This window comes from Lathyrus oleraceus, chromosome 2 (genome assembly GCF_024323335.1).
Source record: "Lathyrus oleraceus cultivar Zhongwan6 chromosome 2, CAAS_Psat_ZW6_1.0, whole genome shotgun sequence".
Classification (NCBI taxonomy): domain Eukaryota; kingdom Viridiplantae; phylum Streptophyta; class Magnoliopsida; order Fabales; family Fabaceae; genus Lathyrus; species Lathyrus oleraceus.
In genome coordinates this window covers 479,915,750-479,987,838 of record NC_066580.1, presented here as the reverse complement: position 1 = coordinate 479,987,838, position 72,089 = coordinate 479,915,750, and the positions used below count along the sequence as shown (strand labels likewise).

The 72,089-nt window shown below is 36.9% G+C and overlaps 2 long non-coding RNA genes across 3 annotated transcripts; both read left to right on the top strand.

Moving 5' to 3' along the window:
- The first annotated feature begins 40,065 nt into the window (after positions 1-40,065).
- LOC127121565 (uncharacterized) lies at positions 40,066-54,492 on the top strand. 2 transcript variants are annotated; one of them, XR_007803492.1, is made up of 7 exons: positions 40,066-40,121; positions 52,073-52,181; positions 52,281-52,420; positions 52,502-52,867; positions 53,064-53,595; positions 53,697-53,841; positions 54,084-54,492. It is a non-coding gene; the product is annotated as an uncharacterized LOC127121565 (long non-coding RNA). The 2 variants fall into 2 exon arrangements; XR_007803491.1 differs by lacking the exon at positions 40,066-40,121 and adding an exon at positions 51,578-51,907.
- Positions 40,841-42,414, top strand: LOC127121566 (uncharacterized). The gene is made up of 4 exons (XR_007803493.1): positions 40,841-41,081; positions 41,278-41,809; positions 41,911-42,055; positions 42,298-42,414. It is a non-coding gene; the product is annotated as an uncharacterized LOC127121566 (long non-coding RNA).
- Positions 54,493-72,089: the final 17,597 nt, after the last annotated feature.

The following is a 72,089-nucleotide window of genomic DNA, read 5'->3' as shown; positions in this document are numbered from 1 at the left end:
CTCGCTGTCGCTCCAACCTCCACCCTGTTGGAGAATAGCACTTCCGCTGGGTAATAGACCACCCTTGCCAGGGATGACCTCCACTGAACCCGACCCGCTTGGGGACTTCGCTGGGGAAGAAACTACCAACGCACTCTGCAGGGAAAACAACAATCTTCGACTTGTTGGGGAAATAACAACCTCCACCCTGCTAGGGAAAGGACCACCCTCACCGGGGATGACCTCCGTTGGGGAAATAGCAACCTTCAGGCTTGGCTGCTGAGGAAATACCAGTCCTGAACCCGCTGGGGAGATAACCATCCCGACCCTGCTAGGGAAGACACAGACCTTGAATCTGCTGGGGAGGTAACAATCCCAACTCTGCTTGGGGAAACCAGGAAAGTCTGGCACAGAACACCCGTCGACTCGCCGAACCCTGGTATTCACTATCTAACCACATTGTCAGCTTTCCACTTTTGAGAGCTCCCAGGCTCGTCTGGACTTTTCTGATTCATCACCTTGTATTCTCGACTTCTCCGTACTCCACAGAGATCGCACTCCCTGGATTCATACAAACTTTCTGCAGGTGTGACAACAGCCTTACAATTCAACAGCTCGAATCTCTTCAGAAGCTAAAGTTCTTCTTTCATGGCCTTCAGCCACACTTTATTCTTGAGAGCTTCTTCAATACTCGCTGGTTCAGAGTCTACTAACATGACACACTAAACGAATTCTCCCTCAGAGTCTACTTCAGTATCTTGCAATATATTAAACTCTGTAATTCTTATTTGTATTTGTCTAATTCTTTGTGGCCTCTGAACTTATTCAGAATCTCCTTCTGATTCTAGAACAATATCAGATGTTAGACCACCTTTAGAAGTTGGACCACCTTCAGAGGATCCACCTTCAGAAGCTCCACCTCTAAAAGCTCCATCTCTAGAGATTGGATTACCTTCAAATTTTAGATCATCATCAGATTGATAATATGGATCAGAATCAGATTCACCTTCAGAATCAAACTCGCCTTCAGAGTCTTCTTCATCTTCAGAGTTACCTTTAGACTCTGACTCATCTTCAGCTTCAGAGTCATATTATGACTCTAACTTATCTTCAAAATCCTCAGATTTTGACTCTTCTTCAGAACCTTCAGATTCTTACTCATCTTTTGATTCTAACTCATATTCAGAATCAGATTGGACTTCAGATTCAAAGCCATATTCTGACTCTGAATCATATTCAGAGTCTCCTTCATAATCAGAAATCGTTAATCGCACAGGTTCATCATCATCAGATTCATAAGCCATCAATAACACGAGTTTATCATCATAATCTCATATGGCTATATTTGTTTCTTATGACTTCCTTTCCTTCTTTGACCAACGATGCTTAGCAAAGTGGCCAATGTCATACCCCAATTTTGTCCAGGTATTTCAAATTTATCTGATACATGTCCATTTATCAAGTTATATATTTTTTAGACATATGCATTTTTATCATCAAATACAGTCACCATAATCATGCATATATGCATTATAGTAAAAAAAAAGTCAACATAAAGTCAACATTTTACATGTTGAAAAAATTGACTACAATTGCATTTTTCCATTATGCATTTTGAAAAAAAAAATCATGATCATTTGATTTATTATCAAAATATCCATTTGAATTTTATTAATCATTTTCATGCATCATAAAATAAAAATCAATGTTTCTAGAAGGTCTAAAATATCTCTCATTTATTACATCATTATTCCATGTATATAATACATTATTATTCCATGCATATATTACATTAGTATTCACTATTTAATTAAATAAGATTCTAGAAAGCACTACAACACTTTGCTTGATTCTTCAACTACCCTTTTTAGAGCCTATAAATAAACCACATTCCATTCACAAATGACGCCGCCAATCATTCAAAAAAACTAAGTTAAAACTCTCTTCATTTTTCTCTTCATTTTCTTTCAAGTCATTTCTTTCTTTGTATTGAATAGGTAGACTCTTAAGTTTGTTCTTTACTTAATTTAATTGCATTTTTACTCTTGCTTTATTTATTTAGTACATTAATCATCACCATTTTGCATGGAAACTCAATTGATTTTAAATCAAGAGTTGAAAAGTGTTCTTGAACCTCCATAAGCAAAAGTGATTTGTTTTTGTTTAAATAACTATAATGCTTGTTCTTTATTTAATTCTATTGCATTTTTGCTCTTGCTTTATTTATTTAGTACCTTAATAATCATCATTTTGTATGGAAACTCAATTAATTTTAAAATCAAGAATTTAAAGTGCTCTTGAACCTCCATGAACAAAAATGGTCAAATGAAAATTGATGCTTGTTTTACATAAATAATATATTCAATAACTTCTAAACATCATCATGAGCATGAATCCATTATTCATTTGTCATGAGGGTGAATAAAATGGTCAAATCAAACAAATATATGTTGTTGCACTTTTGTTGATTTTTTGAATTTTTTTATTATTTATTTTCTGATTTTGAATATATCATTGTGTTCGTCAGAACAAGTAAATAAATTTTCATTATTTATTTGCTTAATTCCGTGAAAAATTGAAAAATTTATAGTATTTTTACGTTTTCGTTGGAACCTATTTTCTTCCATTTTTGTTGCTAGGGAAATGGTAACCAAATATAAGGTTGAAGAAGATGAAGTCTCCCTCACACCTCTTAATTGCTCAATGCACCATTGTGAGACTCCATTCTTTAGGCCTATGGTATTTTCCTAGCTACACCCCCAATTTTTAGCTTATTTTTGTCTTTTGTATGTTTTTTATTTTTTATTTTCTTATTATTGCTTTATTTTTTTATTTTTGTTCTTTCTTTTATTTCCTTTAGTTTTTTTAATTATTTTATCGCTTGCATTGATATTGTGCCCCCCCCCCCCTTTTATTATTTCTTTTATCCATTTTATTGCTTTATTTTTTAGTTTATTGTATTGTATTTTTAGTTGACGCATAATTGTTAATCGAAAAAGACAAAATGACCATTAAAATTAACCTTTCAAAAATACTAAGATAAAATTTATTTGATCAACATCAAGTATATTTTTCAAAATCCCATTAAGTTTTTTTCTTTAATAAGCACCTCATATCATTTCAAACCATTTCACAAACAATTCTCACTAATGCGATAAATCCTCGATCAACATCAAGTTTCTTCTTCGCTTACTTGAAGTGATTAAATCTTTTTGTTAATTAAACTTCGGATGAAAAAGGGAATGGGAGGTGTTCCCCTCATTATCCCTCGAATGATTGAACGATTGGCGCTCTCCATATTGCTCGATTTTTCGTCTTCCAATTAAAACACTAATAAAAAACCTCCCTTTCTTCCCCTTTTGAGGTTCTCTTTTCATTTCTCTTCTCAATCTTATATTCACCTGAAGAAAACAAATAACATTAACTAATATTCAAATCGCAAATTAGACCAAAAGGTTCCCGTTTAGTACAACGGGTATGAGGGGTGTTTATACCTTCCTCTTGCTTAATCGACTCCCGAACCTGAATATGGTTGTGACGACCATTATTATATTTTCAAAGGTTTTATAGATATTTTCCTACTCCTTCATTGGAATAAATAAAGTTTGGTGGCGACTCTGTTCGAATCATTTCCTTTTCGCGAGCATCGCGAGGGATCATATTTTTTGATATGCGACAGCTGACGACTCTATTGGGGAGATTGCTCCAAGCAAGAGAGAGTTAAGCCTAGTTTAGTGCTAATTGCGATGAATGTTACAAATGTTGGTTGCTTTCTTACATTTTTTTCTCGCCTTATCTTATTGTATTATTTATGTGATCTATTGTTTGCTTCCCTGATATTGTGATGTGTGGTTTATGGTTTTTGATGCATGTTGTGAGATAAGCTCTATACTCGAGCTTCGAGGAAAAACTTAAAATCAGAAGTTGTGTTATATTGAACCGATGGGTCTACACCTCGTTGAAACAATATGAAGACTCCACCTAGAGTAGATCTGTTTGGAATTTCTATCACGATGTGGCTAGCCCATTATTGCGAGGGAATTTTGAATGTGATCCGTGACTCTAGGAACCTTGTTTTTATCTGAAGCCTGTTACTAAGGTCTGTGATTGTGTAGTATTGAACCGAGGGCTCTACACCTTATTCGAACAGATACAAAAATCTCACCTATCGTAGATTTGTTTGGAGTCTCCGTCAGGATGAAGCTAGCCTTTTACTTAAGGAAATTTAGAACATGATCTGTGACTCTAGGAACCTCATCTAAAACCTAATAGCCAACCCCATGAGCGGTTTATGGGTAGAAAATTTAAAATTATCCATTATAGGGAGCCTACCTAGTAGGTTGTTCTGTAATACTCATGTTATCCTAGATCCTCATTATACCTACATTACATTTTCTTTGCATACCCAAACACAAGAATTTCATGCATTCGCATTTCATCAACATGAATCGCATATCATTTTCATAAACAAAAAAACTCATCCCATCCGTTGTCCATAACCTGCAGTTTATTCCCCGACGCTCATATCGGACCTGAAGCATCCCTTGAAAGATCATGGATCCATTGGAACAAAGTCATATTGCATTGAGAAGAGATGTGGACCCGATGAAAAACCAGACAGACCAACTTGTAGAAGCTATGATAGCCTTAGTAAAGAGAGAAGACAACATTCAGCAGACCGCAATTATTGAGAGTGTCATTCCACCTCCAGTAAATGATCTTACCCAGCCTCAACTTGTGTGAATCCCAGTTGATAAATCTGTTGTACAAGAGCATCATATTGTCCGAGATAGGGGTTCCTCATATCATGATGTTATTGAGTATCACAGTTTTGCATTCTCTGCGCCAGGTTCCGATGGGACAAGCCTGATGGTCAATATTGAGCATCCACAAGATGATGAGATTGCTGAAATATGTCGCATGCTGGAGAAAAGACTCAAGGCCATTGAAAGGCGAGATACTTTTGATCTGGATGCTTTAAACATGTGTTTATTACTTGACCTGGTTATACCCGCAAAGTTCAAAGTACCAGAATTTGATAAATACATAGGGGATAGTTGTCTGAAACACCATTTAGTGATGTTTTGCCGAAAAATGACCTATCATGCCCACAATTATAAGTTAATGATTCACTGTTTTCAAGACAGTTTGACTGAGGCATTGTTGAGTTGGTACATGAAGTTAGAAAGGAATCATTTTCAGTCATGTTTAAACCTAGTCAGCGCCTTTTTAAAGTAGTACAAATACAATTTGAACATGGCTCCTGATCGCATGCAGTTGAGAGCTTTATCTCAGGAAAGCAATGAATCTTTCAGAGGGTATGCCCAAAGATGGAGAGAGTTAGCGGATTATGTTGAACCATCATTCTTAGAGAAAGAGTTGGTTGACCTATTCAGGGATACCTTGTAAAGTCCTTACTTCGAAAGGATGATAAGTAATGTAGCGTCAGACTTCGCTCACTTGGTGTCAATTGGAGAACGCATCAAGTGTGGCCTCAAAAGTGGAAGAATCCAATGCACCTCAAATAGCCATAACATAGATAGTAAATCCATTGGCGGTTCCCAAGAGGAAGAGGATGATGAAGTTAATGTAGTATGGTAAACTCCATAAGTTCCATATCAGACACCATTCTCTCCACATGGTCAGTATCCTACAAATCAAGGATCTCCTCAGTATCAACGATGGATTCCACCTCAGCATCCATACAAATGGCAGGATGTTCCACATCAACAACTTCATCATGCTCGACAAAGTCTAAGAAAGCCAGAGAGACACATCGATCCGCTTCCAATGCCATATGGTGAGGTACTTCCATATTTGATCAAGAGAGGACTGATAGTGCCAAAGGAAATGAATCCAGTAATTCCTCCATACCCACCAGGCTTCGACACTAATGCTCGATGTGACTTCCATGATGGGGCATATGAGCATTCAACTAAAGACTGCAAAGTGCTCAAGAGTAAGGTATAAACCCTGTTTGATTCCAAGATGTTCTCATTTGTGCCTCGAGACCTTCAAATCAACAATACTCCTTCACCTAGCGATGCGGGTTCATCAGTTTAGACTTGTGAAGATATTACCGAGAATAGGTTTAAAGATGATTATCATACTTGTCTCAATGAGGCTGACAACCTCCAACTCTGAAGAAAGCTAGCCCAACAGTGGACCAAGCACGAGAGAGCTTCCTCTACATTGACAATCATTTGGCTATTTCAGCATTTTCATTTGTACATTTGTTACATGTTGAACACTTATTTGCTTTTAAGTATTGTTATTTTCCTTTAATGGTAATATTAATGAAATGATCATGCATGTTTTGAACGAATCCCTTCGTATTCACTCATCTTTTCCATTTATATAAAAGAAATATTTCTCCCATTCACTTGTCAAATTGTTGTTTTAGCAAAAATTGAAGGGAGGATGACGAAAATGAAATATTCATAATTGCTAATAATATGCTTTCAGATAAAACCTTGTTGATGATGTACACGCATTGTTTCAAATCCCCAAACACTTAAGAGATAAGGAGTTAATCTCTAGTTAACCACTTCGAGCCTAAAAGTAGGGGATTCTTTCGGATTTATAAACTCTTACGCTTAACCTGGGGCAGGGTAGTGTTTAGTTAATCTGACTACACATTACAAGATGAAGCATCCCGTCTATGGAGATCAATCATATGATATTCTCCGCACACATCCTGAAGTGTCGAAGGAACCATGCAAATTCCAAAATTTATGTAGGTTTGTCTTCAATGACCAAGGACTTGGCAATTACAACCTTTTAAAAAAAATCAAAGAAAAAGACCGCTAAGTCAAACACCACAGAAAAGACCTAGGCAAAAAGTGGGGAAACCCCGTGGACGAAAAGCTTCAAAAGCAGTCCAGAAAAAAGTTAGGGATAAAAAAAAAGAGGTCATGAAAATCCTCAACAAAAGAAAAACAAGATTTAGTGGCTACCACATAAAGAATCAAAATGTCACTGATATCCATGACAAAAGAAAAATAAGGTGACTTCCATCTTAAGCGAATCTTGAATCCTCATCTTTACACCATCAAACTCTTTTTCGAATGTGTGTGTTAAATTAATTGAACGTGGGACTGGAGAATCATCACGAAGAAGGGGTGGGTACAAAATACATTTTGAGCCTTATGCCCTTTGTTTCAAATAAACCGTGAACCAAGCCACATTACAACCCTTAAAAGACCTAATTGAATCAGGGTTTATTCTGAAAGCATACTATAGCAAGGTTGCATAAACAGACTCCTAGAGATTTGTTAATCTTCTAGTTTGGTATCATCTTATTGTAGTATTTTTTATACTAGCTAAATCAGCATTGCGTTTGGACTAATAGTCCATTTGTCACACACTACCATATCATTTCAATAATGATTCTTTTTATAACTTACATGAGTATTGCATTAAAATTACCATTGTTGAATGAACAATCTTAATTGCAAGTCAGTACTTGACATTATGGAAATTCCAACAATAAGGAACAATCAGAGGAACTTGAACATTCGTCAATGTTGATCTGAATCAAGTACACTTCCTAACCCTATGGATCAAGGGCATTGTATCCATTTACTATATTAACCAAAGAACTGGTTAGACTAAAAGATAAATTTCCAAGCATCAATTGATCAAGGAGGAAAATCATTTCCAAATATTCAGTCCATCTGGGGCAAGTCCTTCAAAAGCTCAATCAGGGACAAACGACTGCAAGATTCATACACTGGGGCAAATTTGGTTCAGGCCATGGATAATCGTTCCCAGGGTTTCCTTTCAAAGGAGAATTCCTTCAAAGACCCTACAGGTTGGGGCAGACAAGTTACAAAGAGCCTTAGGGCATAGAAAAAGCACAATCATCATGCATTGATTACGTCGTTACGCTAATTAAATCATTTACATACCATCAGGGCATATTGGGCAAAGAGGTTGAGACTCTCTCATGAACAAAAACCCAGCTTATCAATAATGGGTCAAACTTGGGGCACCAAAGGCATTCATATTTATACTTCAATCATCACATTATCAAATATAGAGTGTCGGGAAGTTAAAACCTTTCACCAACCAAAACTCTAATCCATATTGGCAACTACCAAGAAATAAAAGTCCACCTTGCTGGCATCTTCATAAACTCAAATCCAATCAACATTGGTACCTAGAAAGTCTCGCCTTTTAAAAAGGGAGACCAATCCAAAAACAACCAATAACCCTCTCTCATTACCATATGCACTGCATAAATAAACACACATACTTTCCTGCCAAATTAGGAAGTTGCATATCAAAAAGCTCTCTCGCAAAGACGAGAAGTTTTCATTGACATGCACCATATACATACATAACATAATCTTTTTCGTCAACTCTTTGATGTAGACAGTCTTTTCCATCAGCCCTCTAATGATGACATCCTACAACAAATCCTTCCCGCCAATCCTTTGACGATGATATTACCTATATAAAGTCTTCTCACCAACCCTTTGGTGATAACAATCTTTGATTCTTTACCGTAAACCCTTTGACAATGTCTCTCCATAATGAAGTTTCTGCACCGTCAACCCTTTGACGATGACAAATTCTTTTCCACCAACCCTTTGGTGATGACAGTAATTAATCATTTTTTGTCAAACCTTTGATGATGGCACTTCCTAGTGAAGTTTATTTCCATCAACCCTTTGATGATTCCACTCCCTAGTGAATTTCTTTCCATTAACCCTTTGACGATGCCACTCCCTAATGAATTTCTTTCCATCAACCCTTTGATGACGTCACTCCATAATGAAGTTTCTTTCCGTCAACCCTTTGACGATGACAGTTACCTTTCCATCAGCCCTCTGATGATGACAATCCTTTACATCAACCCTCTGATGATGACAATCTTTTCCATCAACCCTTTGATGACGATATTCATTATCTTCCATCAATCCTTTGATGATGATATTCTCCAACAATCTCTTCAGAAACAAAATAAAACCCTACTAAAGCCCAATTACCCATTTGCATTCCCACATGCATCACATGCATCATTCACAAATGTTCTTTCTGCCAAACAGGGAGATTCAAAAACACAATCATATCAATCATCAACATATCTATGCATAGCCTTATACAAAAAAACATTCGCATCCCCGCATGCACATCCAAAAATCCCAAGTAATTGCATACTTGCATACATATCATGCATCATTCCATGCATGGTACTTCCACCCATGACATACAAAATCATTAAACATAACATAATTCAGGATCCAAGGACAACCACGTATATCCTGGACAATTCCCATTCAAGTAAGGAGTTATTACCATATATTTTCTCGTGGAATTATTTCCCAGCAAGTCATTCTTCAACTTTATGGTTGATAATGATATTCCTCAATGTCTTTTGCTTCATTTCTCCCCAAGCAGAGGTTATCCTGAAAAGTCTCTTATGAGTTTTTCCCTTGCAGAGCTTTGCTAGTAAATCTCCTCCCAAGGGAGTCTTTCCTGAATTATTTTCCCCAAATAGACGAACGCTTGAGATACTGCTTCATTTATCTGAATAATCTCATTTATTTTTAGAGATATTTCTCTAGTATCCTCTAAGAGTCTTAGATACGATTGAGGTATCATTCCCTTGTTGGAATATCTCAACTATATCATATAAGATGTTGCTTCATTGATTCAGAGAACCTCATTTATCTGTTTGAGATACTGCTTCATTTATCTGAAGAATCTCATTCATGTTTGAGATATTGCTTTGTTTATCTGAAGAATCTCATTCATGTTTGGGATATTGCTTCGTTTATCTGAAGAATCTCATTTGTTTCTTGAGATACTGCTCTAAGTATCCTCGAAGAGTCTTAGACACGATTGAGGTATCATTCCCTTGTTGGAATATCTCGATTATATCATATAAGATATTGCTTCGTTGATTCGGAGAATATCATTTGTTTTTTGAGATACTGCTCTAAGTATCCTCGAAGAATCTTAGATACGATCGAGGCATCGTTCCCTTGAGGGAATATCTCGATTATATCATGTAAGGCACTGCTTCATTGATCCTTAGAGAATCTCGCGTGTTCAGTTCAACACGTTGCTATGTTAATGTTCAGAAAATCTTAGATACGATTGAGGTATCATTCCATTGTTGGAATATCTCGATTATGTCATCCAAGATACTATTCTGATGGTTCTTAAAGAGTCTTGATTATTTCATTTACCTTATGATAACATATCTCACTGTATTTCTCATTGCATTTTCTTTCTGCATTTCATCCCTGCATCTCAAAGGATAAAATTTGGGTCTTTTCGTATTTAATTATCTTCCACCACGAATGTACGAAGACCGTTGTCATTCATACCTTCTAGTTCAAGGTAATTAAATAGAGGCAGCTGTCATACCCCAATTTTATCCGGGTATTTCAAATTTATCTGATACATGTCCATTTGTCAAATTTTATATTTTTTAGTCATATGCATTTTTATCATCAAATACAATCACCATAATCATGCATATATGCATTATAATAAATAAAGTCAACATTTTACATGTTGAAGAAATTGACTAAAATTATATTTTTTTCATTATGCATTTTGAAAAAAATAAATTCATGATCATTTGATTTACTTGATTTATCATCAAAATATCCATTTGAATTTTATTAATCATTTTCATACATCATATTATAAAAATCAATGTTTCTAGAAAGTCTAAAATATCTCTCATTTATTACATCATTATTCCATGCATATATTACATTATTATTCCATGCATATATTACATCGTTATTCACTATTTAATTAAATACATTTCTAGAAGGCACTCACACTCTTTGCATAATTCATAAACTACCATTTTTAGAGCCTATAAATAAATCACATTCCATTCACAAATGACACCATCAATCATTCACAAAAACTAAGACAAAACTCTATTCATTTTCTCCTCATTTTCTTTCAAGTCATTTCTTTCTTTTTATTGAATAGGTAGATTCTTATGTTTGTTTTTTATTTAATTTTATTGCATTTTTAATCTTGCTTTATTTATTTAGTACCTTAATCATCACCATTTTGCATGGAAACTCAATTGATTTTAAATCAAGAGTTGAAAAGTGTTCTTGAACCTCCATAAGTGTCGCACCTCGAAAAAAAAGGGGATACGACTTCAAAGCGAAGCGCGATCACATGCTCGCAATGATGGACTGAACAGAGTCGCCACCGAACTTTATTTATTCCTAAAAAGGAAAGGGGAAATATCGATAAAACCCAAGACAAAAGAAAGGATAAGATATGGTCATCGCAACCAATATCAGGGTTCGGGAGTCGATTACGCAAGGGGAAGGTATTAGCACCCCTCACATCCGTTGTACTCAACGGGAACCATTAGGTCAGTTGTGCGAGTTAATGTTAGTTTGAAATGTTAGGCTTTTCAAGTTATTAAGTGGGAAAAGAAAGAATATAAGAGAGAAGAATATTTTTGGATTTTTGACGAAGGACTAAACCTAAGTTTTTTATTAGTGGGCCTGACAAGATTCATAAATCCTGCTCCTACGTATCTCAATAGAGAAATCAAGGCTTACGTAGTTCTGGGTAGAAAAATGTTTGTTTGTTGGTCGATTTTAGCGAAAGCTATATTGTATTAATCGATGAAAACATCGTTTTACCCAAAACAGATGAGGAGTGGACGCATACCACACATCGAACGGATTTATAAATCTACATTCGAAAAAGCGTCATCTATCTCTACTCAATAATCGTGGCCGAAACATTGTTTTGCATCACTTAAGACAATATATCTTTCATTTATGAAAAAGGTTCTTGACCAATCGCACGACGGCGAGAAAAGGGTTTGATTGGTTGGATGTATTTTGAGTGATGGCGAGAACTTGGATGAGCGAGATATCCATCTCGAATCCTAGTCTCAGGAGTGCACGGTATACACCATGTTCCATTTCCATCTTTATTGGCAAAAGTGTTTAGTAAAGATTAAGTATTTTTTTAGGTTTGATTGAGAAAGGGTTTGAAGAAACCGCATTGACAGTTTTAGAAGATGGCGAGAGTTAAGATTGGCGAGGCATACGTCTCGAATCTTAATCTCAGGAGTGCGTGGTATACACCACGTTCCACTTCCATCTTTATTGAAAAAAGTGTTAAATAAGATTTAAGTATCTTAGATTTGATTGAGAAAGGGTTTGACGAAACCACATTGACAATTTTAGATGATGGCGAGAACTAAGATAGGCGAGGCATACGTCTCGAATCCTAGTCTCAGGAGTGCATGGTATACACCATGTTCCATTTCCACCTTTATTGAGAAAGTGTTAAATAAGAATTAGGTATTTTGAGTTTTGTTGTGAAAATGACTTGACCACAGATCAAGTATTGACGGACGTTTAAAAGGAATTTGAATGAATGTTTGAGAGAAAACAAAGTGGATGAATTTGGATGATGGCGAGAGCTAGGATTGGCGAGATATACATCTCGAATCCTAGTCTCAGGAGTGCGTGGTATACACCACGTTCCACTTCCATCTTATTGAAAAGGTCTTAACTATAAATTAACATTTTTTGAGTTTTTATTAGAAAAAAGGGCTTGACGTTGAATCAAGCGTTTGATGAAAGTTTGAAAGAAATGGAAAAGAAATAGGAGGGAGAGATGAATTGATTTGTTTATTGAGAAAATACTCGATGTTGGATCGAGTCATATTTTTGTATTTTTTGGAAATGGTTGATTTTATTCTTGTGTTAGTATCTAACTAAATAGTCAAACAAATAAAGAACTAAACAGTACAAAATTATTACACATCGGGGGAGTGGGGTACATTTTGTCAAATGGGGATTCAAAAATCATGAAATAATTAAATCGGGCCCAAACAACCAATAATGCAATGTATGAGTGTAAGTGCAAGGGAACCGGCTCATTGTTAGAAAGCCCAAGAGTAAGCTATGTGAGGTTGATGGCGATGCTTAAAAAGCAATCGACTTACAAGGGTGTGAAAATGGACTCGATATTGAATCGAGAAAAGTGTGATTTTAATAGTTTAAAATGGTCTTGAATGGATGATGAAATTAAAAGAAAGCAAATCGGTGTTATTAAACAATAATGAAACTATGAGTATAATAAAAACATAAACATAAAAAAAATGCTAAAAGAAATAAAATGCTAAAAGAAATAAAATGCTACATATGTGGGTATTGAACCCACTCCACTAAAGACCTAGAAACTACCCTCTCTCCACTAGGGCATTCATGACTAGTTATTATTTACAACAACAACTTGGATATATAAATCAAGATAGATTAAAAATTAGGATTAAAATAAAAACTAATAAAAAAGAAATCTGTTGGACTACCATAATTAAACCCAGCCGCTTGGCTGTTGGGTTTTTCAATGGGGTATAAGTTGAAAATATAAAAACAATTATTAACTAAGACCTAGGAATTTTAAACGTGTTTTTAATGGTTTATTCTGTTTAAAATAAATTAAAAGAAAAAACAATGGGAATAGTGTAACAGATCGCCCTCAACCTCACTTCTCTCTCACACTCTCAACAAATCTCGCCTTCCTCAATCTCACGAATCTCTCTCAATCACTCTCAGCAAAACTCTCTCAATCGCTCTCAACCTCACTTAAATCACTCTCAACGAACTCGCCTTCCTCAATCTCTCTCACTTCTCACGACCTCTAACCCAAAGACGCAACAGAACGGAGATTTAGAGGAAAAACAAACTGGTGCTCACCTTTGGCGGTGATTCGGCGGCTCAGGTAACTATTCAATCCTCTCCCTTCGTCTCTTCCAACACTGATTTTTGCTTTTATTTTGGGATTAGGGTTTTTCGTTTTTGAAACTTTTTCGCCGTTAATTTCCCCTTTTTTTCTCACACTGATCCGCTCTCTCCTATTTATGTTCTGTAAATTAGGGTTTCAATTGGTGTCTTTGGTGTTCCAGAAGAGTATCTCTGCAAACTACTTTGGATGTACTCAGAATCGAATTGCCCTGTTTGATGCTAAACTTGAAAATGATATTCTGAACTCGTGCTTTCTTCTTCATTTTTGTCTCTATTCCATTTTGGGATTTTTCGAATTTTAACACTTAGTAATTATTTTTTGTTACTGCAGTGAAATTTGGAGCAAAAGCTTCTTCAAAGTAATTGAAGTTCCATCAGATTTCTTCAAGTCGGTGGATAAAACAGCTTCTTGACTAATCTTTGACAACTTTTTATCCGATGGATCAGCTTTGTATTTGGGTTTTTTTTGCTGACTATAGGATTCATTGGCATATCCTTAGACGTCTCATGGCAAGCGTTTTGCGCTAAGCATACTAAAAAGTTAGTTTTCCAAACTGCAAGATAACCCTTTTTTTTTGCTCTGCGGCAGAAACATTATGACATGGCTCAACAGCAACCACAAGTTGGAAGTTCTTAACCGAAGCCACTGTAACACGGCCTTTGAAGTTTAGGCACTAGCATTGCAACTGTTCATGCCATCTGGGAGACTTGTTTCAGTGTGTTAATGTTTGCAGGTTTATGAAAATGGATTTGATGTGTTTGAACTCTGACTTGTTGAATGTGCATGATGATTGCAGCCTTATTGTAGCAGGTCAATATGTGAAATGGTTTGTGATTCTGATGTAGTATGTATCATATGTTCTGCAGGTCTACTCCAATTGTTTCACTTGGGCACGGAATGTCGCTTGATGAATGTTGACGGTTGTTATGTCCTGCTATGCTGCAAGTGCACATTCATTGGCATGGTTGTCTTGGTGATGCAACATGTTGGATGCCTTGGAGTGTTTCATGCAATTCCTGCAGGTCTGAACTTATGTGCATTGTTCATGTGTTTTGGCTTATGCATTATAGCATCTACATCATGAATATCATATTGCTCATGTACACATGAATTCAAATGGTATTGGTCCACCTATGCATTTCTGATTTGGTGTGCTTGACAATTCATGTTTCTTTGGTTTATATTGCACCTCATTTTGACTTTGGTTTCATTGTATTGGAATAAGTGTAGGTCATGGTTTGCTCTTGTTTTGTTGAGTTCATGTCATGGTTAACATGGTTCCGAATTGTTGATTCACCGAGACAAGAAGCTCATGTATGTTTCGGACAAGTTATTGATTTGTAGTAGACTTCTATCATTTTTCATGGGTGGTAATTGTCCTTGTGTTGCAGGTTTTGCCATCTCTGCGGTCCTGATCCGGTTGTTACGCATTGCAGACCGGCACCAGCATACAACTAGTGGGCAATGTTGTTCTGCAGCATGTTGGCTTCCTGAATAGAGCAGAATTTATGATAGGCTCGTGGTTGATTAGATTGATGCATTGCAAACTGGTTTTGGCTCGTAAACGGCTTTTTGAGCATGGCCATGGTTAGGATTAGTAACTCTGAATTTGGTAGGCGGCAAAGTTGCTAGATTTAGGATTATTTGTGTTAGCTTTTTGTGTGTTGTATTGTCATGAAGGTTCTATTTTGTGAATTTGAAAATTGGATGTAACAAATTGGAATCCGCTGTAATTTCGGGGATTGCCCAAGGTTGTAGCAGCTTTGAAACGTGAATGTGTTGGTTTGAATTTTGCATTTCGTTTCAAACATTGTAATCAAAGGTCTGTGAAATGACGCAATGGCTTTGGTTTGAATGAGTCATGGTGCGTTTAGAAATGATTTGGATTGAATTTAGTAAATGGAGCTGTGTGAAATTTGTCCACTTAGGCCATGATGGTAGATGAAACTAACCGCCTGCTTATTATTCTTGTTAAATGGTGTGTGCATGTACGGTCATGGTTTGTAATTAGGATGCTTCTACTTGGTGAAATATGGTTTACTGTTGTAAAAAAAAAGACGTGCATTTGGGAGAAACATGTATGTATGAATATGGTTTAAATTGGTTCCAAATGGATAATGAAAATGGATGTGGATTTTGGATATAGTTTGAAACAAAAATGGATTTAAAAATAGAGTTGGGTTATTGGATTGGGAAAAATGGATTTAATTGTGGGTTTAAGGAATTTGGATATGGGCTGAAATTTGTAAACTCATGCAGAATTTTTTTATGATAAAAAAAAAGTGGTTAAATGGCCTACCAACAAATAATACAACCATGGATAATTAATTGAAACTTCTAAAATTAAATTGACAAAAGGTATTGAGATAATTTCCAAAATTAATCTAATCCTCAAAATCAATTTGAATCTCTAAAGTCAATTTTGGATCAAAATCAAATTGAACTTAGTTCGCTACTCCTAGAATTAATTCGAAAATGATGAAATGATTATGGATACATGATTAAGGATTTGGAGGTTAATGGTTGCCTTTGGTCACGAATGTATGCAAATGAACTTTAGGCCAAGTGCCAAATAAAATGAAAAAATGGAAAAAATTCAGGATCAAAATCGGGGTATGACAGTTGCCCCTATTTAAGTATCTTCAGCTAGAGAATATGAAGCAGGACACTCTTCATATGATCATAGTGGGAGATGGTTAAATACTAAGAAGACCCGGATTTTGATCCTGAATCCCTATGACATGATGTGATATGATATGATATGATATGATATGATATGATATGCATGGATGCATGATTCTCTTTTTTTTAATTTTCTTCCCTGCTAGGGATATGGTGGACCCTTGACAGGAGATGCTACTAGACAGACCAAGCTGTGGGGAATGCTGATGGTCCACAGGAAGACAGACAAATGGTAAGAAACAACTCGCTGGGGAAAATAAATCCTGCTGGAGAATCAGACACACATTGGGGAGTACTCAAAGTGAAAGTTGATAAACAACATTCAGAGTACAAGAGATTTCGGTAGTGAGTTCACATATGACTTACTAGACCCGAATAAGAAAGAAAGAAAATGTCACAACAGGTTCAGATATGACCTGAAAATACTGGAATAGAACACAACAATAGGTTCATATATGACCTGACAATGCTGGGGAATATCAAGAAGTTCTGACAGCAGGTTCAGATATGACCTAACAAACTCAGGAAAAAAACCAAAAAGAGTGTATCAACAGGTTCATATATGACCTGGTAATACTGGAGTACAACACAACAAACAGGTTCATATATGACTTGACACTGGAATAAGGCTCAACAACAGGTTCAGATATGACATGAATAGTATTGAACAAAAGGGAAAAAATCTTCAGAGCAGGTCCATATATGACCTGACACTGGAATAAGGCTCAACAACAGGTTCAGATATGACCTGAATAGTATTGAACAAAAGGGAAAAAATCTTCAGAGCAGGTCCATATATGACCTGACACTCGAATAAGGCTCAACAACAGGTTCAGATATGACCTGAATAGTATTGAACAAATAGAGAAAAAATCTTCAGAACAGGTTCATATATGACCTGACACTGGAATAAGGCTCAACAACAGGTTCAGATATGACCTGAATAGTATTGAACAAACAGAGGAAAAATCTTCAGAACAGGTTCATATATGACCTGACACTGGAATAAGGCTCAACAACAGGTTCAGATATGACCTGAATAGTATTGAACAAACAGAGGAAAAATCTTCAGAACAGGTTCATATATGACCTAACACTGGAATAAGGCTCAACAACAGGTTCAGATATGACCTGAATAGTATTGAACAAACAGAGGAAAAATTCTTCAGAACAGGTTCATATATGACCTGACACTGGAATAAGGCTCAACAACAGGTTCAGATATGACCTGAATAGTATTGAACAAACAGAGGAAAAATTCTTTAGAACAGGTTCATATATGACCTGACACTGGAACAAAGGTCAAAGGATATAGGATCCACAACAGGACCTAGGTCAATGCATAATGAGCACGAAGTACCTTTCGGCTATGCATGATTTGAATGCTTTATATATGAATGATCATGATTATGAGAATGATGACGCTTGAGCGGACTGGGAGTTGTAGGGACAGAGATTTTGATTCCTCAACACCAATAACTCATACCCGTACAAATAACAGGCGCATCCAGAGGAGAAACTATCATGATTGACAGTTATAAATAACCAAAGGTCCATCCTTCTAGAGGACTAATGAGTTATATTCCATGGGGACTTTTGTTGGTGATCCTGGAGTATTTATGCAACCTTGAGCCTTTCAGGGAAACAAATGATTTTCCTTTGATTTTCAAATATATCAAAGTAATTTTGTTCTAAATTTCAAATTCTTTTTCAAGTTTCAAAATTTCATTATTAACAAATAAATGACATTTTGCATAACAAAGAAAAGTGTAGATGAACACAAACTAACAATGATTGGGAAAACTTGTATTTTATTCAAGAATGGTAGCACACCAATGGCGTAGCTCCATAGAGTGTTACAATTTTTTGGAAAATGGCAATAAGGAAAGGTTTACATTGAATTCAGTGACCACTATCATCCTTAATAGATAAGATTCCCCCAAAACCTTGCTCCTAAGGGGAGTGACTGTATTAATCTCCCACCTCGAATTCTTCGGTGTTAATCAGTAACAACCGATGCAGTTTATGCCTTATGCCCCTAACTTTTGCCTGAATCACCCTTTCAGGTTTTCAATCCACCGGGACGCTCCTTTTTGCCTAAGTCGCCTTTTCAGGTTTTCAACTTAGCGAGCTACCATTTCTTTTATTCATCCCTAACTTTTGCCTGGACCGCCCTTTCGGGTTTTCAGTCCACCGGGATACCCTTTTTTTGCCTAAACCGCCCTTTCAGGTTTTCGATTTTGCGGGTTTTTATTAGGCATAGTATTTTTTAACTGCATCAGAGTTCACGGGATGTGAGAGCTCTTCACCATCCATAGTTGTGAGAATCAAGGCACCACCGGAGAAGGCTTTCTTCACAACATATGGGCCTTCATAATTGGGAGTCCACTTCCCACGTGAGTCCTTGTGTATTGGCAAGATCTTCTTAAGCACGAGGTCTCCTTCTCTGAATTCCCGAACACGTACTTTCTTGTCAAAAGCCCTTTTAAGCCATTTCTGGTATAATTGTCCATGGCACAAAGAAGTCATTCGCTTCTCATCTATGAGTTTCAACTGATCAAATCTATTTTGAATCCACTCAGCCTCTTCTAGCTTGGTTTCCATCAGGATTCTCATTGAAGGTATCTCTACTTCAATTGGGAGAACTGCTTCCATCCCATATACCAAAGAGAACGGGGTTGCCCCTGTTGAAGTACGGACGGAAGTTCGGTATCCATGCAGTGCAAAGGGTAGCATTTCGTGCCAATCCTTATAGGTTTTTACCATTTTCTGCAGGATTTCTTGATGTTTTTATTAGCGGCTTCAACAGCGCCATTCATCTTTGGACGATATGGTGAAGAGTTATGGTGCTCAATCTTGAAGCTCTCGCATAATTCTTTCATGGTCTTATTGTTCAGATTCGTCCCATTATCTGTGATGATCCGGCTTGGAATTCCATAATGGCAAATGATCTCTTTCTTGAGAAACCGTGCAACCACTTGCTTTGTCACATTAGCATAAGAGGCGACTTCTACCCATTTGGTAAAGTAATCAATGGCAACCAGGATGAAGCGGTGACCATTGGAAGCTTTAGGCTCGATGGCGCCAATCATGTCGATGCCCCACATTGAGAAAGGCCAAGGTGACGTCAAAACATTTAGTAGGGTCGGAGGCACGTGTACCTTGTCGGCATAGATTTGGCATTTATGACATTTTCTAGCATAATTGAAACAGTCGGATTCCATGGTCAACCAGTGATAACCAGCTCTCAAAATCTTCTTGGCCATGGCATGCCCATTGGCATGAGTTCCAAAGGATCCTTCATGAATCTCCTTGATCAACAGGTCCGCTTCACGTCCATCCACACATCTGAGCAGAATCATGTCGTGATTTCTCTTGTACAACACACCATTGCTTAAGAAGAATTTGGATGCTAACTTCCTCAATGTTTTCTTGTCAAGGGTTGTTGCATCTGTTGGATATTCTTGATTTTGCAAAAAGCATTTGATGTCGTGAAACCAGGGTTTACCATCGGCTTCCTCTTCAACTGACTGGCAGTAGGCAGGCTTAACTTTCCGCTCGATCTGAATGAGAGGTGCTTCATTATGGAATCTAACTTGGTACATGGAAGCCAACATAGCCAAAGCATCATCAATTTGATTCTCAGTTCTCGGGATATGACGGAAGGTGATTTCGTCAAAGTATTTTATTAATTCCATGATATAGGCACGGTATGGGATCAACTTGGTATCACGGGTTTCCCATTCGCCCTTGACTTGGTATATCACCAAGGCTGAGTCTCCACATACTTCGAGGATTTTGATTCGGAGATCAATTGCTACTTCAATGCCTAGGATGCACGCCTCGTATTCTGCTATATTATTTGTGTAATCAAAACACAACCTTGCTGTGAAAGGAGTGTATCCACCATTTGGATTCAACAGGACAGCTCCTACGCCATGCCCCATGTAATTGGAGGAACCTTCGAACATGAGCTTCCACCGAGACCCGGGTTCAGGTCCTTCATCAAGTCCTGGGGTTTCACAATCTTTTACTACCATAATGTCCTCATCTGGGAAGTCAAACTTCAACAGCTGGTAATCGTCAACGGGCTGGTTTTCCAGGTAATCAAACAACACGCTTCCCTTAATGGCTTTCTGAGATACATATTGGATGTCATACTCAGATAGTAACATCTGCCAACGGGCGAGTCTTCCAGTCAAAGCAGGCTTTTCAAAGATATACTTTATTGGATCCATTTTTGAGATCAACAAAGTAGTGTGGCAAATCATGTATTGTCTTAGACGACGAGCGGCCCATGCTAAAGCACAACAAGTTTTCTCCAAGAGTGAATATCGGGTCTCACAATCGGTAAATCTCTTACTTAGATAGTAGATAGCATGCTCTTTTCGGCCAGTTTCATCATGTTGTCCCAGCACACATCCCATTGACTTTTCAAGCACAGTTAGGTACATAAATAGTGGTTTCCCCTGAACAGGTGGAATTAGAATAGGGGGCTCTTGCAGGTATTGCCTGACCTTCTCAAAAGCCATTTGGCAGTCAGAATTCCATTCAACTGCTTGATCTTTTCTGAGCAACTTGAATATAGGTTCACACGTAGCAGTCATATGAGATATGAACCTAGAGATGTAGTTCAAACGTCCCAGGAATCCTCTAACTTCTTTCTCTGTACGTGGAGCAGGCATCTCTTGTATTGCCCTAACCTTGTCTGGATCTACCTCAATTCCTCGTTGACTGACAATGAAACCAAGCAACTTTCCGGATCGGACGCCGAAAGTGCATTTAGCAGGATTCAGTCGTAGTCGGAATTTCCGAAGACGCTCGAATAGCTTTTGCAAGTGGTCTATATGATCCTCTTCACTTTGAGATTTTGCAATCATATCATCCACATAAACCTCAATTTCCTTATGCATCATGTCATGGAAAAGAGTGACCATTGCTCTTTGGTAAGTTGCCCCAGCATTCTTGAGACCGAATGGCATTACCTTGTAGCAAAATGTTCCCCAAGGGGTGATGAATGTGGTCTTTTCCATGTCCTCTGGATCCATCTTAATTTGATTATAACCCGAGAATCCGTCCATAAAGGAGAAGACTGCGAACTTAGCAGTGTTGTCTACCAGAGTGTCAATATGTGGCAGGGGGAAATCGTCCTTTGGACTAGCTTTATTTAGATCCCTGTAATCAACACACATCCTGACCTTGCCATCCTTTTTGGGTACTGGCACAATGTTGGCTACCCATTGAGGGTACTTTGCAACTGCTAGAAAACCGGCATCAAATTGACGTTTCACCTCGTCACAAATCTTTAGAGCCATGTCGGGTCTTGCTCTTCGGAGCTTCTGTTTCATTGGCGGACAATCTGGCTGTAGTGGTAGCTTGTGGACCACAATATCAGTATCTAAACCTGGCATATCCTGATACGACCAAGCAAATACATCTACATATTCATGTAGCAACTTGATCAATCTTTCCTTGATGCTTGCCTCAAGTGTAGTCCCGACTTTGACCTCTTTCTTGTCTTCCTCGGTGCCAAGGTTGATTGTTTCCACTGGTTCTTGATGTGGCTGAAGGGCCTTTGACTCGTGCTCGAGCATCCTTTCCAGTTCTTCAGGGAAATCACAATCTTCCTCACTCTCCTCTTCCGCTTGGTAAATGGGGAGTTCAAAATTATAGGAAGTAGTGGAGTCATCGAATTCAACTGGTTTATTGATTATTCTGCATGTTTTTTAATGATGATTTTTTTAGAAAAATGGAAATAAAATGCAAAAGAAGTAAAAAATATTTTTGTAGTTTTTGAAAGGATTGCCATTTTAAGAAAAAACAACAGATAAATGAACGACAAGAATTTGAACAAAATGCTCTTTATTTGTCATAATGATTTTTTTTGAAATTCAAAAGGGGCCCTACAAATGATCCATTAGCCTTGGGCAGAGCTAAGGATTTTCAAAAACACAAAGGGAAACAACAATTACTTTGACACAGGAAAAACTTCTGGAATCTCAACTGCTTCCCAATTTGTTAGGGCTGCTTCACACCGGTATATCAGATTTGATGTTTCTCCATCTTCAGTGTCATCTTCCACTGCACCAACTTGATCTCCATGGATAAATCCTTTGCTCAGGAAAACTTCTTGTATGCTCCGCACACGGTCCTTTGCAGGGACCAGGGCTCCTCCATTAGCAGAAGGCTTGTACCCCAAACCAAAACGGTCATTTTTCTCATTGACGTTGATGACTTGCCCCCAACCTGCAGGGCCTCCACTTTCAACTACTGATTTTGCGCTCTTCAAAGAGGTGAATGACAAACTGGTTTTCTCAATAGAATCCTTAACCTCTTCAAGTGTGGCATTGGATATTTCAAGGGCTTGAAAGGAGGTTTCTAAGGCATCCTCATCAGCCTCAATATAACGGAAAGAGGAGAGTTGACTGATGAGAAAATCCTCTTCACCTGAGACAATAATGAGCTTGCCATCGACAACAAACTTCATCTTTTGATGCAAAGTAGAAGTTACTGCCCCAGCAGCATGTATCCATGGGCGTCCCAAAAGGCAGCTATAAGCTGGATTTATGTCCATGACTTGGAAATTGATGGGAAATACATACGGTCCGATCTGTATTGGTAACTCTACCTCCCCAACTACTATCCTTCGCGAACCATCAAATGCTTTCACCACAAGCGCACTCGGTTTCAACACCGAACCTTGGTAAGACAATTTAGCGAGTGCCCTCTTTGGTAGAACATTGAGGGATGATCCAGTGTCAACTAAGACTCTGGCCAGAGCATCTTCTTGGCATTTTATGGACACATGCAAAGCGCGGTTGTGATTCTTCTCCTCTTTGGGTAGCTCTTCATTGCTGAAACTTAGAGTGTTGCAGGCTGTGATATTGGCGACCACTCCATCGAATTGGCCAACCGTTATATCTTGGGTAACATGAGCCTGAGCAAGCACTTTCAGTAGAGCCTCCCTATGAGCTTCGGAATTCAGAAGCAAAGACAAGATAGATATTTTTGATGGTGTTTGATGTAACTGATCAACTATCTTGTAATCAGATTTCTTTATTATCCTTAGGAACTCACTTGCTTCATCTGTTTGCACAGCCGGCTGTGCCCCTCCATGCTCTGGGGTAGGATTTACATTTGCAGCTCCCCTTGTTGGCTCTTGAGGGTTCACATCAAAATTGGGAGTATAAATCCGACCACTGCGGGTCATTCTGCTTGTCCCTGCGATGTTAGTGATGTCGGTGTCAACATCCTCCAAACCTTTCTTATTTTCAGCAGCTTCGGGCTTTCCATTTACCACTCCATCTACCACTGTTATGCCGTACTTCTAGGGTACCGCCTTGTTACTTTCAAAAGGAAATGGGGTAGGCATGCAAACTACCACAGGTGATGGGTGAACAGCATCTCTTCTGTGATAAGTTACCTCGAATGGTTCTGGTATATTAAAAACGGGTTCAATGACTGAAACTTCCTCGTTTGTTGTTGGACCACAAATTTGTAAAACACCTTGATCCATCAAGTTCTGAATGTCATTTTGCACCACTTTACATCCTCTTGGATGAACGGCACATTCCTCACAGTTGTCGTGACATGTATCAATCAATCTAGCCCCCACCAATCCTGCATGGAGCGCTAGCAACGGAGTTTTAACATCTTTCACATTTTTGATTATACACCCATCAGAAGCATCCTCGACGGCATTAACATCACCATGCGCTGGCAAAGGGTTACTTTTGACATTGGGTCCGACGTCTCGAAATGACAGAATCTTCTTCTCAACCAGGTCTCGCACAATATGCTTTAAAGCATAACATCCTTCTAAATCATGTCCAGGGGCACCCCCATGGAAAGGACAATGAGCATCTGGATTGTACCATGGAGGTAAAGGATTTGGTGGAGGACCCAAAGATTTGGGCGTCACTAACCCTTTCTGCAGTAGCGATGGGTACAATTCAGTGTATGTCATAGGGATTGAAGCAAACGGAAGTCTACCTCTCTGTACCCTATTTTGATTTGGAGGATTTTGTGGATGAGGAGCCTGTGCCCTTGGCTGTTGATAAGCAGGTGGCGCAGGCACTTGCTGGTATATCGGTGCTTGTTGAACAGGTTGATAAACAGAAGCTTGTGATTGGTTAAAATTTGGTGTGACAGCTGCCACGTACGGTTGTTGAACATATTGTACTGGATAAATTGGTTGTTGTTGAGAAAATTGGTGTTGCTGAGTAAGTTGATGTTGTTTCTTCCATGAAAGACTCCTTCTTTGACTGGTTGACACTGCATTTGTATCACCCTCCTTCTTTCTTTGAAATCCTCCAGGAAACTTTTTGGCATTACTACCAGATGTTTCAGAGGTAGTCATCATCTTTCCATTCTTCAATCCAAGTTCGACCTTTATGCCCACGGCGACCAGGTCAGAGAAACTTGCGGATACACTACTTACCATTCTTTCATAGAATACAGGTTTGACTGTATCCATGAACCAATCCGCTAACTCCTTCTCAGCCAGAGGTGGTTCGACTTGCGAGGCCACTTCCCTCCATCGTTGCGCATATTCCTTAAAAGACTCCTTATCTTTCTGGGACATGCTGAGCAATTGCCTCCTATCTGGGGCCATATCCATATTATACTTATAATGTTGGATGAAAGCATCAGATAAGTCTTAGAAACAACGAATCCTACTCTGATCAAGGCTTAAGTACCACTTAGAGGGAGCACCCCTCAAGCTGTCTTGGAAGCAATGTATCATAAGTTTGTCATCCTCTACATGTGCAGCCATTTTTCGATAGTATATAATAAGGTGACTCTTAGGACACAAGTAGCCCTCATACCTATCGAAATCTGGGGTCTTGAACTTCGCAGGAATCACAAGACCTGATACTAAGCACATCTCCTTAGCGGTAGCACCAAAGACTTGGTCACCTTCCATAGCCCTCAATCTTTTCTCAAGCATCTGGTAATTCTCCTTCATCCCTCTTATGTCCTCCTGCCTTTCCTCATCTTCATCTGAAAAGTCTGGAGCATGTTGCTGATCCTCAAAGTAGGGTTGCACATGTGCACGAACGAGAGGAGGTGCGAACGTGTGAACCACTGGGTGATTTTCATTGATGGTCGGTAGACGAGCCGTCTGCTGAGAGGGTGGTGCAAAACCAGGGGCACCTTCAACTTTAGGCGTGAAACCAGGAGGTAAACCATAGGTTGGCCAGGTTGTTGGTACCGTCCTCGCAGGTTGGGGTTCAATTGTTGGACCGGCGATTTCTGAAACAACCGTCGTTTGGGTGTCTAACTTTGCCCTGATGACTTGTAATATTTCCATGACCTGACCCATGTTTCCACGCAGGTCTTCGAGCTCTGAGCTCACTCGCTCCAATTCATGCTCTTGATCTGCCATTCTTTGACGAGCTCTGGCACGAGTATTATACTGGTGTTGAAAATTCAGCGTGAAACTGGAGGAAGAAAGGACAGAATGAGACTCTGTTTTGAAAATGCATGAATGCATGTATGGATGCATTTTGTTTGCAAAACTCTTGGTTAGTTTCAATCATTTATTTCAAAAATGTCACAACACTTGTTCGCAAATAGTTAAAATAATAAGGAAATGAAACACAATGAAATGAATCTCAAAAGCGATTTTTCATTAATCTCATATCAAAGTTCAAATACAAACAACGTGCTCATGGCTTATGGGCTTTCCGAACCGTAGCAAGGTCGGTAGTTAACCCTTCTAACATTGCCTTACAAAACTTAATGAAATTAAAGACTTGATGCGGGGTGTTTTCTGGACACATGCACCAATCAGCTTCTTGCAGCTTCTCAGGTAACTCTTGCATGATGGAACTCGCAAATTCGGACAACTTTAGAAATTTGCCCTTCCACTCAGTGTAAAGCCCTTGGAGATCTTGGATAATGCGCATGTCTTCAGCCTTGGTCACCTCTATGTCCCTATAGAGGTTTTTCCAATATCTGCATTCACCTAGCAACACCATATAGGCAGCATCCTGATCCCCACCTTCAAGTGCCTGGATTCTAGCATCGGCTCGATCCAAATGATGTTTCAATCGTGTGCAAACTCTTTCTGACTCTTCAGTCTTTAGCTTCTCGCGTTCCAGAGTATCCTTGTACTTTTGAATGGTATTCTCCAGTTCACGAGTACGAATCTCGGAAATCAGTCGTGCTTCCCTTTTCATTTCAAGGGTCAGCTCCAGAGTCTTGTTGAGTTTTTGAATCCGAAGTAAATCTCTATCCAACTCCTCTTCCTTTGATTTGAACACAGATTTAGTGCTATAGAGCGCTTGTCCAAACTTTTCTCTCCTTGCTTCAGACTCTCTAGCTCTTTTGTTGGAGACTTCAAGCTCTTTGTCCTTCTTTTGTTGATCGTCTTTCAAGTTCCCATTCTCTACCGAGACTCGGCCAAGCCTGATTCTCAAATCAGCATTTTCCAACTCCAATTCCTTAATACGGGCATTGAGCTTCTCTACATCTTCAGGTAATATGGGCTCTGGCTCAGGAACCAATGGATAGATAGAAGGATCAAATGGATAAGGGAGTTGAATCATCTGAACCCTCTCTCTAACCCAACAAGTGTAAGGCTCTTGGGCAATGACATTTCTCTTACCCAACTCCTTACCTTTCCTGATAACTGCTTGCCAAGACCTCTTGATCTTTTTCACCATGGGATGATCCGCTTCAACACCATGTAAGATGAAAGGCTCTAGAGCTTCAGCTTTTGGAGGTCCATTCATAGGGTACCCATGCTGCCTCAGAGATAGCACGGGGTTATAGTTGATGCAACCCTTGGTTCCTATCAAAGGCACATTGGGGAAGTCTCCAATGCTGACAATCACATTCTTGGTTTCCCAATCCCTGATATACCACTTAACATGACTGGAAGTGAGGGAAGCTAACTTCTGGAAGGGCTTGAGTTCCTTTGAGACAAAAGGACCTTCTTCGGGCATGTGGGATCTAGACCAGGCATGCAACAACTGCGCACAACATAATACAATTCCTCCCTTCTTCTCATGACGATCATGGAGAGTGTAGTAGAAATCTGCCAATAGGAACGGTACAGGGTTACCAGAGAGGAAAATTCTCACCGCCAGGTGATCCATAAAATGGTCAATATTTGGGAAGAGAACTATCCCATATACCAACAAGGCTAACACAGCATAAAAGGCTTCCCAATTCCCTTCTTTTTCCATCTTCTTGGCCTGATCTTCCAAGAACTTCCTAGAAAAACCACTGAAAGGTCCTTTCACATCCCAATTGTCCACGACTTCAGAAACTTTCAGACCCAAAGCTGAAGTTATCCTCTTGGGAGGAATATCTTCATCGATCTTAGGAAACGGATTATGGTCCTTCAAATTCCGGCCTATGATCCTCTCAACCTCCTCCAAGGTAGGAGCCAACTGGAAGTCAGAAAACGTGAAACAACGTAGAGGTGGATCATAGAATTGAGCGATAGTCACTGCGGTCATCATGTCCATCTTTTCATTTAGGATATCCAGAATTCTTCCATAGTTGTGTACAAAGCTGTTGAGTTTGAGGGGTGTTACTTTGGCACTCAACTTCTGTAGGCTGGTAAGGTCCACGTTCTTGTATTTGAACTGAAAAGTGCCTCTTCTCTCAGGATTCATCTTGCTAACAAGTCTTGGATTCCTGAAATAATGCGAAACAAACTAAGAGTTTTGCTTTTATGCATATGCAATGAATGGATGGATGGAATGTTTTTTTTGTTTTTCTTTGGATAGGTTCAAAGGTCGGAGGTATGGATAAATTTGATTGCTTCCCAAAACGGGGTTCTCACCGGGTATGATCTAGGGCTTCGTTACAGAGGATCCCCAGAGTCATTGATTCACAAGAATGTTTGACGCTTACAGGAAATACTTTCCGGTCGTCAACTCCATCAAGGGAATCTATTCTGGGTGAGGTTCTCGTACCGACCCTTACGAAGTATTCACTTCGGGAGTCCGTACTATGCAACCATCGACTGGGTTCTAGACAGGGTACTCAGAGTCATGGATTCAAAAGAATGTTTGACGCTTACGGAAAATACTTTCCGGTCGTCAACTCCATCTAGGGAATCTATTCTGAGCGAGGTTCTCGTATCGATCCTTACGAAGTATTCACCTCGGGAATCCATACTACGCAACCATCATTTCTAGTTGGTCAAAGTTTCAATGTTCTAAAAAAGTCCTTAGAGTCATGAACCCCTTTGAAACATCGACGCTTACGAGGTATACACCTCGGGCGACAATATTTGCAAAAGAATCTACTCTAAGTGAGGTTCTCGTACCGACCCTTACGAAGTATTCACCTCGGGAGTCCGTACTACTCAACCATCGTCTTATCTTATGTTTTTTTCACTCTAGACTCCGGTGTAGAGTCTTTCCCACATGGTTTGCAATCAAATACCCATATACCATCAATCACAATAGAACCAATATTCAACAGATATATCAATATAATAATAAAGATAGTAAAAAGCAATAAATAAGGAAAAGCCACACAATTAAACAAACAAAGGCACACAAACGTCCTAACTAGGCTTGACTCACTTAGGGATTAGCACCCCCAGCAGAGTCGCCATCTGTCGCACCTCGAAAAAAAAAAGGGATACGACTTCAAAGTGAAGCGCGATCACACGCTCGCAATGATGGACTGAACAGAGTCGCCACCGAACTTTATTTATTCCTAAAAAGGAAAGGGGAAATATCGATAAAACCCAAGACAAAAGAAAGGATAAGATATGGTCATCGCAACCAATATCAGGGTTCGGGAGTCGATTACGCAAGGGGAAGGTATTAGCACCCCTCACGTCCGTTGTACTCAACGGGAACCATTAGGTCAGTTGTGCGAGTTAATGTTAGTTTGAAATGTTAGGCTTTTCAGGTTATTAAGTGGGAAAAGAAAGAATATAAGAGAGAAGAATATTTTTGGATTTTTGACGAAGGACTAAACCTAAGTTTTTTATTAGTGGGCCTGACAAGATTCATAAATCCTGCTCCTACGTATCTCAATAGAGAAATCAAGGCTTACGTAGTTCTGGGTAGAAAAATGTTTGTTTGTTGGTCGATTTTAGCGAAAGCTATATTGTATTAATCGACGAAAACATCGTTTTACCCAAAATAGATGAGGAGTGGACGCATACCACACATCGAACGGATTTATAAATCTACATTCGGAAAAGCGTCATCTATCTCTACTCAATAATCGTGGCCGAAACATTGTTTTGCATCACTTAAGACAATATATCTTTCATTTATGAAAAAGGTTCTTGACCAATCGCACGGCGGCGAGAAAAGGGTTTGATTGGTTGGATGTATTTTGAGTGATGGCGAGAACTTGGATGAGCGAGATATCCATCTCGAATCCTAGTCTCAGGAGTGCACGGTATACACCATGTTCCATTTCCATCTTTATTGGCAAAAGTGTTTAGTAAAGATTAAGTATTTTTTTAGGTTTGATTGAGAAAGGGTTTGAAGAAACCGCATTGACAGTTTTAGAAGATGGCGAGAGTTAAGATTGGCGAGGCATACGTCTCGAATCTTAATCTCAGGAGTGCGTGGTATACACCACGTTCCACTTCCATCTTTATTGAAAAAAGTGTTAAATAAGATTTAAGTATCTTAGATTTGATTGAGAAAGGGTTTGACGAAACCACATTGACAATTTTAGATGATGGCGAGAACTAAGATAGGCGAGGCATACGTCTCGAATCCTAGTCTCAGGAGTGCATGGTATACACCATGTTCCATTTCCACCTTTATTGAGAAAGTGTTAAATAAGAATTAGGTATTTTGAGTTTTGTTGTGAAAATGACTTGACCACAGATCAAGTATTGACGGACGTTTAAAAGGAATTTGAATGAATGTTTGAGAGAAAACAAAGTGGATGAATTTGGATGATGGCGAGAGCTAGGATTGGCGAGATATACATCTCGAATCCTAGTCTCAGGAGTGCGTGGTATACACCACGTTCCACTTCCATCTTATTGAAAAGGTCTTAACTATAAATTAACATTTTTTGAGTTTTTATTAGAAAAAAGGGCTTGACGTTGAATCAAGCGTTTGATGAAAGTTTGAAAGAAATGGAAAAGAAATAGGAGGGAGAGATGAATTGATTTGTTTATTGAGAAAATACTCGATGTTGGATCGAGTCATATTTTTGTATTTTTTGGAAATGGTTGATTTTATTCTTGTGTTAGTATCTAACTAAATAGTCAAATAAATAAAGAACTAAATAGTACAAAATTATTACACATCGGGGGAGTGGGGTACATTTTGTCAAATGGGGATTCAAAAATCATGAAATAATTAAATCGGGCCCAAACAACCAATAATGCAATGTATGAGTGTAAGTGCAAGGGAACCGGCTCATTGTAAGAAAGCCCAAGAGTAAGCTATGTGAGGTTGATGGCGATGCTTAAAAAGCAATCGACTTACAAGGGTGTGAAAATGGGCTCGATATTGAATCGAGAAAAGTGTGATTTTAATAGTTTAAAATGGTCTTGAATGGATGATGAAATTAAAAGAAAGAAAATCGGTGTTATTAAACAATAATGAAACTATGAGTATAATAAAAACATAAACATAAAAAAAAATTCTAAAAGAAATAAAATGCTAAAAGAAATAAAATGCTACATATGTGGGTATTGAACCCACTCCACTAAAGACCTAGAAACTACCCTCTCTCCACTAGGCCATTCATGACTAGTTATTATTTACAACAACAACTTGGATATATAAATCAAGATAGATTAAAAATTAGGATTAAAATAAAAACTAATAAAAAAGAAATCTGTTGGACTACCATAATTAAACCCAGCCGCTTGGCTGTTGGGTTTTTCAATGGGGTATAAGTTGAAAATATAAAAACAATTATTCACTAAGACCTAGGAATTTTAGACGTGTTTTTAATGGTTTATTCTGTTTAAAATAAATTAAAAGAAAAAACAATGGGAATAGTGTAACAGATCGCCCTCAACCTCACTTCTCTCTCACACTCTCAACAAATCTCGCCTTCCTCAATCTCACGAATCTCTCTCAATCACTCTCAGCAAAACTCTCTCAATCGCTCTCAACCTCACTCAAATCACTCTCAACGATCTCGCCTTCCTCAATCTCTCTCACTTCTCACGACCTCTAACCCAAGGACGCAACAGAACGGAGATTTAGAGGAAAAACAAACTGGTGCTCACCTTTGGCGGTGATTCGGCGGCTCAGGTAACTATTCAATCCTATCCCTTCGTCTCTTCCAACACTGATTTTTGCTTTTATTTTGGGATTAGGGTTTTTCGTTTTTGAAACTTTTTCGCCGTTAATTTCCCCTTTTTTTCTCACACTGATCCGCTCTCTCCTATTTATGTTCTGTAAATTAGGGTTTCAATTGGTGTCTTTGGTGTTCCAGAAGAGTATCTCTGCAAACTACTTTGGATGTACTCAAAATCGAATTGCCCTGTTTGATGCTAAACTTGAAAATGATATTCTGAACTCGTGCTTTCTTCTTCATTTTTGTCTCTATTCCATTTTGGGATTTTTCGAATTTTAACACTTAGTAATTATTTTGTGTTACTGCAGTGAAATTTGGAGCAAAACCTTCTTCAAAGTAATTGAAGTTCCATCAGATTTCTTCAAGTCGGTGGATAAAACAGCTTCTTGACTAATCTTTGACAACTTTTTATCCGATGGATCAGCTTTGTATTTGGGTTTTTTTTTGCTGACTATAGGATTCATTGGCATATCCTTAGACGTCTCATGGCAAGCGTTTTGCGCTAAGCATACTAAAAAGTTAGTTTTCCAAACTGCAAGATAACCCCTTTTTTTTGCTCTGCGGCAGAAACATTATGACATGGCTCAACAGCAGCCACAAGTTGGAAGTTCTTAACCGAAGCCACTGTAACACGGCCTTTGAAGTTTAGGCACCAGCATTGCAACTGTTCATGCCATCTGGGAGACTTGTTTCAGTGTGTTAATGTTTGCAGGTTTATGAAAATGGATTTGATGTGTTTGAACTATGACTTGTTGAATGTGCATGATGATTGCAGCCTTATTGTAGCAGGTCAATATGTGAAATGGTTTGTGATTCTGATGTAGTATGTATCATATGTTCTGCAGGTCTACTCCAATTGTTTCACTTGGGCAGGGAATATCGCTTGATGAATGTTGACGGTTGTTATGTCCTGCTATGCTGCAAGTGCACATTCATTGGCATGGTTGTCTTGGTGATGCAACATGTTGGATGCCTTGGAGTGTTTCATGCAATTCCTGCAGGTCTGAACTTATGTGCATTGTTCATGTGTTTTGGCTTATGCATTATATCATCTACATCATGAATATCATATTGCTCATGTACACATGAATTCAAATGGTATTGGTCCACCTATGCATTTCTGACTTGGTGTGCTTGACAATTCATGTTTCTTTGGTTTATATTGCACCTCATTTTGACTTTGGTTTCATTGTATTGGAATAAGTGTAGGTCATGGTTTGCTCTTGTTTTGTTGAGTTCATGTCATGGTTAACATGGTTCCGAATTGTTGATTCACCGAGACAAGAAGCTCATGTATGTTTCGGTCAAGTTATTGATTTGTAGTAGACTTCTATCATTTTTCATGGGTGGTAACTGTCCTTGTGTTGCAGGTTTTGCCATCTCTGCGGTCCTGATCCGGTTGTTACGCATTGCAGACCAGCACCAGCATACAACTAGTGGGCAATGTTGTTCTGCAGCATGTTGGCTTCCTGAATAGAGCAGAATTTATGATAGGCTCGTGGTTGATTAGATTGATGCATTGCAAACTGGTTTTGGCTCGTAAACGGCTTTTTGAGCATGGCCATGGTTAGGATTAGTAACTCTGAATTTGGTAGGCGGCAAAGTTGCTAGATTTAGGATTATTTGTGTTAGCTTTTTGTGTGTTGTATTGTCATGAAGGTTCTATTTTGTGAATTTGAAAATTGGATGTAACAAATGGGAATCCGCTGTAATTTCGGGGATTGCCCAAGGTTGTAGCAGCTTTGAAACGTGAATGTGTTGGTTTGAATTTTGCATTTCGTTTCAAACATTGTAATCAAAGGTCCGTGAAATGACGCAATGGCTTTGGTTTGAATGAGTCATGGTGCGTTTAGAAATGATTTGGATTGAATTTAGTAAATGGAGTTGTGTGAAATTTGTCCACTTAGGCCATGATGGTAGATGAAACTAACCGCCTGCTTATTATTCTTGTTAAATGGTGTGTGCATGTACGGTCATGGTTTGTAATTAGGATGCTTCTACTTGGTGAAATATGGTTTACTGTTGTAAAAAAAAAAGACGTGCACTTGGGAGAAACATGTATGTATGAATATGGTTTAAATTGGTTCCAAATGGATAATGAAAATGGATGTGGATTTTGGATATAGTTTGAAACAAAAATGGATTTAAAAATAGAGTTGGGTTATTGGATTGGGAAAAATGGATTTAATTGTGGGTTTAAGGAATTTGGATATGGGCTGAAATTTGTAAACTCATGCAGAATTTTTTTATGATAAAAAAAAGTGGTTAAATGGCCTACCAACAAATAATACAACCATGGCTAATTAATTGAAACTTCTAAAATTAAATTGACAAAAGGTATTGAGATAATTTCCAAAATTAATCTAATTCTCAAAATCAATTTGAATCTCTAAAGTCAATTTTGGATCAAAATCAAATTGAACTTAGTTCGCTACTCCTAGAATTAATTCGAAAATGATGAAATGATTATGGATACATGATTAAGGATTTGGAGGTTAATGGTTGCCTTTGGTCACGAATGTATGCAAATGAACTTTAGGCCAAGTGCCAAATAAAATGAAAAAATGGAAAAAATACAGGATCAAAATCGGGGTATGACAATAAGCAAAAGTGATTTGTTGTTATTTAAATAACTAGAATGTTTGTTCTTTATTTAATTCTATTACATTTTTACTCTTACTTTATTTATTTAGTACCTTAATAATTGCCATTTTATATGGAAACTCAATTGATTTCAAAATCAAGAGTTTAAAGTGTTCTTGAACCTCCATGAACAAAAAGGGTCAAATGAAAATTAATGCTTGTTTTACATAAATAATATATTCAGTAACTTCCCAACATCACCCTGAGGATGAATTCATGGTTTGTTTGTCATGAGGATGGATAAAATGGTCAAATCAAGCAAATATGTGTTGCTACATTTTTGTTGATTTTCAAGATTCTTTATTATTTATTTTCTGATTTTGAATATATCATTATATTCGTGAGATCGAGTAGATAAATTTTTATTATTTATTTACTTAATTCCGTGAAAAAATGAAAAATTTATAGTATTTTTACGTTTTCGTTGGAACATATTTTCTTCAATTTTCGTTGCTACGGGAATAATAACCAAATATTTCACACCTCCTAATTGCTCAATGCACCATTGTGAGACTCTATTCTTTGGGTCTAAGGCATTTTCGTAGCTACACCCCCAATTTTTAGCTTATTCTTGTCTTTTGTATATATTTTTTATTTTTTATTTTCTTATTATTGCTTTATTTTTATTTTTTTGTTCTTTCGTTTATATCCTTTAATTTTTTTAATTATTTTACCTCTTGCATTCATAGTGTGCTCCCTCTCTTTTATTATTTATTTTACCTATTTTATTACTTTATTTTTTAGTTTATTTTATTGTATTTTTAGTTGATGCATAATTGTTAATCCAAAAAGACAAAATAAAAATTAAAAATAACCTTTCAAAAATACTAAGATAAAAAGTATTTGATCAACATCAAGTACATTTTTCAAAATCCCATTAAGCTTTTTTCTTTAATAAGTACCTCATATCATTTCAAACAATTTCACAAACCATTTTCACTAATGCGATAAACCCTCTATCAACATCGAGTTTCTTTTCCGCTTACTTGAAGTGATTAAATCTTTTTGTTAATTAAAATTCGGATGAAAAGGGGAATGAGAGGCGTTCTCCTCACTATCCCTCGAATGATTGAACGATTGACGCTCACCATATTGCTCGATTTTTCCTCTTCCAATTCAAACACTAATAAAAAACCTCCCTTTCTTCCCCTTTTGAGGTTCTCATTTTATTTCTCTTCTCAATCTTATATTCACTCGAAGAAAATAAATAACATTAACTAACATTCAAATCGCAAATTAGACTAAAAGGTTTTCGTTGAGTACAACGAATGTGAGGGGTGCTAATACCTCCCCCTTGCGTAATCGACTCCTGAACCTCAATATGGTTATGAAGACCATTATTCTATTTTCAAAGGTTTTATCGATATTTTCCTATTCCTTCATTAGAATAAATAAAGTTTGGTGGCGACTCTGTTCGAATCATTTTCTTTTCGCGACCATCGCGGGGGATCGTATTTTTCGAGATGCGACAACCAAAACAGTAGCATTGAACCATTCTCTTATCAAGCTTCTCCCTCCCTTTTGATGTCTCTTCTCATCAGAATTGGAGGCTTCTGAATCCTGAGACCTACCACGCCTTTTCTTGGCCTCTCACCAAGATTACTTCTGGTCCTTCTTGACAAAAAAAGTTTTCAGAGTCCGCTCTACCTCTCTCTTAGAGGTTCTTTCAGTAAGATGCAAATCTTGTGCTTCTAGACTTCTTTACAGCTCTTCTATTCTCATGATGCTCAGATCCTTAGAATGTTCAATTTCTTCAACGATGTAATTAAATTGAGGAATAAGAGATCCAAATATCTTCTCAATGATACTTTCTTCAGTGAGAGTTTCTTCACACGAATTAATCTTATTTGTGATAAAAATCAATCTAGAGATGTAGACAGGTACCTTCTTATTGTTCTTCATGATGAGATTCTCATACTTCTTACATAGACATTGAAGTTTTACCTTCTTCACTTATGCATCACCACCGTAGCACCGTACCAGTGTGTCCCACGCAGCCTTCGTCGTCATCGAATCAACGATTTTCTCAAATACATTCATATATACACACTAATAAATGTAGAACAACTCCTTCTGATCCTTCTTCCTCAGATCATGCTGAGCATTTCTCTGTGCATCTATTGCATTTATCGGAAGTGCAACCGGAACATAATCGTTGTTGACGAGATCATGAACATCTTGAGTGCCAAACAACACACGCATCTGAGTCATCCAATGATTCCAGTTCTTGCCATCGAACACTAGAATTTTAGTACTCAAATTACTGTTTTCGTTCATCTTCAACTTTGTACAAATGACTCAGATCTCACCAAACACCAGTGTTTCCCAATCCCGCAGAATCAAGAAATGTGATTCTGTTAGATTCTAATCAAAAGTTCAACATGAACTCAAGAAACAAAATCAATCACACATCGCTTCACCGTTCACTCGTGTTTCCCTGTGAATCTGAACCGGAGCTCTAGATACATATTGTTGGTGCACAAGATGAAGAAGATGGAAGAAGAGAGAGAATAGAAAATAACAAACTTCCACTACCCTCCTAAAACGGTTAGAGCAAAATAGTTGCACACACACTGCACTTCAATGCTCAGTGGATAGAACTGTTGACAACTACAATACTATATATACACAAATAACAATATCACGTAGGCAACATGCTAACCTACACTAGTTAGGCTAAGCTTAACAAAACAAATACTACTAATGCTGAAAATGAATTACTTCTAACAACAATAACCTTACCTTTTATGACATTTATGTTTTTAGCCACATACTTAATATTAACTAGACCATTTTATTTTTGGTTAATTTAAATAGTGGCCCTAACACATATAGTGTTATATTTGTGATCCAAAATTCTAACCATATTGTCGCACCTCGTAAAAAATGGGGATACGACTTCAAAGCGAAGCGCGATCGCACGCTCGCAATGATGGACTGAACAGAGTCGCCACCGAACTTTATTTATTCCTAAAAAGGAAAGGGGAAATATCGATAAAACCCAGGACAAAAGAAAGGATAAGATATGGTCATCGCAACCAATATCAGGGTTCGGGAGTCGATTACGCAAGGGGAAGGTATTAGCACCCCTCACGTCCGTTGTACTCAACGGGAACCATTAGGTCAGTTGTGTGCGTTAATGTTAGTTTGAAGTGTTAGGCTTTTCGAATTATTAGGTGGGAAAAAAAGAATAAAAGAAAGGAAAATGTTTTTGGATTTTTTAGACAAAGGACTAAACCTAAGTTTTTTATTAGTGGGCCTGACAAGATTTACAAATCCTGCTCCTACGTATCTCAAAAGAGAAATCAAGGCTTACGTAGTTCTGGGTAGAAAAATGTTTGTTTGTTGGTCGATTTTAGCGAAAACTATACTGTATTAATCGACAAAAACATCGTTTTACCCAAAACAGATGAGGAGTGGACGCGTACCACACATCGAACGGATTTATAAATCTACATTCGGAAAAGCGTCATTTATCTCTACTCAACAATCGTGGCCGAAACATTGTTTTGTATCACTTAAGACAATATATCTTTCATTTATGAAAAAGGTTTTTGATTAGTCGCACGGCGGCGAAAAAGAGTTTGATTGGTTGGATTTATTTTGAGTGATGGCGAGAACTTGGATGAGCGCGATATACATCTCGAATCCTAGCCTCAGGAGTGCATGGTATACACCATATTCCATTTCCATCTTTATTAACAAAAGTTAAGATAGGAATTAAGTATTTTTGGAATTTGACTGGGAAAGGGTTGGAAGAAACTGCATTGACAGTTTTAGACGATGGCGAGAACTTGGATGAGCGAGATATACATTTCGAATCCTAGCCTCAGGAGTGCATGGTATACACCATGTTCCATTTCCATCTTTATTGAAAAAGTATTAAGGTAGGAATTAGGTATTTTGAAGTTTGAAAGACGAGTACTTGTGACCTACAAGCTCTTACAGCTTGGGTCTAATACTCGGGACTACGTCTGGACATTCCACCCAGGCAGTCTGTTTCTTTCCAATATTGCTAAGAAAATGATTCGAGTAATTATGAATGTTTTGGAGGGAAGACGAATATTTATGGCTTGCAAGCTCTTATAGCTTGAGCCTAATATTCGGGATTACGACTGGATATTCCCTCCAGGTAATCTTTTTCTTCCAACTTTATTAAGAAGATGGTTTTGAATATTGGAGTGTTAAAGAGAAGACGAATATTTATGGCTTGCAAGCTCTTACAGCTTGAGCCTAATATTCGGGATTACGACTGGACATTCCATCCAGGTAACCTTTTTCTTCACGCTTTATTTAGAAGGTGATTTGAGGTATTTACGGATATTTTGGCGAGAAGACGAATATTTATGACTTACAAGCTCTTACAGCTTGAGCCTAATATTCGGGATTACGACTGGACATTCCATCCAGGTAATCTTTTTCTTCACGTTTTATTTGGAAAACGATTTGAATATTAAAGAGAAGACGAATATTTACGGCTTACAAGCTCTTACAGCTTGAGCCTAATATTCGGGATTATGACTGGATATTCCCTCCAGGTAATCTTTTTCTTCTAACTTTATTAAGAAAATGATTTTGAATATTGGAGTGTTAAAGAGAAGACGAATATTTATGGCTTGCAAGCTCTTACAGCTTGAGCCTAATATTCGGGATTACGACTGGACATTCCATCCAGGTAACCTTTTTCTTCACGTTTTATTTAGAAAACGATTTGAATATTAAATTAAAACAAATAAAGTACCGAGGTTTGAAATTATTGAAAGTTAAGTTCATTGTAAGAAGGCCCAAGAGTAAGCCATGTGAGGTTGATGGCGATGCTTAAAAAAGCAATCGACTTACAAGGGTATGAAAATGGGCTCGACATTGAATCGAGAAATATGATTTTAATAGTTTTAAAATGGTTTTGAATGAATGATGAAATTAATAAAAAAAAACAGATCAACCATGAGTATAATAAAAACATAAACATAAAATGAAATGCTAAAAGAAATGAAATACTAAAGGAAATACAAATACTAAAAGAAATACAAATACTAAAAGAAATAAAATGCTAAAAGAAAATAAAATGCTAAAAGAAAATAAAATGCTAAAAAAGGCCACATATGAGTATTGAACCCACTCCACTTAAGACTATGGAAACCACCCCTCTCCACCAGGCCATTTATCATTAGTTATTATCTTAATGCTATTTTAGATATATAAACCAAGATAGATTAGACATTAGAATAAGAACTAAGATAAATAAAAAATTTGTTGGACTACCAGGAAAATGAACAAAAATCAAACCCAGCCGCTTGGCTGTTGGGTTTTAGAGTTAATGGATTGGGAATAATAAAAAGTGAAATTATTATTAAACAAACAAAATTAATATCCACTGGGAATACTAAAGAGTCATTTAAATTTCCAAAAAAAAGATTTTAAGCACTCCTAAGGTAAATAATAAAAAAAGAAAAATGAAAGAGCTAGCTTCGGTGAACAGAACTCTTCTCCTCTCAAACTCTCCATCGCCCTCATTCTGTACCACACACCACTCACGAACTCATCTCTCGAACTCTCCATCGCCCTCACAACTCACAATCTCACTCAATCGTTACCATCACGTCTCTCGTCCTCAACCTTCCTCAATCAATCCGTCCCCCATCGCTCTCGCGTACCACACAATCTCTCTCACTCTAAAATGCAAGGGTCCAAGGTTTTTTTAAGGAGAAACAAGAAGAGGCTCACCTTTGGCGAAAACGACGGAGACGATGAAGCCTAAAACTCACTCCTACGCCTCTTCAAACCAGGTCTGATTTTGGGATTTAGGATTTTTTGATTCTTTTCCGCCTCCACTTTTCGTTTTCGAATTCTTGCCGTCGAAAGAGCAACTTTAGGTTTTTTCTATTTGTCCGCCTCCCTCTCGTTTTCGAATCCCCCCTCTCTGAATCGCTTTTTCTCTTTTATCCTCAAAGATTAGGGTTCCAAAGGTCTTCCAAAGGTTCCAATGGAGAAAAACTCCAAAAGCGCTTTTTGTCTGCTCAGAAACAAAATTATCTTGTTTTATGCTACAATCCGGAACCGGTACTATGAACTCCTGCTTTCTCTTTGAATTTGTCCTTATGCTCAATTTGGGAAATTTTAGATTCTTACTGTTTTGACTAGTTACTGGTGTTACTGCAGTGAAAAAAAAATGTTGAAGATTCAAAGGCGGTTTCGGTTCCGGCTCCGGTTCAACAGTCTGATGGATGATAGCTTCAATTGTGTACTGGTTTAGATTTGTTGCTGCAGGATGTGAGCTTTCTGTTGAATATTGTGATAAGGTGAAATTCTAAACCTCCCTTGTTGATTAACATAACCATCCTCAAATCTCACCCTAAAGCAATGCGTTGATTTGATTGCAGGCATAAATTGTTGTGGACCAGGGGCACTACCAGCAGGCATGGATTGAGTTGGTCTCATGGTTGGATTCTGCTGGGAAGGAAGATATTGTGTTTTGCAACAGAACCTGGCAATCCCTGTGATTGAGGTGGTCTTGTGTTAGCATTCTGTTGGGAAGGAAGATATTGTGGGTTCACAGCAGAACCTGTTAACCCCTGTCCTCTGTAGGCAAGATTTTGAGTAGACGTGGGTGCGGCATTCACACCCATGATTATGCACGGCACTTTGTTAGTGCATGAACTCGCATTCTCGGACTTGAGGCAACACCAGAAGAGGTTGAGGATCAAGAGAAACTGGCTCGAGTTGAAGAAAGATTTAAAGGCAGAAAGGTAATATTAGGATGTTTGGCTCAGAATAACTGCAAGAACGAAAAAACTGTATAGGCACAACTGAGATGCAACTTATCCCAAAGCCCTTTCTTTTCTAACATGTCAAACATTAATATTGCTGAGAATTTGAATGGTTCTTCTACTGTTTCTCACTTGGGATTTTCTTATTATCCTGATCATTTTTTTTCTAATGCAGGAACGGCTTCGGCAACACAAAATCAGAAATTGCAATTACATCCAATTTTGGCAAGGTGTAAGGAGTGTCGAAGTGATCCTTGTATAGTCCCAAAGTTTCCACAGCAACATCAAGTGCAAATTCCCCTTGGTTTGCCTTGCAGACTTGACAATACACTCGGACTTTGACCCCGTCGGGAGTATGATCTTCCACGTTATCAAACAAACCAACGACGACAGCAACCAAATATGTTGACATGATTGGTGATTCTTGATACGAAACAGTTTTGAGATTGTCATTAATTTTTCTTCAGCAACTGGTATGTTGGAAAGAGCAACAGGGTCGGAAGGCACATCCAATGTAATCTTGAAAGTGGCCTTGCAAGCAGGTTCATCCCAACAAGGAAAGCATCGTCTGGCATCCGCTGGTTCAAACTGTGCAACCGCCATATTCCTCTTCTCACCATTATGCTTGTATTGGCTTCTGTAAAAACCTTTCGTCCCATCATTCAATATTCCTTCAAACTGAATATTCAATACACCCAATCCAAAAGGTATTTCTTCGGAAAACTCCAATACCCGAATTTCATCATCTTCAACTTTTGTAGGTTAGAAAACTTGTTTGTAATGACTAAGCTTGGTTGTTCTATGACAGGTACTAATGGATGCAGGACTAATCCATAGCCATTTCCTGCAGGATAATGATGGTGTGATGCTGTTGCAAAGCAAGATGACATAAGCTGCGACAACAATAGTGGTTAAACTGTCATGGAGTTCCTTGACCAACGGTTAGGGAATTGGTTAGTTAGTTATGAATTTTGTTAATTTGTGGCTTTTGGTCGATGGTTGAGTTGTGAACTGTTTAGAAATTTAATTGTTCATTCGGTTAGAAGTTGAGAAGTGGTTTGATGAACAATTATGCTAGCACAGTACTAGGCTTCTAAATTCACTGTGAATTAACTTCTTTGAACATATGACTTTCTTTTACCTGAACCTCATGGAAATGTGCTAATGCGTGGTTGTGACTTGGTTGGTTTTGTAGGGTGGTGGAAGTGAACCTGACATGGGCAATGCTACTTGTGAATGAGGGAAACATGATGGAAGCAAGCTAACGTGCACCTTGGAGGATAAATCATGACTCATGGGGAATTCTTTTGGACATTCCATTTGTTTGTTGTTTTTTTTTTTGTTGGATGATGGATTATCATCATGCTGTTGTTGGATCCCCTTTTTTTTAATGAACTATTGGAATGCTTGGATTTGTATATGAGTTAATCATTGTAAGCATGTGTGGGTTGTAGTTTGGATGTAGTTTGGAACCAAATCAATGCAGTGTAAAGCATGTAAGACATGATTGGAATTGTATGGAAATGTGAAATGGTGCAAATGTACTTGAAATGTTATTTTGTAATTTGATTTTGAATGAAATGGGAAATGTATGATTATATGATAGTTGTTATATGAAATTAGCATTTTGGAACATGGAATGATATTGATTTGAATTGGGATTGAAATATTGCATGGCTTAAGTGAAAATGTGAATCGGTGTAGGTTGGATCAAGTGAATGCCAAGTCCATGTTTATGGTTTTAGAATGTTTGTCCTTTGGAAGATGACTTTTGTAATTCATGAAAATGTTGTAATGCTATTTTGATTTTGACATGTACTATGGATATAAAATGGATTTTTTAGAAATAATCCAAGACTAATTTAAATATCAATTTAAATAATAATAAAAAATCAGTAGAAAACCCAATTAAAATCAAATTAATCCAATAATTTGTTAAAATTACTTTTGACATCAATTCTAACAATCTATTTGAAAGTTAAAATCAATTAGAGTTTTGAATCATTATTAAAAATAACAACTAAAATTAAATTGAAATTTGGGAATTAAACTTAATTTGAAATTAAAATCAAAAATTGAAAAATTCAAAAGTCAAATGATTAAAATCCATTTTATAGTCAAAAGCACCATGATCAAAAAGGCATAGACAATGATCAATGTGTAACAAAAATATGGAGTTGGGAATGAATGTATGCAAATGAACTTTAGGCCAAGTGCCAAACAAAATAAAAAAATTCAGGGTCAAAATCGGGGTATGACAGTTGCCCCTATTTAAGTATCTTCAACTAGAGAATATGAAGCAGGACACTCTTCATATGATCATAGTGGGAGATGATTAAATACTGAGAAGACCCGGATTTTGATCCTGAATCCCCATGACATGATGTGATATGATATGATATGACATGATATGATATGCATGGATGCATGATTTTTTTAATTTTCTTCCCTGCTAGGGATATGGTGGACCCTTGACAGGGGATACTACTAGATAGACCAATTTGTGGGGAATACTGATGGTCCACAGGGAGACAGACAAATGGTAAAAAACAACTTGCTGGGGAAAACCAAATCCTGCTGGAGAGTCAAACACACACTGGGGAGCAATCGAAGTGGAATTTGATAAGCAGCATTCAGAGTACAAGAGATTTCGGGAGTAAGTTCACATATGACTTACCAGACCTGACAATGCTGGGGAATAATCATGGAGAAAAACTCTTCAGAACAGGTTCATGTATGACCTGACACCGGAATAAAGCTCAATAACAAGTTCATATATGACTTGAATAGTATTGAACAAACAGAGAAAAAATCTTCAGAAAAGGCTCAAGTATGACCTGATACCGGAATAAGGGTTCAATAACAGGTTCATACATGACCTGAATAGTATTGAACAAACAGAGAAAAAATCTTCAGAACAGGTTCAAGTATGACCTGATACCGGAATAAGGGTTCAACAACAGGTTCATACATGACCTGAATAGTATTGAACAAACAGAGAAAAAATCTTCAGAACAGGTTCAAGTATGACCTGATACCGGAATAAGGGTTCAACAACAGGTTCATACATGACCTGAATAGTATTGAACAAACAGAGAAAAAAAATCTTCAGAACAGGCTCAAGTATGACCTAATACCGGAATAAGGGTTCAATAACAGGTTCATACATGACCTGAATAGTATTGAACAAACAGAGAAAAAATCTTTAGAGCAGGTTCAAGTATGACCTGACCCCGGAATAAAAGTTCAACAACAGGTTCATACATGACCTGAATAGTATTGAACAAACAGAGAAAGAATCTTTAGAGCAGGTTCAAGTATGACCTGACCCCGGAATAAAAGTTCAACAACAGGTTCATACATGACCTGAATAGTATTGAACAAAAATTGGAAAAACTCTTCAGAGCAGGTTCAAGTATGACCGGACCCCGGAATAAAAGCTCAACAACAGGTTCAAACATGACCTGAATAGTATTGAACAAAAATTGGAAAAACTCTTCAGAGCAGGTTCAAGTATGACCTGACACCGGAATAAAGCTCAACAACAGGTTCATACATGACCTGAATGGTATTGAACAAAAATTGGAAAAACTCTTCAGAGCAGGTTCGAGTATGACCTGACCCCGGAATAAAGCTCAACAACAAGTTCATACATGACCTGAATGGTATTGAACAAAAATTGGAAAAACTCTTCAGAGCAGGTTCAAGTATGACCTGACCCCGGAATAAAACTCAATGACAGGTTCATACATGACCTGAATAGTATTGAACGACAGGGAAAAAATCTTCAGAGCAGGTTCAAGTATGACCTGACACCGGAATAAAGCTCAACAACAGGTTCATACATGACCTGAATAGTATTGAACAAACAGAGAAAGAATCTTCAGAACAGGTTCATGTATGATCTGATACTGGAATAACAACAATTGGACTCTGACCGTAAGCAATGGACTACAACCACCCTTTAACGGATTTTGCCAACAACAATTGGACTTGAAAATGACCGGGAAAACCGGATGTTGGTTTAGGGATACCAAAGACAAGCTGGAATTAGAGGTCAAAGGATCTAGGATCGACAACAAGACCTGGGTCAATGCAAAATGAGCACGAAGTACATTTCGGCTATGCATGATTTGAATTTCCTTTTATGCATGATATATGAATGATCATGATTATGAGAATGCTGACACTAGGCAGATTGGGAGTTTGTAAAGGCTTTTTATGGAAGCTCATGACTCCTCAACACCGAGAACTCAACCAAATATTTTATGATAGATGTTGCCAAAGGAGGATTCTATCCAGCTTGATAACCACAACTTTGCCAATGGGATCCTTTTGGAGGATTAATGAATCGTGCTAGCATAATTTTCGGGCACTCTTCTTGAACTCAATAGTTGTTGACGTATGGCAGAATTTGTTTGAGCAGTTTGAAAGCACGAAGAAAGAGGTTCTGCCCCTCTGTGCCTCATCTTGCCCCAGTTTGTTGGGTCTTTGAAAATGTTCACCTTGAAAGTGGGTTTGAAAACAACTTTCCAGGAGACTACCTCGAGATGGCTTGCCCCAAGTGTTTGAAACTTGCAATGGTCTTGACTAACCAAATGTTGGAATGGTAGACTCTTGATTGATTGTCCTTGGGATAGCTGGACTCATCGAGCTCTAAGGTGGCTTGCCCCGGTCTAAGTCTTGAAGCAAATTATTCTTGGCGAGATGACCCTTAGGGTGATTAGCTCGAATTAACTGATGCTCAAAGTGATTTCCCCTGTTTGGACTTCTTTCACTTTATCAAGTTCCTCAATTGTATTTGGAATTTCTTGATGCTAAGTGTACTCGCAAATAAGATTGTTCATTCAAAAATGGTAATTTTAATTCAATGCTTATGCAAAAATTTGAAATCAAAATTTATTGATATGAACGGGTGAAATACAGTGAACGAGTCGTTGATAAGAACACAATGGTGATCAAGTCATTCACAGTATGCAAATTGGTGCTATCAAATGATTAACAAAAATCGTTTGGAGTCAAGTTAACACAACCTTGTTATAATATGCTTTCAAAATAAACCCTACCTCAATTAGGTCTTTTAAGGGTTGTAACGTGGTCTGGTTCACGGTTCTTGAAACAAAAGGAAATAAGGCTCAAAAGTTATTTTTACCCACCCCTTCTTCTTGATGATCTCCAATTCCTATGTTCAGTTAATTCAATACACACATTTGACTTCCAAGAGGGTTCGAAGGTGTGATGAGGGTTCAAGACGAGTTTTCTTGAAATGGCAGTCACCTTATTTTGTTTTTGTCGAGGATTTAATGACCTCTTTTGATTGATTTATTTTATCCCTAATTTTGCCTGGACCGCTTTTTTGAAGCTTTCGGTCCATCGGGATGCCCTAACTTTTGCCTAAGTCATTTCGTGGTATTTGATTTAGCGGGCTTTTTTCTATTTTTAAAGGTGTTGACTGCCACATTATTGGTGGATGAGGATCAACCAACACTAATTTTATCTTTTCTCAACTTCTTCGACACTTCAACATGTGCGCGAAGGATAACATGTGGTTGAACCTAATTAGAGGGCGTTCATATGGACGATTTTTTTTTGAAAGATCGAATGCACGATCAAACTATCTGAACATAACTACCCTGCCCCAGGTTAAAATTAAGGTTTTAGATCCGAAATAAACACCAACTTCTAGGCTCAAAGTGGTTGTCTAGGGATTAACTCCTTATAACTTCAGTGTTTGGGGATTTGAAACAATGCCTTACATCATCGACAAGGATTTACTCAAAAGCATACCACAACAATTTCAGGTGTTTCGTTTTCATCATCCTCCCTCCAATCTTTGTTAACACAACAGTTTGATAAATAAAAGTGAATGAGAGGAGTATTTTGTTTTTGTTTTTTAACATAAATGAAAAACGAGTGAATACGAATGGATTAATTCAAAAGATGCATAAACATTTCATTAATCTTACCAATTCAAATAAAACAACAATGCTTAAAAGCAAATAACAACCAACATGCAAAGAAACTACAAAAGAAGTGTTGAAACAGCCAAATGATTGCCAGCTTTAGGGAATTGATTTCTTCAAACTTGAAGATTGGGATCAACCAGCTTTTTGACATGATGATCTTCAAATTCTTTTCTTTCAATCTCATCGTCGAACGCAACCCTCTTGGATCCACTACTCACTTCTCCTTTTCTTTCATTGGTATGGGTCGTGACATTAGAAATCCAAGGCGGTATCTCAATACTCTTACCAGGAAACAATGATAGCTCGTTAGCCACATCCCTGACATCTTCCTTGTGGAACAAAATCTTGAGGGGTTTCAAGGGTCTCTTCCCTTTCTCATTACCTGGCTCAGAAATCAGGGTATATGTACTTGACCCTTCCTCCTTGAGTGTTGGTGACCTTATGTCAATCAATCCTTGCAGCTTGAGCTTAAAACTTTCGCATTCCTCGATGGAGTGCCCCATGGTCCCAGTATGGTATTCGCACTTGACCTTGGGATGATCTTCTTCAAAAACTAAGCTCTTTTTGGTAATCAGTCCCCGTACCAAGGCTTTTAGCGCAAAGCAAGAATCTAGGTCATGTCCCAATGCCCCTTTATGGAATTCACATGTTGCATTTGGATTGTACCATGGCAGGTATGGTGACACAGGCGTGAGAGCTCGAGGTGTCACCAAAGCATTTTGGATCATTTGCGGGTAGAGCTTGCTATATGGCACCGGAATCGAGTCATTGTGATCCTTGTTCCTCTTGTTCTGATTCTGATTTTTATTCTGAACCTGGCTTTGGTGACTTTGAGGAGGAATAGCCAGAGGATGTTGCTGATGACGTCTTGAGGGAGGTCCATATACTAGTAAATGAGGAGTTGCCACATAGAATTTCCCTTGACTTAGGGTGACACCAGATGGATGCGGGGTAATAGCTCTCTTTGTTGCAGCAGTGTATATTGGGTGACCCTCTTTTCTCAACAAGACTTGTAGGGTTTCCAAGACCCATCTCATTTGGCTCTTCAAAAGATTAAGTTCCTCCTTCAGCGCTTCTTGGCTTTTCCTTAGCTCGTCCATCATCTCCTGAGACATGGTTCTTTGTTCTAAACGCGTGTTGAGAATCACTTTGCTTCACGGACAAAAGATGGATGAGTTTTTTTTTGGTATTTTGTCTGGAAAATGACATGCATTATGATGCGATGCAAATGCAATGGAATGCGAATGAATGCAATGCAAGCCATGCACATTTGTTTTTTCATACACTGGTTCAAAAGTCTGAGGTACTGACGAATCTGATTGTTTTCCAAGAAGAGGTTCTCACCAGGTATGGTCTAAGGTTTTTGAAAAAGTTCCTAGAGTCATGGATCCATTAGACTGTTTGCTACCTGCGGCAACTTACTTGCCGGGTATCAACTCCATCTAAAGAATCTACTCTAAGTGAGGTTCTCGCATCGATCCAACGAGAAATACATCTCGCAGACCCACACTACGCAACCATCTTTCCTAGTTGGGCAAAGAACTAAGGTTCTACAAATGGTTCTCAGAGTCACGGATCCTAAAGAAAATATCGAAGCTTACGGCAACTTACTTGCCGAGCGACAACATCCTCTCAAGAATCTACTCTAAGTAAGGTTCTCGTACCGACCCAACGAGAAATACATCTCGCGGACCCGCACTACTCAACCTCGTCCTATCTTATGTTTTTACTCGAGACTCGGGTAAAAAGTCTTTCCCACATGGTTTGCAATCAGAGTATCCAAGTACCAAACCATAATCGAACCAACACGACAAATTCATATCAATATTACAATAGAGATAGTAAAAACAATAAAGAAAAGCCACATAGGTAATCAAACAAAGGCACACAAATGACCTAACTAGGCTTGACTCACTTAGGGATGGGGTGTAGTCCCCAGCAGAGTCGCCATCTGTCGCACCTCGTAAAAAATGGGGATACGACTTCAAAGCGAAGCGCGATCGCACGCTCGCAATGATGGACTGAACAGAGTCGCCACCGAACTTTATTTATTCCTAAAAAGGAAAGGGGAAATATCGATAAAACCCAGGACAAAAGAAAGGATAAGATATGGTCATCGCAACCAATATCAGGGTTCGGGAGTCGATTACGCAAGGGGAAGGTATTAGCACCCCTCACGTCCGTTGTACTCAACGGGAACCATTAGGTCAGTTGTGTGCGTTAATGTTAGTTTGAAGTGTTAGGCTTTTCGAATTATTAGGTGGGAAAGAAAGAATAAAAGAAAGGAAAATGTTTTTGGATTTTTTAGACAAAGGACTAAACCTAAGTTTTTTATTAGTGGGCCTGACAAGATTTACAAATCCTGCTCCTACGTATCTCAAAAGAGAAATCAAGGCTTACGTAGTTCTGGGTAGAAAAATGTTTGTTTGTTGGTCGATTTTAGCGAAAACTATACTGTATTAATCGACAAAAACATCGTTTTACCCAAAACAGATGAGGAGTGGACGCGTACCACACATCGAACGGATTTATAAATCTACATTCGGAAAAGCGTCATTTATCTCTACTCAACAATCGTGGCCGAAACATTGTTTTGTATCACTTAAGACAATATATCTTTCATTTATGAAAAAGGTTTTTGATTAGTCGCACGGCGGCGAAAAAGAGTTTGATTGGTTGGATTTATTTTGAGTGATGGCGAGAACTTGGATGAGCGAGATATACATCTCGAATCCTAGCCTCAGGAGTGCATGGTATACACCATATTCCATTTCCATCTTTATTAACAAAAGTTAAGATAGGAATTAAGTATTTTTGGAATTTGACTGGGAAAGGGTTGGAAGAAACTGCATTGACAGTTTTAGACGATGGCGAGAACTTGGATGAGCGAGATATACATTTCGAATCCTAGCCTCAGGAGTGCATGGTATACACCATGTTCCATTTCCATCTTTATTGAAAAAGTATTAAGGTAGGAATTAGGTATTTTGAAGTTTGAAAGACGAGTACTTGTGACCTACAAGCTCTTACAGCTTGGGTCTAATACTCGGGACTACGTCTGGACATTCCACCCAGGCAGTCTGTTTCTTTCCAATATTGCTAAGAAAATGATTCGAGTAATTATGAATGTTTTGGAGGGAAGACGAATATTTATGGCTTGCAAGCTCTTACAGCTTGAGCCTAATATTCGGGATTACGACTGGATATTCCCTCCAGGTAATCTTTTTCTTCCAACTTTATTAAGAAGATGGTTTTGAATATTGGAGTGTTAAAGAGAAGACGAATATTTATGGCTTGCAAGCTCTTACAGCTTGAGCCTAATATTCGGGATTACGACTGGACATTCCATCCAGGTAACCTTTTTCTTCACGCTTTATTTAGAAGGTGATTTGAGGTATTTACGGATATTTTGGCGAGAAGACGAATATTTATGACTTACAAGCTCTTACAGCTTGAGCCTAATATTCGGGATTACGACTGGACATTCCATCCAGGTAATCTTTTTCTTCACGTTTTATTTGGAAAACGATTTGAATATTAAAGAGAAGACGAATATTTACGGCTTACAAGCTCTTACAGCTTGAGCCTAATATTCGGGATTACGACTGGATATTTCCTCCAGGTAATCTTTTTCTTCTAACTTTATTAAGAAAATGATTTTGAATATTGGAGTGTTAAAGAGAAGACGAATATTTATGGCTTGCAAGCTCTTACAGCTTGAGCCTAATATTCGGGATTACGACTGGACATTCCATCCAAGTAACCTTTTTCTTCACGTTTTATTTAGAAAACGATTTGAATATTAAATTAAAACAAATAAAGTACCGAGGTTTGAAATTATTGAAAGTTAAGTTCATTGTAAGAAGGCCCAAGAGTAAGCCATGTGAGGTTGATGGCGATGCTTAAAAAAAGCAATCGACTTACAAGGGTATGAAAATGGGCTCGACATTGAATCGAGAAATATGATTTTAATAGTTTTAAAATGGTTTTGAATGAATGATGAAATTAATAAAAAAAAACAGATCAACCATGAGTATAATAAAAACATAAACATAAAATGAAATGCTAAAAGAAATGAAATACTAAAGGAAATACAAATACTAAAAGAAATAAAATGCTAAAAGAAAATAAAATGCTAAAAAAGGCCACATATGAGTATTGAACCCACTCCACTTAAGACTATGGAAACCACCCCTCTCCACCAGGCCATTTATCATTAGTTATTATCTTAATGCTATTTTAGATATATAAACCAAGATAGATTAGACATTAGAATAAGAACTAAGATAAATAAAAAATTTGTTGGACTACCAGGAAAATGAACAAAAATCAAACCCAGCCGCTTGGCTGTTGGGTTTTAGAGTTAATGGATTGGGAATAATAAAAAGTGAAATTATTATTAAACAAACAAAATTAATATCCACTGGGAATACTAAAGAGTCATTTAAATTTCCAAAAAAAAGATTTTAAGCACTCCTAAGGTAAATAATAAAAAAAGAAAAATGAAAGAGCTAGCTTCGGTGAACAGAACTCTTCTCCTCTCAAACTCTCCATCGCCCTCATTCTGTACCACACACCACTCACGAACTCATCTCTCGAACTCTCCATCGCCCTCACAACTCACAATCTCACTCAATCGTTACCATCACGTCTCTCGTCCTCAACCTTCCTCAATCAATCCGTCCCCCATCGCTCTCGCGTACCACACAATCTCTCTCACTCTAAAATGCAAGGGTCCAAGGTTTTTTTAAGGAGAAACAAGAAGAAAGAGGCCCACCTTTGGCGAAAACGACGGAGACGATGAAGCCTAAAACTCACTCCTACGCCTCTTCAAACCAGGTCTGATTTTGGGATTTAGGATTTTTTGATTCTTTTCTGCCTCCACTTTTCGTTTTCGAATTCTTGCCGTCGAAAGAGCAACTTTAGGTTTTTTCTGTTTGTCCGCCTCCCTCTTGTTTTCGAATCCCCCCTCTCTGAATCGCTTTTTCTCTTTTATCCTCACAGATTAGGGTTACAAAGGTCTTCCAAAGGTTCCAATGGAGAAAAACTCCAAAAGCGCTTTTTGTCTGCTCAGAAACAAAATTATCTTGTTTTATGCTACAATCCGGAACCGGTACTATGAACTCCTGCTTTCTCTTTGAATTTGTCCTTATGCTCAATTTGGGAAATTTTGGATTCTTACTGTTTTGACTAGTTACTGGTGTTACTGCAGTGAAAAAAAAATGTTGAAGATTCAAAGGCGGTTTCGGTTCCGGCTCCGGTTCAACAGTCTGATGGATGATAGCTTCAATTGTGTACTGGTTTAGATTTGTTGCTGCAGGATGTGAGCTTTCTGTTGAATATTATGATAAGGTGAAATTCTAAACCTCCCTTGTTGATTAACATAACCATCCTCAAATCTCACCCTAAAGCAATGCGTTGATTTGATTGCAGGCATAAATTGTTGTGGACCAGGGGCACTACCAGCAGGCATGGATTGAGTTGGTCTCATGGTTGGATTCTGCTGGGAAGGAAGATATTGTGATTTGCAACAGAACCTGGCAATCCCTGTGATTGAGGTGGTCTTGTGTTAGCATTCTGTTGGGAAGGAAGATATTGTGGGTTCACAGCAGAACCTGTTAACCCCTGTCCTCTGTAGGCAAGATTTTGAGTAGACGTGGGTGCGGCATTCACACCCATGATTATGCACGGCACTTTGTTAGTGCATGAACTCGCATTCTCGGACTTGAGGCAACACCAGAAGAGGTTGAGGATCAAGAGAAACTGGCTCGAGTTGAAGAAAGATTTAAAGGCAGAAAGGTAATATTAGGATGTTTGGCTCAGAATAACTGCAAGAACGAAAAAACTGTATAGGCACAACTGAGATGCAACTTATCCCAAAGCCCTTTCTTTTCTAACATGTCAAACATTAATATTGCTGAGAATTTGAATGGTTCTTCTACTGTTTCTCACTTGGGATTTTCTTATTATCCTGATCATTTTTTTTCTAATGCAGGAACGGCTTCGGCAACACAAAATCAGAAATTGCAATTACATCCAATTTTGGCAAGGTGTAAGGAGTGTCGAAGTGATCCTTGTATAGTCCCAAAGTTTCCACAGCAACATCAAGTGCAAATTCCCCTTGGTTTGCCTTGCAGACTTGACAATACACTCGGACTTTGACCCCGTCGGGAGTATGATCTTCCACGTTATCAAACAAACCAACGACGACAGCAACCAAATATGTTGACATGATTGGTGATTCTTGATACGAAACAGTTTTGAGATTGTCATTAATTTTTCTTCAGCAACTGGTATGTTGGAAAGAGCAACAGGGTCGGAAGGCACATCCAATGTAATCTTGAAAGTGGCCTTGCAAGCAGGTTCATCCCAACAAGGAAAGCATCGTCTGGCATCCGCTGGTTCAAACTGTGCAACCGCCATATTCCTCTTCTCACCATTATGCTTGTATTGGCTTCTGTAAAAACCTTTCGTCCCATCATTCAATATTCCTTCAAACTGAATATTCAATACACCCAATCCAAAAGGTATTTCTTCGGAAAACTCCAATACCCGAATTTCATCATCTTCAACTTTTGTAGGTTAGAAAACTTGTTTGTAATGACTAAGCTTGGTTGTTCTATGACAGGTACTAATGGATGCAGGACTAATCCATAGCCATTTCCTGCAGGATAATGATGGTGTGATGCTGTTGCAAAGCAAGATGACATAAGCTGCGACAACAATAGTGGTTAAACTGTCATGGAGTTCCTTGACCAACGGTTAGGGAATTGGTTAGTTAGTTATGAATTTTGTTAATTTGTGGCTTTTGGTCGATGGTTGAGTTGTGAACTGTTTAGAAATTTAATTGTTCATTCGGTTAGAAGTTGAGAAGTGGTTTGATGAACAATTATGCTAGCACAGTACTAGGCTTCTAAATTCACTGTGAATTAACTTCTTTGAACATATGACTTTCTTTTACCTGAACCTCATGGCAATGTGCTAATGCGTGGTTGTGACTTGGTTGGTTTTGTAGGGTGGTGGAAGTGAACCTGACATGGGCAATGCTACTTGTGAATGAGGGAAACATGATGGAAGCAAGCTAACGTGCACCTTGGAGGATAAATCATGACTCATGGGGAATTCTTTTGGACATTCCATTTGTTTGTTGTTTTTTTTTGTTGGATGATGGATTATCATCATGCTGTTGTTGGATCCCCTTTTTTTTTAATGAACTATTGGAATGCTTGGATTTGTATATGAGTTAATCATTGTAAGCATGTGTGGGCTATAGTTTGGATGTAGTTTGGAACCAAATCAATGCAGTGTAAAGCATGTAAGACATGATTGGAATTGTATGGAAATGTGAAATGGTGCAAATGTACTTGAAATGTTATTTTGTAATTTGATTTTGAATGAAATGGGAAATGTATGATTATATGATAGTTGTTATATGAAATTAGCATTTTGGAACATGGAATGATATTGATTTGAATTGGGATTGAAATATTGCATGGCTTAAGTGAAAATGTGAATCGGTGTAGGTTGGATCAAGTGAATGCCAAGTCCATGTTTATGGTTTTAGAATGTTTGTCCTTTGGAAGATGACTTTTGTAATTCATGAAAATGTTGTAATGCTATTTTGATTTTGACATGTACTATGGATATAAAATGGATTTTTTAGAAATAATCCAAGACTAATTTAAATATCAATTTAAATAATAATAAAAAATCAGTAGAAAACCCAATTAAAATCAAATTAATCCAATAATTTGTTAAAATTACTTTTGACATCAATTCTAACAATCTATTTGAAAGTTAAAATCAATTAGAGTTTTGAATCATTAGTAAAAATAACAACTAAAATTAAATTGAAATTTGGGAATTAAACTTAATTTGAAATTAAAATCAAAAATTGAAAAATTCAAAAGTCAAATGATTAAAATCCATTTTATAGTCAAAAGCACCATGATCAAAAAGGCATAGACAATGATCAATGTGTAACAAAAATATGGAGTTGGGAATGAATGTATGCAAATGAACTTTAGGCCAAGTGCCAAACAAAATAAAAAAATTCAGGGTCAAAATCGGGGTATGACACATATTATAACGTGATAATACAAATATGTTATTTCCTTCTCTTCTTGATATTGATATTGAAAGTTAACTAAGTATATTTTACATTATTGTAAGTTGGTAAATGTTTATGGAAAAAATTCATTGAAAATTTTATTAATTTTGGTTTTATTATTTATTTAATATTGTAATTCTTACTTTTATATATCGTAGAACATTGTTAAACGTGAAACTTAAATTTAACATATAAAATAAGATAAAAAGCTTTCTTTTAAAAATATAAATAAAATCTATATTTTTATATTCAATTTATATTGAGATTATAACTTATATATTTGAACTTACTTTATAAAATAACAGTTAGTCTTGATACATACGTCTTCCGCAACAATTTATATATAAAAAATACACATTTTTCTGGTTATAAATTATAAGTAAAAATATTAAACTTTATCTCATTTCAGCATTTTATTTTAAAAAACTTTTTTTTTCATTAAATATTAAATGTAAATTGCATTTAATTTACTCTCTTTTTTTATAAAGAATAATTAATTAAAATTACTTTTACATCTTTTTATAAAACATATTTTAAAAAAGACAAAAATTTATCATGGTAGTTGTTGTTATTTATTGCATTGAGTATTTCTCAGATAGATTCAAATGGAAGTAAAAAGTCAAAATAAAAAGGTTATTAAATACTCCCTGTGTAACTATTTCTAAGAAAAAAACACTAATTTTTTTATTACAAATTATAAGTAAAAAAATATCAATTTTATTTCATTTAAGTATTTTATTTTTAAAAATTCATTTTTTCCAAGATAAATTTAAAGCAAATTATATTTAATTTAATTTCTCTCTCATTTTTTCATAAACAACAACCAATCAAAATTGTTTTTGCATATTCTAATAAAACATGTTTCAAAAAAGACACAAAAATTTAAATTTACTTAATAAGTGTGAAATCTTATTTATTTATTTTGCTTATAAATTATTACAGAGTAGTATTTTATTAGAAAAAGAAGAATGACATAAAATTTATGTATATGAGAAATCAAATGACAAAAGTTTCATGGTTATAGTTTGTCAAAACTATTATGCTATGAAATATATTTTGTATATGATACACTATACTAAAATAACTAAAGTGTCATGGATTGAGGGGAGTTGGTAAACAGTATTAAGAGTACAAAAATTAAGTATAGACATAACTCTGGCCACTGCCTCCGCCGACTGAGCTCTGTCGAACGGAGCCTACCATTATGCAGTTCTTACGCTGCCACCCAATGGCATATCGATCGTCGTCTTCCATCATGTCTCTTATGACCTCGTCATTCACCTCCGCACTCGCAACTCATGAGAAACCTAATATCATTTTTAGCCATCTTTCTTTTGTTGTCGCCTGTCACCTCTGCCATACCTCCTACTTGGGGTTCTAACACCATTTGTCGACTTCCTAGCTGCTTTTACGAATTTTTGATTTCTTTAATCTCGAAATTTATTTGTTCTCTTCATTACATGATATTTTAATGATGAAAGTACACTATTAGAATGCTTTAAGTACATGACATAAGATACATCCCTAAGGCTAAAAGAACTCGGACCACAAGAATAAACAAGGTTGAAAGAGATTTTTTCTCTTAATATACTGATCGGAAAAATAGCAAATGTACTATTTTGCCTTTTATAGTAATAATGGGGAAATTCCCCGAATGTCGATCTCAAGGACTGCACGTTAGTATTGAGTTTAAATTATCATTCAATTAAACAAAAAGTATTAATTGGGTTTTTTGAGTGTAAAAAGAAAATAATAAAGAAATATGAAAATAAGGGTTTATAGAGAAAAAGGAACAATGTCTGGGAAGGTGTATGATTTATCCCTGTAACAACTCTGAGTTACTATTGCATCCACAAATATCAATTACTACCAGTTCTCAAGGGTATTTTCTCCCAAGTCCTTGGTGAGAAAACCTTTAATCAATCTACCCTAATTCCTATGTCCATAGCCAATTAGGGTGAAGTTAAGCTGTATAATATCAAGAATGCTCTGGTTCATACAGGGTATCCCTAGTCCTAGGTGATATCTACTGCAATGTAACCTGATGAAAACCTTATCACTGGCGGTCCAGCCTAAGTGATAACCATAGATCAATCTCAATTGGTCCGAAAGAGAAATCAATAAACACATCAAAAGGTTACCGTAAATAAAATATTATAAATGCAAATGTAAACTCAAATTCATTACAATTCTAAATCAGGGACACCCCCTAGCATTGGGGGGTTTAGCTACTCATATTGTTTAAAACAAATTCAAGATAAAAATTGTAGATGTTTAATTGGCTGCATTGTATGGTAAAACACTAGCCGGATTCTAATGTCTTGACTGATGTCATGACATGCTGTGGAAATGATTGTTTGACTGCATTGTGTGTTAGATCATCTAATTGTACTCTGATGTCATGACATACTTGAGTAGTTTGCTGCAGGTTTAGCTAATACAGGATCTACTGAATGTCAAACTGGATGTTATGACATTCATCCCTGTCAGCAGATACTGAGGACTAGAACAGCTGGTGTTCTTTAATAACTCAGTATTTACCTCCAGTCTGTTTATCAAGGGGATAACAGACCTGGCACAAGGCCTACTGTCTGAATGTCAAACTGGATGTTATGACATTCATCATTGACATCATATACTGAATAATAGGCAGGTTGGTTGTCTGCTACAGTTCAGTATGTATCTCAGTCTGTTCTTCAGGAGAACAACAGATCATGGCATAAGGCCTTATGTGTAAATGTCAAATTGGATATTGTGACATTTATTAATGTACGCTGAAGTATGGACAGATTGGTCCTGTGCAGTACAGCGAATTTGTACAGTCTGTTTTCAGGAAAAACAGACTCAGCATATGGTCTATGATGTGGAAGTCAAACTGAATGTTGTGACATCCATTCCTAACAGCATATGCTAAATTGTAGGTTGTTTAGTTTTTCTGTTTCAGCATTTTTCTTAGGCTATTCTTCAGGAATTCAACAGCTGAGCTAAAATCTAGGAAACTAACAACTAAGCTACAATTAATGAACCTAACAAATAGCCTATTTGTTAGTACCCTAAGATGTGGAAATTAGGTTAACATGCTTGACCTTAATTTCAGGAAATACAAGTACAAGGCTCAAGTACTGCAATATAAAAGGATGGCTATCCTTCATTCAGAACTCGGGGATTTTAGGCGTGAAGATTTTGTGTGTCCATCATACTTCACTGCTGTATTTTTGTGTGTCTTGTATTAGGTGTATCTTGTGAGCCAAGCTATTATCACTGAGATGATTGCATTGGTATAGGGTGTTCATTGAGTTGTAAGTGTTGTGTCACTCTAAGCTTTTAAGCGTGAGTGCTGTGTATCTTGATTAAAGCTGTTAAGCACAATCAAGAGTTGTTTGAAGTGTGACTTCACAATTGTCTTTAATCTTAATTAAAGGTTGTAATCACTGAGGTGATTAAGGGGGAGTGAGTAGGAACTCTGATCTTAGTGTAAGATTGAAATTGCATTGGGTAGGTATTAAGTGATAGGGTTAAACAGTTGGTTTAAGGTTTGAATTAATACTACTAATAGTGGATTTCCTCCCTGGCTTGGTAGCCCCCAGACGTAGGTCATGTTGGACCGAACTGGGTAAACAATTCCTTGTGTTATTTACTGCACTTACTTTTTAAGTTCTGCATAATTCTTGTCTGCGCAGAATTGGATGTCATAACAACCCGTGTGACATCGAAAGTCTGTTAACTAGAATTTCAAAAATTACACATTACAAGTAATTGGATGACTTTGATCTTCAATCGCTCCCGCTCATGAATCTCTTCAGCCCTCCAAATGCCTTAATCTCTGTAATCCTTGATTGCTTCACAATAATGTGGTTTGCTGTAATCCTTGATTGCTTCACAATATTGTGGTTTGCTGTATTCCAAGATGATTTTTCCTTTGGCAGAAGACCTCTTTTTATAGTGAAAGTTCCCAGCAGCAGTTGGACATGTCCAAAGATGTCTCCACAAAGCCCGAAGAATGAAAAGCCCGAGAAAATTGGAAATATTGGGCTTGGGCTGACACGGGCCTACCGTTTCTCCTGACACGCCCATGGCAAGCCTAACACGGGGGAGGGGGGGTTTCTGCCTGACACGGGTGGCCGTGTCAGGCTACTGTTTTCCTTCTTCTGCTTCCCTTGCCCTGACACGGCCCGTGTCAGGTGACACGGGTGGCCGTGTCAGGCCTCCTGTACCGGGGTTTTCTGCTCTTTTGCGTGCCGGACTCTCACACTGTCGGACCAAAACACAGCTATCCCACGCATAAAATCAAGATAAACAAAGTAAAACATAACAAAGATTAAAAATGCGTAAATAAAATAACGGAAGTAAAACTACTCGAATTGTACCTTAAATGCTTGCACAGTGTATCAAATGTCTCTGTTTTGCGTCGGATCAGTAATGAAAACTTACTATAAATGGTGACTGATCATATACATATAACAAATATTTATTGGAATGCATAATTTGTTGGTGTAAGCCCTAGAGGCCAATACTTTTGGTACTTGTGTCGAATTATTTAAAGGCATTTTCTTTATTATGGTTGATTAATAAAGTCCCTAGAATAGATAGTTCGTTTAATGTATTAAGTGTGACTTAATCATGAGAACACATTAAACATAAGGGCACTATTCTTAAAGTATCCGTAGTCGAGCTTTAATGTGAAGTGGGATAACATTAAAGCATTAAGACTATTATGTTTGTAGACTGATGATCACATCTCATGGATCATGGATAAAGAGTTATCAAGTCTTAAACATAGGTATGAATATTAGGAGTAATATTTATACCGGATTGACCCGCTATGAGAATACTATATAGAAAGTTATGCAAAGTGTCATAAGTTATTCTCATGGTGATAATAGTGTATACCACTCTTCGACCTGAAACCACTATGGATCCTAGATGTAGAGTCGAGTGCTTTATTGCTGATCCAACGTTGTCCGTAACTGGATAACCATAAAGACAGTTGATGGGTACTCCACGAAGCATGCTGAGGGACATGAGTGTCCTAGATGGAATTTGCCAATCCTGCGTAACAGGATAAATGTCTATGGGCCCAATATTGAACTGGACAAGGGTGACACGGTCTATACCTTGTGTTCAATATAGACATAAGGGCAAAGGGGTAATTATACACATAATTATTATCACAGGAGGTTTTGTCAGATCACATGACATTTTCGTGACTTGGGTAGCAGTGATGTGTTGCTAGATACCGCTCACTGTTTATTATGTTAAATGCGTGATTTAATATAATTGCCAACGTCGCGAAAACCTATAGGGTCACACACAAAGGACGGATTGATGAGAGATAGAATAATTAAGGAACATCGTAAGGTACGGTGTACTTAAGAAGAATACGAAGTATGGTAAGGTACCAAATACTTAAGTGATTTTGGCATATTATGAGATATGGGCCAAAATACATTTAAGTGGGCTTTTTGGCTTGAAGCCCGCACAAGTGGTTCTATAAATAGAGCTCTTGTGCAGAAGCTTTGTATGGGAATACAACACAACTGAAGAGTTGGAATTTCGTATCTCTCTTTCTCTCACTCAAAGCCTTCATTCACAAACAGCTAGCACTGCGATTGAAGGAATCCGTTCGTGTGGACTGAGTAGAGACGTTGTCATCGTTCAACATTCGTGATCGCCCCGTGGATCTGTATCAAAGGTTTTGATCATTATCAGAGATCTGCACCAAAGGTTTGAATCGCCACAAGAGGTAACGATTCTATCACTGATCATGCCCATTCGTAAGGATCACTAAATGGAGAAATTTTTAAATTCCGCTGCGCCTTGGATGGCAATTCTCCAACATAATTATGAGTGAATCTTATATATATATATATATATATATATATATATATATATATATATATATATATATATATATATATATATATATATATATGAGAATGAAGTGGTGCAACTTCATAGAGTACAAGAGCTTGACTCTTAAATTCTCATGAAAAGGATATGAAACTCAATGCCATATATAATGTGTCGTATTAGTAACTCGATCAATGATGTCGAAATTTCATGTGTGAGTTATATACATTTGTTTTAATGAAAAAATGATTCAAATCTTGTCTACCAATTTATTTGGAGATGAGTGGAAACTTAACCTCCTAAGTAATGGTTCAAATTGTAAGATACTTGTTGAAGTACCTTAAACTATTATGTAATAACGAGAGAGAAAATCATATTTCAAAACTGCAAAGACCAAAAAACTATAAAATCAACTATGAAGTCAACAAAAAGTGTTGAAACCGCTGGTACGAGGTCTGGTGGAGGTGACATCGAGGGAGGTGCCAAAAATTGACAGAAGGTGACATAGTAGTTGTGTGTGTGGAGGTGGACGACATCTCTTGACGAGACTTGGAGGTAGATGGCGACCGACATGCTATTGGGGTGGCGGCGCAAGAACCTCATGATGAATGGCTCTGGTCAACGAAGCTCATTTGGCAGAGCAGGTGGTCGAAGGCAAGGTGACAGTGGTGGCACGACTAGTTGGAAGTTTGGGTCGATTTGCGATAGTTTGAGTTTTTTCGATCATCCTGTATGGCTTTCTCGATTCTCAATTATTAGGCTTTGGTGTGTTAATTTGTGAATCTATTCATTTATGGGTAATGTTTTGGGTTTGTTATGGATCTGTTGGATTTTAACAGTTATAAATATGTATCTCTTGTATGCTTTCTATCATAACCTTAACAACTTTAAAGATGAAAACATATAAAAGGGTTTGGGAATCCTAGTAGTAGTTTAGAAAGGCAAGGGTAAATACTTAAGAATGTGTTATTTGAATTTGGGAAACCCTTGGAGATATATAAGGAGGATTGACAAACACTTCTAAACATCTTTGATTTATGTGATTCATATATAGAGAGTTGGAGAGATTGGGAAACACTTAAGGTGGAAAATAGGGTTTGTTCTTGGGAACTTGGGTGACTATTTTCTTGTAACTCATTTGTAATATCTTATAACAACTTTTTTAAGCATTTTGAGTCATAGAACTATTCTCTCCCTCAGAGATGATTGTCTGATTGAACAAGGTAAACAAGTTCTTATATTTATCTTCTTTACATTATCTTCTTCTACTAATTTAAAATGGTGTCTTATTAAACATAGAGATTTTTTTTGCCGAATGTCATTTATTTTGGTTTTCACTATTCTTTATCTCCCACGCATCAAATTTCTTGGTGTGTTTTAACTCTGAATTATTCTCTGCAAGTGATTTTAATTATTCTACCATATTTTTCACAATAAATAATGCCCATAGTGGGTCAAACGAAATTTGTTTACAAGTGAGTACCATGACTTCTAAATGGAAGATCGAGAGGTTTTTCGGAGACAATGAGTTTGAGTTTTGGAAAGTGGAAAGTGGAAAGTGGAGATATAAGCAATCGCAACTCAAGATAAGTGTATTTAAGTATTGAAGGGTGATGCACCTGTGCCTACACGCCTAACAGAAGCAAGGAAGACCGAGATGATGGATAAGGCCAGGCGTGCAATTATCTTGTGCCTATGGGATAAAGTCCTAAGAGAACTCTCCAGGGAGAAGGTTGTAACTTCAATGTGGGAAAAATTTGAATCATTGTATAGGACAAAGTCTTTGCCTCACCAATTTTGTATAAAACAACAACTTTACTTATTTTGAATGGTAGAGAACAAATCCATAGTGGAGCAATTGACATAATTTCATAATATTATTGATGATCTTGAGAATATTTAAGTGAAGATATAAGATGAGGACAAGACTCTACTCTTATTAAACTCATTTCTCGACTCTTATTAAACTCATTTCTCAGATCCTTTGAGTACTTTAAGAATGCTATTTTTTATGGTAAGGATGGTAATATTAATTTGGATGAAGTCCAAACGGCTGTAAGATCCAAAGATATTTCAAAGGTGAAAGATTTGAATATTGGCGATAATGGTGAAAGGTTGAGTGTTTTAAGAGGAGGAAGTGAGCATATAAGGATGTCCAAATTAAATAGGTTTGACAAGTTAAGGTTAAAATATTTTATTTGTCAAAAACATTGTCACTTCAATATAGGTTGTCCTGAGAGGGGGGACAATGAAGATTATGTTCATATTGTAGCTGTAGCGGTAAATTTATGACCATCAAGCTATGGATAAATTTGACGTCAATAAAACCAGAGCCGACACCGCGCTTTTATTGTTTCCAAAGGAAAAGGGAAAAGTACGAACAAAATCCAAAGATAAGAAAATTTCAAATTAAAACTAATAAAATGCCAGAGATTATAGGTAAGGGGGTTGCTTACACATAGGGAAGGTGTTAGCACCAAAAGTATCCTAGGTACTCCTAGGGATGCCTTTTTAATGTGTGCATATGCTTTTGGTATAAATGATGTTTGAGAAAAAATAGAGTGTGGGGATGAGAAAAGAATTCATTGATTATATTTTTGTGTTTGACAAGACCTTCGGTCTTGTGCCTACGTACCAACATAAAAATGAGGGATCAAAACCTCGTAGTTCGTGGTAAAAAATTTAAATGAGTTGGTGAATTACTTTTAACAAAAGTTTAATAAGAAAAGGCACAAAGGGCCAAAAGTTTGAATGGGGTTGTTAGTTCTTTTTGTCTTTTGAAATTTTAAGTCAATATGATTAAGTTTATTTACAAATTTGTTTTAAGAAAGAGTTTCAAAAATTCAATGGCATAGGGCAAAAGTTTCTAATCATTAAAACAATGTCTAAATTTGAAATCACAAGCATATAAATGTTTTTGAAAAGAGGGAGAGATTTTAAAATCTAAGAAGTGTGAGGAGATGAAGAGGTTATCCTAAGCAAAAATTTAAAAGTTAAGACTTGAAAAGATCTAACAAATGAGATGCAATCCTACAGACAAGAATGTCATATAGAAATCCATTTTCCTTTTGACTTTAATCAAGCCATGATCAATAAACAATGAGCAATATCCAGACATCATGAAGATCAAGGCATCAAATAAAGATGGCCACATCCAAGCAAGCACTTCAATAGCTAACAATCTTCATTGTCTTCACATGTATCAGATGAAATATTCCTTGATCAACTTAGAAACATCAGACACAAGATCAAAATAACAGTTAAGCATAGAAACAGAGTAACAGATAAACCCAAGAAATTCTCAAGTCTTGTATCAGATAAAGGCACAGTTCAAAGTAGCTCGGTCTCAAGATGTTGGTATTAGCCAAGTCCTTTTAGCACATGTAATGTTTCCTAAACCTAAGTCCAAAATTTCAGATCAAGTTCAAAAGTCCACCAGATGTTTTGTTAGGGTTTTTTTGTTGTTATTAGGTGTTTTATGGTCCTAAGACCACAAACAAAATCAAAACACACAAAGAAGTATATACAATCACAAGATATGGCTCAAATGAGTAAAAAATAAAAGGACTTAAACATAAATAAGTTATATGAAATGTAAATGGCAATGAATGATAAATGACTTAAATTTAAATTGCATAAAGTAAATGACTTAAAAGTAAAAGCAAAAGGAGTAAGAGTTAGTCAAATGTTAGTCAAAAGTTAGTGATGTTAGAGGTGATTTTTAATTGATTAAGTCATTCTTTGAAGAACACTCAACCATTCATTCACAAGTATGAATCCTTAAACCAAGACATCTTCCATGAGAAGGGCTCCAACTTGGATAATTCAACAAGTATGCCACTAGCTCTCATGAAAGGAAAAAAGGTCAAGTCTCCACACAATGCCATGAAGAATGGGAGACTTACAATCTCACTTACTATAATGATATGCCTTGAGGGTCAAATTTAGCTCTATGTTAAGCAATTGTAATTGGACTTATGTAGAAGTCACAACTATATGAGGTCGGGCAATAAAAATATAGGTGTTAATGCATGTTATAGATTTGGCATGAAGAACCAAACTCCTAAAACATACCACACACTAAAAGAAAAATCAAAAAAGGGGGACCTATCTCAGTCATACTTATATTGATTCATCTGACACAAGGTCATTGATGAATCAATTAGCCTTTAGACATTAGAGATTTCATTGGTCCAATGAGCGAATGGGAAAGAATAGGGATGAAGATGAAAAGGGAGGGGAAGATAGAAACACAAATTGATCATGGGAGGAATTTCATCAAATCAAAACCATCCATTCATTTTGGGAGATGAAATGCACATTTCATCAATCCCATATATCCAATGGTTTTGATCCAACAAAAGTCAAATCAATTAAGACCAAGGCCCAAACAGAAAGTCAAACATCACAAGACCATAAAAATGGCTCAACAACATTTGTAAACATGTAATCAATTAAAAATAACATTAAAAATGAATTAAAATACATTTTAATTTGGTCAAAACATAAAATCCCTTCAAAACACCAAATAAATGGTCAAGGGATTTATCCTAGGTCAAAGGACCTTAGACAAAAAATTTCTCTATTTTTAAAAAGTCAAAAGTATTTTTAAATAATTAAAAATATACACAAAAACATTTAATTCATTAAAAATATCAAAATTAATCCAAAAAATAATTTTAATTTAAAATATGGAAGAGAAAATTATTTAAAGATTTTTGGTGAAAGTCCCATATTTTTTGGATTAAAAATAAAATTAATATGAATTAAACAAAATAAAGGGATTCAATGAAAAATCAGAAAATAAAATGAAATTAAAAAAAACAAGGGTCATCAGATTTCCCTCATTAATTGATGTGGCAAATCTGATGGCCAAGCGCGCGCTTCCATCAAACACCTTAGTCAACGCGTGTACACGTGTGGTATTCAAAAGCAAGGGTCGAAATTAGAACGTGGATTCATGATCAGATGGTCTGGGCAATGCCAGCACACCATTAGAGCCCTAGCTCTGGTCATCTTCTACGGTGGACCTCACCGGACTGGTCCACCATTAACCACCACCAAAATAAAAAGTAAGGACATGATTTATAGGAAAAATGCTCAGAAGCACGAATCTGACATCCATTTCTTCCAGTTCCAAGTACATTGAAAGATACATGGATTTGAAATTTGAGGTTCATGATCTGAGTTGCTTCGATTTGACCTCAAAGCAACTCAATCTTGTTGCCTACATTGGTAGGACTTCAGCCAACCAAAAATCAAAGAGAATGGTGAAGACTTGAGAGATAATCGAAGAGAGAAAGTTTGATAAATTTCACCTTCTGTTTGCATTGATGAAGCTTGATTTGGATCTCAATTAGGTTGGGCTTGCTTCCACTTGATTGCAGAAGGTGAATTGAGAGCTCAAATGGCTTGGATTCTTAGAGTTTCAACTTCAAAATAGAAGTGAAATTGAAACTCGATTTTCAATTGAAAATCTTCAAGATTATCCTCTAATGGTGCTGGGAAGGTTGCAGAAGCAAATCTTGGGCAAGGTGTCCCCAATTATGAGTAGAAGGGGTTGTATTTATAGGCTTGGCACTTGATTTTCACACACTTCCATAATTTGTCCAAAAATAGCAATTCTCATGTGCATGCTTGCATGGGCGTGTGATAGGCCCATGAAATGATGTAATCAGGTCCAAAAATGATCATGAGTGATGCTGAAAGTGTAACATGAAGCCATGCATTTGAAATTGAGAAGTGACCATGAGATTCTTCCAAATGGAACCATGAAGAGTAACCATGCACAAGTCATTCAAACCTTGTCAAAATGAAGTGATTATGGACTTTTTGGAAAGGTGAGGTCAAGGGGAAAAACTTTCATGTTGAAAATGTTTCCATTTGAAACTTGGATCATGATGAACTTTGAGGTGGAAGTTTGGGAAATCAAACATAATTGAAAATTTTCTAAGTACCAAGTCAAATGTTCACTCCTTCCACCTTGAATAACTTTTGCTATGAGCTTCAAATGGAAATAGTTCCTTCATCAAAGTTGTATCTCTTTCAATCCTCTTCAATTTAGTAATACATTTGAGCTCATTTGGATTTGGAATGAAGTAGTTATGCATTTTAGAAGTTGAGGAAAATGGTTTGTTCAATGGTAATGGCCCAAAATGACCTATAATGTTTCCTCTTGGAACATGCTTTTTCAAGTTGAATTTGAAGATTCTCAAAGAATAAAAGTTGGATAGAACATCTTTAAATTTATAATGAAACTTTGATGGCCTTTATCTTATAAAAAATGAGCAAGTTATGGTCCTTGGAAATTGACCTCTTAACTAGGGCACAAACAAAATGACTTATAATATTTCACCATGAAAAATGACTTTCTAAGCAAAACTAGCTCTTTACTGCAACATGAAAGTTGTTTGGAATGTCACAAATAGTAACTTTGATCTTGGAATAATTTTAATATGACAAAAATTGTAGGAGATATGGTCTAGGGAACCCCAGTTTTGACCAGTTGACTTTCTCTGGTCAACACCTGAACCATCTTGCAAACTTGAAGTTATCTTGATCTTTGGTACTCATGGAGGATCCTATATGCATAAGATGATGCAATATGAAGTATACCTTGATATATTTGATCAAATGTTGAAGAAACTTGTTGAGGAAGTCGCACAAGACACCTAGATGAATTAGGGCTTCTAAGGCAAACAAACTTCAAACGCTTGATGATTTCTTGATCAAAATGATGAATGAAGATCAAGGGGATTCATATATGATGTCTAGAAACAATGTGAACCATCTCTTGATTAATCTCCTTGCACTAGGGGTCTCAAACCCTAATGGTGAGCTTGATGGGGCATTAGTGGATGCACACACTACCTACAAAAGAAACAAAGCTATACATAGACATATTTTTGGCATTTTGGTTAGTAAATAATGAAAAACAAAGTATGATACAATCAAATATGCTTGGTGTTCTCTACCAATACAAAACCAATGAATAAGGGGTAAGGAGGATGCCAAGGTGTGATCCCAAACCCAATGCATATGATGAGATAGGATGAGGGATCTTAGGGTCAAAATTGGGGTCTTATAGTAGCTTCCTGTTGTGAGGGTATTTATGAGAGTGTTCGTGCATTAGTGGTCTCAATTTTGGAGATTGGAGAGTGTTGGGTTATGGACTCAGATTTATCTTATCGTATGTGTCAAAAGAAGAATACTTTGGGACTTTGAAGTTGGAGCAAAATGGAGTAGTTCCCCTTGGTGGCAATAAAGTTTGCAAGGTTCATGGTATTGGTACGGTTAGAATTAAAATGTTTTATGACCATGAGTTTCTTTTTCACAACGCAAGATATGTTCTAGATCTCAAAGGGAATTTGTTATCTATAAGCATGTTTAATAATCAAGGCTATTTCACTAGAGTTGAATAGGGGGTGTTCAAGATTTAGCATGGTGAAGTGATTATAGATAAAGGGTATAAAATATATGGTTTATATATTTTAGAAGGTTTCAATGCTGTTGTTCATTCATTATTAGCTAATGAAGACTTTCATAACAAGAACAAGTTGTGTGATTTGAGGTCAAGGCGTGGTGGATGCCTTGAGGTCGTTCAAACTCCTACGTCGGATACCATTTTCGCCCTATTGCATCATTCTCGTTATAATTGTTATTTATATGATTCATGTAAGGTTCGTTCTTATGGCATTCCTAATGTCTCGAACGATTTACTCGGACATGGTAAATAGAAAAATAGCACATATATACAATGATTTCATCATAAAAACAGTAAAGATAGAATTTGGATATGAAATAAATACTTCTGAAATTAATAATGCTCTAAAGGGAGACTTTTGATCCAAAATATAACAGTAGTATAATGAGATTGCACCAGAAAAAAATACAGTAGGAGATGAAATAAAGACCAACTTTAACTCGAAATAAAAGCATAATTTTAAGTGCAATTTGTTGTAAAATAAAGTATGGCTCCCTTGTGATCAGTTACAAATATGTTTTATATCTCATAAGGCACTAACATGATAGTTGAAGGCTAAAGAATCCGTGCACAACCAAGAAAACCGCCCAGGAACTGATTGAAACGTATTGAAACTGCCTGAATGTGGGCAATTTTGGGCGTCATCCCTAATAACGCCCGCCCATCATGACAAGAAGTTTCATCTTTTGCACCCATGACGGGCGTCATGTAAAATGACAACCTACTCGTCATGGTTTCTTAAGTGGTCACTTCTTCTTTCTTCTAAAACCATGAGAGGTGGCTCGTCTGTCATGGAGGCTATTTTATTATTTTCTTTGTTTCTTCATCCTTTTTCCACCAACAGTTCGTGCCGAGTGAATCTTACCTAAAACACACATAAAGTATCGAATGTATGCAGTAAAATGAAAATAAGATGTATAGAAAATATGGAAAGAAAGCTAGATAAAACAATAAAAATACTTATGATCGCATATACATTTGAAATTTTATATTTTATAAGTTGTTAAAATATAATCAATGTAGGAGTGAGTGGGGTAGCTCAATTGATATTTGTAGTTGCATTATATGAGTGTGAGTTGTTCTTTAGCATTCAACTTTTGACATCAATATTTTATTTTATAATTATATTTTGTAAAATATCATTGATTAATATACTTTTTTTTTAAATCTTGAAATTTGGCCTTATGAGCATGACTCTGTATGGATTGATCCATATAAAGATTGTTAACATCTAACAAGATTCGAATATAAGACATTGAGATAAGCATATTTTTAGGACTCAAACATTCACTATTAAACCAACTCCTAAACCAACTCTTAGGGTTTCATTGATCCATATATTAAATGTGAATGTGTTGTTAAGATTTTCAAAATATCATGAAGAAAAATCGCCAATTTAAAATTTTATTTTGTTTCTATTTTGTACGAGACTCCGAATAAATGGTTTTTTATTTCTGATCATGGTCATCCTTTAGTTACTTGCCTCATGAATATGTAAGATGTGAAGTATGGTTGGAACTTTTGGAAGGCATATGTACTGTCTATCAAAATGAGTAAATATTTTATAAAATAGCCATACGTTATATTGTGAATTTTCTTTATCCTTTATACACTAATAACTTTCAACAACAAAATTTTTAATTTATTTAATTTATTTGATATTGCATTGACATTTTGTAGAAATGCATAAGGTAGCATTGTGGTATGCACGACAGTGGGATATGAAGGAGGTGTCGTGTTACATGGAACCTTGTTGAGTATGAATATGATTTTTGTGACTTATGGAAACAATCCATGGCATATAGTATATGTTCCATGTGGTATGCTTCTTTGGTGTTACGAATGTGATGGTTTTGCCATGCTCTGATTGTCCCCAAAATCTCTAGTCCCCACCTCCCATATCACATTAGGCCCCATATGTTGCAATTTTTATGCGACATTGGTGGAATACTTATGGGTTAAATGTTCTTTACCTGCACTATCATTTATAATTCAACTTTTTAAATTATTTATGTAAGGACAAGAAATTGATATGAGAAACAGTGACATGTCACATTATGTTAATGATTTTTGTATAAGGTGTATTTTAAAATTTTAATAAAATTTAGTCATTACTATTTTTTGTTGGTTAAATTTACCCAGATTCTAAACATATATTAAATTGATCATTTAGTAAATAAAGACATCCAATTTTGTAGGCAAATGAGCTTTTCATATTTGTTTATTGTAAATAGATAAATATTAGTAGTTAATTTCTTAGAAAATAAAAAAATGTTAACAACAGATATCATTGAATAATTGACTTTTATATATATATATATATATATATATATATATATATATATATATATATATATATATATATATATATATATATATATATATATATATATATATATATTTAATTCAACCTATTTCGCGTTGGCCAAGGCAAGCCCAATTCGGAAAAAAATGAGTCACTCAAGTCTTTGGAAGTAAAACAAATTAGGAGATAAAGACGGCCTAAAGACATGCATGATTAGGGCATATCGACTCGTTAAGACCATCATATGTCAGAGTTTACATGATCTTCTAACATTTGTCCCTTGAGTACAAATCTCTTAGAAAAGTGTATCTGTTAAAAGCATAATACGTGATAATCTCTAGTGATTAAAGGCTATCAGAGGTTTTAGGGTTGTTGTAGGGTTGAGAGCTAGTTCAGTAGGGAAGTGAAAAGCTCTGTGTATGTGGTTTTTTGTGTGAACCTTAGATTGTTCTTCTAATTAGAAACATGATTCCTTAATACCAGCATTGTGTCCATATTGTTTCATATATAGTCAATAGCATTTATGTTCTAATTATAGGCTAGAATATTATGTTTCTATATTCAGTGTATAGCCATCAATACTAGCTTGAATGCTCTAGGTAATCCTATCTCCAATTCTATTGCTACTAATAAGGTTTTAAGATATCTTAATAGGAAATGACAACCCAAGGTCACCGCAATTAAAGAGGCGAATGATCTTAAAGCACTTGATCTCACTACCTTGTTTGGCAAATTGGAAGATCATGAGCAAGAACTCACTTGCTTGGAGATACATGAAAAAGAATATGAAGAAAGAGAAAGGTAAAGATAAGGAGGAGGTGAAGAAGTCCATTGCTCTAAAGACTTCTAGTTTCAAGTCCTCAAAGAATGAGCCTAGTTAGTGTGAAGAAATGAATGACAAGAACTTCGATGATGATGATGATATTGGGCTATTTATAAAGAGATACCAAAGGTATATTCAAAAGAACGAAGTCAAGATTCTGAAAGAAACTTAGCCAAATTTAGAAAGGAGTCCAAGTCTTCAAAAGATGGTGAGAATAGAAAAGATAAATTTAGAAGATCTTGTTATAATTATGGTGAAATTGGTCACTATAGACCAGAATGTCCCATGATTAAGAAAGACAAAGAAAGAGGGCATCACAAGAAGTCTAGTAAATCTAGAAGAGCTTATGTAGCTTGTGAGAGTGCAAGTGATTCCTCAAGCGATGAAAGCTCCACTTCAAGTGTAGAGTCGGCCCAGATTTGTCTTATGGGTAATGGAAGGAAGAAAAAA